At 38.9% G+C, this 59752-nt stretch overlaps 1 protein-coding gene across 2 annotated transcripts; it reads right to left on the bottom strand.

Moving 5' to 3' along the window:
* Nucleotides 1–747: 747 nt before the first annotated feature.
* KIAA0355 (KIAA0355 ortholog) lies at nt 748–52279 on the bottom strand. Of its 2 annotated transcripts, XM_032195466.1 has the most exons (15): nt 52209–52279; nt 34602–34718; nt 23748–25083; nt 17137–17343; nt 14886–15026; nt 14517–14612; nt 14222–14383; nt 13119–13277; nt 9396–9493; nt 7769–7894; nt 6221–7209; nt 3468–3633; nt 2476–2610; nt 1936–2014; nt 748–1359 (listed from the first exon to the last, which is right to left on the bottom strand). In XM_032195466.1, the coding sequence occupies exons 3-15, from the start codon at nt 24240–24242 to the stop codon at nt 1036–1038; spliced, it is 3177 nt and encodes a 1058-aa protein (XP_032051357.1). In that variant the 5' UTR covers nt 24243–25083; nt 34602–34718; nt 52209–52279; the 3' UTR covers nt 748–1035. The 2 variants fall into 2 exon arrangements, with proteins under 2 accessions (XP_032051357.1, XP_032051358.1); XM_032195467.1 differs by lacking the exons at nt 34602–34718; nt 52209–52279 and adding an exon at nt 50440–50459.
* Nucleotides 52280–59752: the final 7473 nt, after the last annotated feature.

Genomic DNA, 59752 nt, shown 5'->3' on the forward strand with positions numbered 1-59752 from the left:
TCCCAGATCCACTTTGGTTGGAAGATTATTCCCAATTCCACAGGTTCACTTAATGGCACATATTGACTGCAAATAATTACTTTATCCTTTTAAAAAAAATAATGTTCTTTTAGCTAACTGCTACCCCACATTTCAGTTCTAGTATCTTCTGAGCCAGCTCACAATTTTTTTTTTATTTTTTTAATTACTATTTTTTTAATCAACTGTAGCATCTGAAATAAGACTTTAAATATATGCAAGTAGTCTTTTAGGCTATAATTTCACACATTTAAGGAGCACTGTGTGGATAAAGCCTTTGGCCAAATGAAACGGTAACAAGTTATCTATGTATTTGAAAACCAGTGTCACGTTATCCACACAGATGCCATCTACTTTAAGCAGCTCAGATTATAGTTGTGACACAAATTTGAGTGGTTCGGTTGATCTATACTTAGAGTAAGGAAACTACCACAAAACTCAATTTCGCAACTGTTTCTGCAACAGTTTCATAGTGAACTCACTTGTGTGGCACGTGAAAAGCTGCTGTTGTACTTCATTTAAAAAAAAAAAAAAGTTGCCCAAAGGCCATTTATGGAGAATACAAAGGTTTTACAGCTTGTCCGTTATAAATTTAAACACAGTGTTGAGCAAAGTGACCACTATATATTTGCTTCAATGTGTTTCAGTAAGATGTTTAACTATAAATCTATATGAAAATAGCTATAAAATACAGTGTTTCTTGTATGGTAGTCCTTCAGCAGTGTTTTAAAAAAAGCTTTTGAAAGTAAAGGCAATATACACATTTTTAAAAGCATTTCTAAATCACAGTTTTGGGCTGTTCCATGTACATCAAACAAACATATTGGCCATATTGCTCAGCACTGCAAATAAGATTCAAGAGTTTGTAGATCCTCCCCCCAACATCCGGCCCCCAAGCCCTCTCAATTCCATATTTAATGAGATAAACAGGATCTAGCCAATACACAGTTATGAAACAAAGGATATGTAGTTTATGACTGTTTGGCCCTGTGCTGCGTTTTCCAATATGAAAAGCATTTAGTACTGATGCAGGTAAGATGGTCTGCGTTCGTGCTTCACTGGAAAAGATTTAAAGCCCTTATTCATCTGTTTGTGCTGGGAAGCCTGTTGCTGCGATTGCTGTTGCTGCGCATAGGCAAAGCTAGAGGAAATTCCTGTTGCTGGAGCGCAGTCGTTGGCTGCTGCCCACACAGGTGACTGGAGGATCTGCATCGTGTCACTCCACTGGCTGACCGGGCTGCTCATGGGATACAAAGATGCACTCTGACTGGGTAGTGTATTCGTGACAGAGGACGCATGCTGCCAGGGTGCCTTTGGAGGCCAGGTTTTGGTTTTATTATCCTGAAAAAAAAAAATAAAAAAAATCAGTTGTTGTTTTGTGGTTGGTTTTGTTTGACCAAAATGCTTTTGAGACAATATATCTTATTCCCTCTCAACAACATTTCAGAAGATTAATCTTTAAAAATAGAACTGATGCATATATATAACTACTCACTCTTTTACTTGCCTTTTGAAAAACCTTTATTTACTTCAAGCACTTGGCTTTACTAATAGTAGCCCTGCCGTAAGTCAAAATGTCTAGTAAGATAAGTGATACTGGTGATATACTCCGTTTTCTCTGCACAGACAATTTAAGTTGTCTGTGTTACCTCTTCACTTAATATAAAACCTTGTTTTCTCTATCATTACAATTTTTGCTACAAGGGAAACGTTAAATCACTTTCGATTTTAATATTTAAATCTGGCAACTGGTAAAAAAAAAAATTTAGTACTACTTGAGTGGGAATGAATTGAGATTTAGCTGAGGTAAGTGATCTGGAGGTACAAATGCTATTCTGATTGTTTTCCTAGTGAAAATGAGCCCAAAACACATGCAGGAAAAATGCAAATAACTAAGCAAAGCCGTTTTCTGCTTACCTGATTACGGTCGTCTGCTGCAGAAAGAAGAGGTGGCGATGGTAGCGTACTAGGTTCCTGTTCGCCACTACTGTGTTTTCTGCCCCAAAAAAAGAGAGTGACATTTACTGTTTTTTTCCTTAATGAGTCACCTGCATTAATCTGCTACTACCATACACTACTCTGTAGTTTCAGTCTGTCATACCTGACAGCCCAGAATATGTACCGCATGTTTTTCCTCAGTACAGGTAAAAATACAAGCTGTTGCAGCAAGAAATTCATTACTGAAAGGGAAAGTGTTAAATACAGTGTTTCAGCCAACAACTGGCTATTTGCACAGATACTTATATGAAGATTTAGCTGCTAACAACTCAGTCTGTGAATTCCTAGCATTAAGATCAGACACATTATACACTGATCCATATCAACAGTGTAGTATGCACACTGACATTCATATGACTTCATCTAATTGGCAGGAGTTAAATCCTTTGTATGGCTACTTGAATTATCAAAACACACGAATCATATGAAGCAATGTGTATTCCTGGTTATTTTGCTAACCTTCTCTGCTTTACAGCAGCAACAAGGTCTGGCCCTGAGAACATGGAGAACAAGCTGTCTCCATTGGCGGAAGAGGTCTCATCACTTGAGCTGGCGGAGTCTCCTTGAGTACCAGACCAGCTGTTTGTCACATCACTGGAAGACAAAAAGTTGTATTAGTCCTTGTATTTACGGTGCCTGGTCCGACTGTATGCTTTGGTTAGCTATGCTGAATCTCTGTGACAGACGACAGAACATAATTTTTTTTTTTTTTTTTTTTTTTTGTAAAACACAGAACATGAATACTTTTACGTATTTGCTTCTGAATGATCACATCACTGCTTTATCTGTTACAGTCACTTCATATATTCTACTAAAGTCAATATAATGTTGTCACAGTCTCTCCTGGTCAGGAAAGGAAAACAAATGATTACTAGTTTTGCCATCACTAAGCTCTCGGCTCTTCCACTGCAAAACTGAGCTAGAATACATACTTGCTCTACTGGTTTTAAGTTAGCCTTAGGCTCACAGCTATCATGATATGGACAAACGGACAGAGGTTCTTGAAACACTTGCTTCGTAATAAATTGTTATTACTTGGAAAAGATTAAGTACTACTAACATACTTGCTGTAATGTAATGGATAAAATCTGGAAAGCTGAATTCAGTCAGGTGCTGTAACTTCCATTGCATCACTCCTCATCAAAAATACAATTTAAAGGTTTTCACAATACTGAAATAGGAACGTTTTGAATCTGTTATAAAGCCCGTATTTCCTCTGTTTGAGTCAAACTCAGTACCCAATCTACTCTGAAGAACATAAACAAATGCCAGTGCTTCAGTATCAACATGGTAAGGGCTCCCGTTTCTCTCTCGTGACAGTGAGCTGCAGCTTTTACAGATGTAGCAGCAATCAGAAAGAAATACCCTGTATTCCCATGTTCTCCCAAGCTTCACTGTAATGCAGATCCAAATACCAAAAAAAAAGAAAAGCAGCCTGTCCAATCTCTTACCTTTCTGTGAAATACTCAGGAAAGGGCCAGGTTTTGTGAGGATCATCAGGAAGAGGCCAGTTGCTACGTGTGTTGCTTGGACGACGAACATGCTGTGCTTGCCTTTTTTGTTGCATAGCCTGGTTGACCCCAGCAACATAGCGGGCAAATTCTGGATCAGACCCAACTGAATAAAACACATGAGGAAGTCAGTTGCTGATATTCAGCTATTTCTACTGCACTTACTCCCTTCATTTAATCCTCTAGACTTGACCATCCCCCAAGAGAAAGTAAGCGCCCTCACTGATAGTAAGTGCCAGACAATTGATGCCTCTTGATGGAGCAGTGAGGAACACTAACAGGAGAGGTTTTAATAAAAGTAGAGAAGTACCGCTGTACATGGTAGATAATAATTCTTGGGTGGAAATACACCTGCCCCTTGCCAATACTTCAGGGATAAGTATTCACGACTAAGATCATGACCATACACTGAACGGTCCAACATCCAACCAACAAACACTGACAGAATTAAAAGCTGTACGTCTATCCAGTCTCAGAGAAAAAACATTTGAATTTACTACCGTTGATTTGGGATTGCAACATGATTTCCAGCTATGCTGTGATTCTGCTTGCTTCTTGAGAAATCAGAAGCTCAGATTGATCTCATTAGAACACAGAGGCCAGAAGCTACTTCCTACAAAGACTACACAACCATTTTGAAAACATCCTCAGCCTGGACTACATGGTATTTCAGAATATGGCTGATATTTACCAAAAAAAAAGCAGTTATCCTTAAAATAATAGTAATAAAAAATCTTCAAGTCTTAAAATGCTTTTCATTTCCCAAATACCTAATCAGCAGTATGCACCATCTTGCGCAGACACAGCAAAAGCCTTAATGCAAAAGTGTTTTAAATGCCCAATAAATCAAAACAAATTATGTATGCGTTAAAAAATACTCTTAGGAGACAGTGTAATTGAATTTCCAAGGCTTTACAGTTGGACTGAATTTACGGAAAATTTCTCAGCTACATGCGTAATAGTCACAACACGAAGCACACAGCTGCTGGCTTGCTTGTCTCAGTTTTAAAGAGCGAAGAACAGCCAAGTGTGCACAGCTTGGAAAACAGAAATCGAGATGTCTTTCATGTGATTGCTTCCCTATGTTCAGTTCAGCATTTGAAGAAAAGCTTCTTCATTTAGCACACTTAGAAAAGAACTCTGCAATGTTTTGTTGCATACGAATTAAAACTATAACAAAGATAACTGTTTCTACACATCCTTTATCATGTAAGCACGGGACAGAGCTACCTGACATCTGTGCAGAAACAAAATGTTCCCACTAACACTTGTTTTCTTTGATAAATACTTATGTCAATTTAAGTTGAGATTTGAAGCTAGACATCCTCAGATCTAAGGATTGGTTCTGAAGGGCATGCAGGTTTTTTTTTTCTGTGGATAGCATTAGGTATTAAATTACTCTTATATTCAAAAATGGCAACTTGTGTTGATTTTTACCTCTGTAAAAACATATCAGATAAACAGCTTTTTATGAGATAGATTCACCTGTGAAGATAATTTAAAAAAACACAGATGTATCAACTTTCCTTCTACTAATAAAGCATTAAGTTCTTAGAGATTATACAAGTATGGCATAATACATTTTTAGTAGGTACTTAAGTCTTTGACCATGAAAAATCATCAATTTTATCAATTCTTCATTAGCAGCTTTTCATCTGAATAGTCATCTTTTTCAGACTCTAAAAATATTTATCAAGTATATTTATTTGTTTCACATGACAAAAATCCTAAGAAAGTTTGAAAGTGAAAGTGTGTGTGTGTGTCTTTTAAAGCTTTCTAGCTAGAGCTTAGATTGAAACCTCCTACATCACAGCTTAACCTGGCATGTTATATGAAGAGAGGTTATCTTTCTAATCTATTTGATTGGATTTTTTTTTTTTTAATCACACATATACACAGATGACAGCAGAAGGATTTGTGGTTTGATGAAAGGTTTTCCTGTTAGTTCTAGTGCTGCCTCTCTCCAGGCACTTTTAATAAATGCATACTACAGAGTTTCTGTAGCTATGTTCCATGCCAACAGAAATTATATTTATGAGAGAATAGATTGTCCTGTTGATCTTAGTAGTGTGAGAACAATTCATTGATCTCCTCTTCGATGCAGACTCTACAATCAATTCAATTCCATAGCTTTCAGGCTACTTGCTTATGGATATAAAATGTTATCTCACTTCCTCTTTGACAATAATCCCCATAAATTTACAATTTATCGGTGGTTCAAATACATATGGCAAACCACATGGCACTTGCTCTTTAGTCTCTAATCCTTCAACATCAGAGCTTTTCACTGCAGTAACAGCTGGAGAGCAGAAACCAGTATGATTTCTATGAAACTGCATAGTAATGAAGTTGAAATGCAGGGGTATGGAAAAGATGCAATCCAAGTGTATCTCCGGAGTTCAAGACTGGTAAAGAGCAGGAAATATAATTTGGGGGGGAGGCAAAATACATACATTCATAAGTTAACAATGCTTTTAAACAACTTCAAAAATAACAATAGGAAGAACACTATCTCTAAGTAACTGTTTCAACACTTTGATGTGATCCATATAGGAAAGGTCAGAACTTGTCATCTTAAGCACCTTATCATCTGGTAAATAGCACCAGGAAATAATTATTGCTAGCAATACCTAACAGTACTCTTTTCTTTGTAAAAGGATTCTTATAAAAAGTAATAAAGAAAAGACACACACCTGCAGGGTCAAAAGGTAGAATTTCTCCCAGCATCCCAAACACTCCATCAGTTTGGTCACGATTTGGCCACGTATTGTTTCTAGGTCCTTGTGGTTTCTGTCCTAACATCTCTGACATCATATTGTCCATATAGCTGCTCACAAGACCCAAACTGTATAAATCAGAGCTTAAATCTGAAAAACCAGGATTGTTCCACTGGTTCATATGAGACAATCCAGCTCCAACAGCTTGGGCTGGCTGCTGTGAAGAACTAGTCAGCCATTTGGTAGGTGCACGTTGCTGTGGTCCAATAGGTTGAAGCAAATGTTGGTAATACTGCATTTGCTGCTGCTGCTTTTGTGACTGCTGTTGCTGTGACAAGCCTTGCTGAGAAGGATGCAGTGGTGTGTGTGAGAGAGACTGCGGCTGCTGTTGTACTGTTCCTGATTTTTGCTCTGTTCCTGTAGAGGATGCAACAGAGTTCCTTCTTTTCACCATCGGAGAAGCTTGCTGGGATTTGCCCATGTTAAAACCAGACAAAAAATCTATAACATCCTGCATTTCTTGGTCAGTTGGTAAATTCATACCTTTGTCATCCTTTCCTTCATCTGGTTTGAAGAAGTTGTCCCGTCTTTCAACTAGAAACCCATTCACTATTTGATTATTTGTGCTCTGAATTGACTGTAATGAATCTGTGGTCCTAGGAAAGTTACCGATGTTTAAAATGCTTTGTAACCGTGCATCTATGTTAGTGGGCATTTTAGTCTTCTCCTCTGAGTTCGAACTTACGAAAATATTTTTGGAAGGTGTATTGGGAATTGAATAACTTCCACTATTACTTGTACTGGTGCAGGAAGTTTTTTTTGTAAACCGTGAAGTCAGTTTTGAGAACGTCTTCTGTAGACCACCTGAAGATTTGCTTCCATTTCCAGATGGCATATCAACTTGATTCCCAAAGTCTGAGATTTCACGCTGTAACTGGATCTGAATACAAGGCAAAGCTTGCTCCCTGCATCAACAAAAACATTTATCAAACCACTTAAAAAACTTCATTTATCCTAACATCCCATTGGTTGTCTAAAGAAATTTAACTGAGTTTGTATTTTGGAGAAAAATGTGCACTTGGGTAATAGAAAGTGAAAGAAATAAAAGCAAAGGTCTCTCTCAGATTGCTAAATTCATCAGCTTCTTCCTATGGTAAGAATTTGAACTATTACTAACATTTGCAATAGCATTTACTACTCTCCTTTCCTTAAGAAATGTTAATTGTGCTTCAAAATCTAAACGGAGGTATTTATTTTAAAATATGTTATATATATATGTATTTTAACGCAAGAGAAACATACCTCCATACACATGGATAAGCTGCTGTTTAAAAGAAAACCTCTGTATGTTAAATAGGTACAAGGTACCTATACAGAGTCCCAGTTTCTTGCATGGAAGTTTGACAAATGATTTCCCTTTCTGATGAACTAGTGCTATCCGAATTCTACAGTACAGCCTTTTCAATGATGATGGCTTTGTTTAAACTGGAAAAAGCGAAACATGAGGCTCAAGAAGAGATGTACCTTCCCTCCTTCCACCTGTGTATGTCAAACACAGCAGTATAAAGCACGTCTACTAGACCCAAAGTCTTCTCTGGATCCAGACTCCTCTGTAGCAAAGACATTGTTGCTGGATCTTCCTTCAAACACCTGTAATCATTAAGATTAACATTTAAAAATAAAAGGTTTGAATTTCACATTAAACAATTTTACCATGCTAGTCAGATAATAAAAGGCTAATTTATACACTACTGCTGCTCCTATAAAGGTACAACTAGTAGGGCAGTATAATGCATGAACACCCAAGGGCTCCTAAGGACAGCACCTGCAGTCCCAGTTTCTCTTTTTAATTGTTGAATATACAGCTAATCCAATTTTAAGCTCATTTTAAAATCAGGATTATCTCTTTAGCTGAGTAGGCATAATTCAACCACAGAAGTAAGAAAAAACAAATACAAAAAAACCTATTTTTAAGAAAGTAGCAAGAGTGCTCAGCAAACTTAACAAAAATGCTAGTGCATGACACTTGCATCTTGAGTGCAATCTAGGAGTTCAATGCTAAGAAACACCCAGCCTGACACAGTCAGAATGAAAAATGATTCAGCATATCCAATAGGCTGTAGAACATGCTACTGAGCTGTGAAGGTGCAGAAATACTGAATTTTTTCAATCGATGGCACAGAATTAAGGTGAAATCAGAATAACTTAAATCTATGTATTGACACATTTGTCAAGTATTTAATGAGCCCTCCAGCACAGAAGAGTAAACAGGAGCTGTTGCTGTGTGTCAGTAGGCGGAGCTCTTCCAGAGCACACAAACCCTGGCTCAGAGCACTCTGCAGTTTTTTCGCTCTTTCACAATAGAGCACTTTATATGAAGAGAACAGAAGTGCCAGTTTCTACTCAGCAGAGGAATTAAAGATGAATTTGGATAAACAGACTATGGGCTGACTTGTACTTCTGGACATGCCAGTGGTACCATTAGTGACAGGCTATCTCACTAAGGATTCACATGAATGATTTGTGTTGCACCAAAACCCGTAACACTGAGTACACTGAAGAAAGAGAGGAAGCGTTCTAATTCCAAATTACTGTTTCAAAAGAGAAGTCCTCGCCTGAGAATGAGGATTAGTTCTAATATGCTTTCCTGGGCAGTTAATTAAGCCACTAGGGATGGCATCTCTCGAAACACAGTTCTGCGGTTCACAACAGCGCTTAAAGAACAGCTCAGTTAAGAGGGCCAAAGCTCTTGTCTTCATCTCATCTGATGCCTGACCTTCTTGTGGTAACAGCTGTGGGGACCTGCCAGGGAGGAGCATAACAGGAATATTTCTGGATTTATATTTAACTTCCTCTTTCATCATCCAGCTTTTACATTCTTCTCTTCAGAGGAATGTTGCAGTGCACCAGCCTTGCCTCCCTTCCACTGCCTCCAACAGAGGGAGCACCAGTACAAAGACTGTTGAAAGTCTTTGAAAGTACAGCTGTTGGTCAATCTTTGCGAAGTGGTGGTATTTAATCAGCACAAGGCAAAGGAATTTAAGGTAGATCATAGTATTCCCCAATCCATTTGTACTGCATTGTATTTCTTCCCATATACTTAAACAGCCATACCTACTAGCATGATCTACAATACAGTATTTTTATTTACCAAGTTGATGGAACTTGCACCACAATTCTGGATCCTTCTAAACTTATCTGAGGAGCGTAGGCTTCTTTATTTTCAATCTGTGCTGTGTCCACAACCACCTAGCAAATAAAAAGGGAAATGGTTTTCAGAATTAGTTCTATTTTATCACCCCTGTATTACAGATGCAATTGTCTCACCTCCCTGCCATGCTACAGGTGCAAAAAGAACCACATAAAAACAAATCAAGTCACAAAATCATTATAAGTTGATTTCTATTTTAATATCTTGGGAGCGGGGGAAAAGAAATCATACCAAATTATTAGTTTAATACATTAGCCTACATTTCAAGGACTTAATTCCTCCCAATTACATACTATAGTTACATATCAAACATGTACTTACCAGCTGCTTTATGTAGCAGCTGGTAGTTATCAATGGCTTTGCATAACAGCCCTTACATTTGAGAAGTCTGAGCACTATTAAGGTAGTAATTGTGCCAAACACCTATTAAAATACTGTAAATAACCTAACTGCAGTGCACAACATGATACAGACAAATAGTATTTAGTCAAACTCTTCTCATAGCTTGTAATTTTTAACACACATACCCCCCACCCACCCACATTCATGGTTACAAAATTTCATACCAGTATTTCTTTACTTAATGGAACTATTTATAACAGGGAATTAATAGTAGTGAAGAAAGGAAAAGTGACTGTTCAATTTGTTGAATTCTCAGCTTTCTGTAAGATATCATGAATTTATATGGAAGATGAAAGTCTTGAAAATTAATCTGCTGTCATGAAACTCTTTTTATGGAAACTGAAAAGGAATGGATTCACTTCAGCTTCATTTAAACTTCAGTACCAGTGATAGTAAGTTCCATATTTGGTTTCTGCTTTCTGTTGTTGTCCAGTCTGCATGGGCTGGCCTTTTTGATCATTTCCATAATTTCCTATTTTGGTCATGCTGAACCAGCAGCTTTTTGGCAGCACTCAGCAGTTCTTGCTCCAGTGACTAGCAGATTAGCTGTACCATTTATCCTTGAAATGGCAAAAAGTCCTTCTGTATAAAAAGCCTCAAGGGGCATTACTGGCTTTTTTGCAATCATCCCACACTGGTTCTACTTCTACCTCATTGTCTTTTACTAGTTATGAAATGTGAAATATAAATAGTGCTGAGATTTTGTCTCTCCTGCATTAACAAAATAATTCAATGGTAGTTCAACAACTTTTTCCCATCATTTCAATATTTTAGCATAGGGACTTAGTTTTCCTCCAGTTGTCTCTGAACACTTGCTCAAGTTTATTCCAACTTGTAAAAACGTGTCTAAGCACAGTTATATGAGACACCATGCTATTATGTGTTCATGAAAATACCTCTCAATTAATAACAGTGCAACCACATAACATTTTTCTTCATGTTTATACCACGTTAATTTTATTTAATTTGGTATAGATTTAGCTATATTGCTAAATATAATAAGGTTAAGGAGAGACTACGATTACTAATACATAGTTATTTTCTCGGGAGCTGGGGGGAAAAGAAAAATTACTATCTGCATCTGAGATCCTTAAGCCAAAAAGCAAAATTGTCATTTGTGCAAATCTAGATCAGTTCCTGGAAGTGATGCACCACAGCAGTTATGGTCTTGGGCTTTTTTTTCCAGGGTCAAGAGCCTGCGTAATATTGTCTCACAATTCATTTATCTGAGTTGTACACAAAATAAACTTAAAATAAACACATTTGTCACTCCCTGCCTGGTGGGTGCTTAGAGGATAGCTTCCTGTGCATCAGACATCTATTGTTCTTGTTTTACAGGTGTTTCCTCCCTCATCTCCACCCAAAGAATGCTTTAAAGAAATAAATTACAGTTTCTCATCATTGCATGAGACTACATACAGGCATAATTAATCTTATAAAAAATTATGGTATACAGATTACAAAGAAGGACTCAACTCTCACACCCTTTCAAATTGTTAACAAATCAAAAGTGAGAACGAACCAAGAGAAAAGGCTTGCAAGTATTTTACTAAGTGTATAGCTCATTATCGTGTCTTTGAAGATAGAAACCTGCTATTTTCAGAACCAGAGATTCAGGCAAAAATCTTTGGAGACATTCTTGATTCTACTCAAGGAATATTCCTTACACCAGCATTACCATTTGGGAGAATGTCTAAGTAAGTCTCATGCTGACAGCTCTCCCTATGTTATGATAAACCTGTAGGATATCAGCACTTTAATTACCAGCAGGTCTAACTAGTTATGTCTAGACTGGGGGTCACCAGATTTTAAGACTCCTGAGTCAAAATGTGCCTCAGGCCACTCCCAAAATTTCATCAGGGCAAGAATGAAATCCCTACACCTTTGTTTCACTGAAAAGGAAGTGGTGGGGGGTTGCAGCATCCTCCAAAGCATTCCTCATCTAGATGTTCAGGAGCCAAGTCAGGAATTACAGCACACTCCCACAGGGCTACTGAGAAACAGTTTCTTTCTTGGCCTCATTTCCCATACCCTGCCGTTCTCTGCATCCTACCCACCCTAAACTATGAGAGCTGAAGACAATTTCACTTAACCATGGCCCTTTTTCTAGTTGATTTGCATTTATTAATATTTAACACACATTTTCAATTGTATAGAAATCTGACCGATCCTACTATTCCACTGCTGCTCTCCATCCCTACAAAAATACCACATCTTATGCCTTCCTAAAAGTGCTTAACTCACTACCATTTCCTATCCTCAAATCACCATACTGGAGTGAAGTAAGGACTGACGGCAGATATGTTGTTGTTATGATACTGATGGTCCGTCCCTTGTTTATACAAGTCCCTTGAATTCAGCTATGATTTGAACCTACTTCTCCGGCATATTTAACATGAAGTGGATATCTAATACCTAATACGAAAGGAATATTGAAATAGAAATATCTGACATTCATTGTTATTGGAGAATGTATTAATAATACCAAAAATGTATGAATTAATCAATTAATAAGTTAATTTAAGTTTACTCAGAATTCTTGATAGAAAATTATCATCAGTTACAGTGTATCTCTATGCATGCATATCCTTCCTATCCTACTGCACTCTTGCCCCCATTTTATTTGCCCAGGTAAGTGAGAACTCACAGTTCAAAAAGATGTATTTGTTATGAGTGAACACTTCATTAAAAGAAGAGATTGCACTAATTAGTTATGGAAGTACTTTTAGCAGTACTTAGCTACTCTAAAATGTCTGGGTTTTTGTTTGTTTGTAACGAACACGTCTACACAAAATCATTTAATAGCTATGTCTTGTGTCGGAGGTGTCAGGTGCAGAGGACTTCCTGGCTTCTGTTGAGCAGGAAGCCTGCTTCCATTCAAATCAGAGAGGAAATGGAAAAATGGCAGTTTTCAAAGTGCAGCTAAGAGAAGGGGCGGCGTTAACATGGTTATCTATAGCGAAATAGAAAGATTTTCAAATCTATCTGTTGAACTTAATTTCTTATGTTCCCCCTAATCCATAGAGAATATGAAGTACACAGTATGTTCCCCCTGTTCCTATCAACTACAAATAATATCTCCGAAGAACTTGTATTCCATGAGGAAACATCTTGTTCATAACTTAAATTAGCTGCAGTGCTAAAAACTGACGAAGAGGAAGACATAGGAAATGAATTTCCAAACACCTCAAAATATCTATTTTTTGTTCAGGATGTTTAAATAATCTTTTTCTTTTGCTAAGCCTGTCTATAGTTACTTACCAGTCCAGCTTGGCCAAATAACAATTGTACAGCAGTTTTGCAGGCTCCTCGCCAAGTCGAAGGGCAAACCTGATTTAGTACTTCAGTAACAGGAGAGTCATCTCGTGGTGTAAGTCCATTATGGCATCCAGCTTCTTTAATTAACTGCAGCATCGTGTGCTGAAAAACAAACAAAAATTTTGTCACACAAAGCACGATTCAACAATGTTAATACCAATGCCTCCATATGTATTTACCATTGGTTCTATACATCTTCACAACTTTTTCAACCAACTACAATGTCTGTTACCTCTAAACAGTCTCGTGAAACTGTAAGAGCTTAACTGCAGAATAGAAATATGGGACAGTCTCTATTTGGAAGACAGAAACATGATAAACACTATTTAGCTTTTGCTCTTGCAAAACAGTTAATGAAAACTACAAAAAAAAAAAACGCTGCAAAGACAACATAAAAGCATTTTAAGCTGTGAGTTGTTTCAACTCTTTCAGGAGCAGGGAACTAGCCTTATCTGAAAGAGTGAAAATGCTCATTAAAATTGCCCAAATTACTTCTGAATAGTTACCTTTTCTTAATATTGAAAATTTGATCAACTTTTCCACAACTTCTAAAAATACATTTTAAATATATTTTGAAAGATTGCTTAAAGTTTGTAAGAAGAAAGGAAAAAGCATTTTGCAATCAAATTCCTTTTAAAGCACACCCCTCAGCACTAGAATGGCATGGGCCTGACTGATTCTGGAACCTAAGAAGATAAAAGCTCTTAAGTACATCACTTGCTTGCGGCAGCTCTAAGGGCTCACTTTGTTCTGCAGATTTTGATACCTAACCACCTATTTTCAGTATTCATAGAAGCTTCATTACCTCCTAGACTTTTGTGTTTCTCTTAGATTGGACTGAATTTGCCCAGGTGGTTAAAATGTTGTCAGAGAAAGGCATGGACCTACAATGTTATCACATCTTGTTTCCACAGGAAGTCAGACTAAAAATATGCACATTTAAGTACAAGTCTGGCACTGAACTCCTTAAAACTCAGAGAACAACTGCAGTAGGAGTTCTACTGATTTTTATTTTTAACTACTGCGGTTGGATGCAGGGCTATTACCGTTTTCAGTTTCAGGTTTTCTGCTGCAGACTCATTAAAGGATATCCCTTTCAGAAAATGTGATCCTATCTGAACAGGTACAGTGGGCAGTTCACACTGAATTGGCTGCGGTGGAGTCTGTCTCCTTCCTGTTTGCTGGGCTTCAGCTTCACTGCAACAGCCCTGAAGTATAAGAGAATAGATCAATTAGAAAGAAATGAAGACATTAAAAAAACCTTGCTGTTAATTTTTTTTTTTCAAGTAGTTATTTTCAAGGTGAGGAGGGATGAAAGAGAACAGGTTTAGCAGATCATACCTGAAGACTTGCTTCAATAGCTTTTGGGTTCAAGTGGAAGCCAGCTTTCATTGCATATTCACAATGGCCTAGGCTCTCCAAAGCCACTTTGTAAGCCTGAAATTAAAGAAAAAGTTGAAATGGAACAGCCACATCAGCAAAGAAGTTGGCAGCCATTGCATCTGGATACACATGTAGAAATTATTAAGTGAGCAAACCTGTACAGCACGTATGCGTTTATCATGTAAGACCTCGACTCTGGTAATTCTCATATACCTCATGGCTGCCCACGGTCTATATTTCTGCAATAATAAATTCCTTCCCTATTTCATTCATTGACCTACTGACTGTACTAGACACACATAAAAGCAACAGACTTTAAAAGCTCACCTGCAAAGCACTATCAATTTTCATGTTTAGCTCTTTGAGCTGATGCTCAGGGATTGCCACACTCTGTGAGCAGAAAAGTTGTTGAACTTCAATTCCTGCCAAACATCCATCACAGCCTCTTTCTCGCAATCGAGATGTTGCCTGTAATGTATGGAAAAAAATACTGGGTAAAGAGATTCAACAATAAACTAGATCACAATTAAAAAAGAAACAAAAACAAAAAAAAAAACACACACAAAGTTTAAGCATCATAAAGGAGGTGAGAAGAAGCACCTGGTGGAAAGGATCTGGAGCTGGTTATATATTAGAACTGATTTAATTTCTACTGTTCCTTTGAAAGTACAGATCTCACATAATTTGTATGGCATACAGGTGCTGGCTAGCAACTCAAGTCAGTATTGGTTGCTCTATTTCAATTCCTTTTCTTAACTAAGGATCCCGGTTACATAGGCAACATAATGAACACGGTTTGCTGAGAAGAGACTTATGTACATTAAGGTATGCTTTATAAAATTAAGGGTGGTTACTGCGGTACAATTTGAGAAGAACCACACAAGACTGTAAAATCAACAGAGTACAGCAAGGGCGCAGCAGCTTTATGTAATATGATTTTAAAAAATGAAAGATATGAAAAGACAAATATCTGTTCGTAACAGTACAATAAAAATAGCACACTACTGAGCAAAGCAAAACAAATAGAAACCTATTCGCAACCACATTTAAGACCTCAGACACTTAATTTTTCAGTCTAAGGAGTCGTACTCCCCCAAATTGGGGATTTTTGCTACTGCAGCCAATGAACAGACGCATCAATTACTTCTACAACACGTGTAAAGTTACACCATTTCCAACTGAAATTCTTAAAAAGGAAAAGTAATTTTGAGCTACAAACTATCATAAACATTGTTCTGAAACAGTACATAGTCTACTGCCAAACAGGCTGGTTTTATATGGAAATAACGGATTGCCCTCCACTCTCCGATGTAAAAATTCAGAAAGACTTCTGTATTCCATGTCTCCCTTCTATCAAGATGAAATAGGTATGACATATAATTGGTGTATCTTCAAGACAGGAGAGAAAGATTATTTACTTAGAGAGATTTGTTTAAGAGCTTTTTACTTTACTATCCTAAAACCCAACATAAACCTGCTTCTTCCCATGAATGGATGTTTAATACAGGATTGAATTAATTGTATTAAACTCAATTTTGAAATATAGGTGATATCAACAGAAATAGCTGAAGTAGACTGTTCTTATGCAAAAGACGTAGCATTATACCAGCATTAGTACTGTTAAGATTCTACAGAATATACCTAAAGCATTCCCAAATCCTTATTTCGTCCAATGAAAGAAATCTATGCTGCCGTAGAAATTACCAATAATTCATCTGCGTTCCAAGTTTTAAGGGAAATTTGTTTGCTTGCATACACCTTGCAGATGTTAGTTGATAAATGGAAACCCTGACAAGATTTCCAGTCAAGATGATTAACATGCCCATGCACGTTGCCAAATTAGACTTCAAAAGCACAATGCTCTAGGTTACTTAAATTTTAAGAAACCATGTGCTCAATGTCTGAAGCCATTTCGATCTGTCAGTCTGTAGACTTCAATAGTGTACAGGGAAAGCAGAAAAGCTCATAAAACTATTTTTCCTTGTACTTTTTTTTTTTTGGCAGGAAAAGTAAGGATTCCACAGATGGCAAGTGTTAGCTAAAACCCAAGTCAAAAGAGTGGTGTATTTAAGTAATATGATTAACATTCCAAATGCAATCAAACAACATCAAGCCTAACAGATAACTCTCCTTCAGTATGAAGACGAAAAATGTTAAAAGATACCATAAAAAATTTGAAATATAAAATCAAGTTCATGCTCACAATTTAAGAGGCATAGATGTTATCTAAGTTATTTTTCATCTAAAATTTTACTCTGCATTTGCAAAGACTTTCCACTCAACCACATTTGAACACTGTTAATTCCTTTCTAATAACAAACAGCTGTTTCCACTGTTTGTGCACTCCTTATATACACAATTGATCATGAATAAAAACTTTTTACAAAGCAGAGATAGTATAAACACCATGTAGGTAAAACAGATTTTAGCATCTGAAACTAATTGCACCGCGTTCCCTCCTTCAAATGTAGGATTTCTTTAAAATCCAAGATTTTTTTCTTCCCTTATCAGGGCACCCAGGCTTTGATTTTGGTTTCATCAAATATAAAGCAACATCACTATAGCAAGTCCTCCATACCTCTGCTGCTCCTCTCCATGATCTTATTGCATCTTCCAGCTCATTTGTGGGGCTTAAATTTGAGGCTCCGGCCCCACTAACACTCTTTCTTTCCTGGCCTACAGCTTCGGCAAAGCAAGAGTGTGCCACCGGCTGGACCTTCTGCAAAGCTTGTGACAGGAACTGAAAGTGGACCTGCATCACGGTCAAGAAACATCGCCCAAGCACCTGTAGGAGGAAAAAAACCAAAACAAAACAAACAAAAAAACCAAACAATTTCAAGTAAATAGATTTTATAGAAATACTTCTTCCTTTTTGTTCAATGCTTGTGTAAGCCGCTAAGTAAACTCAGATCTTTAATTAAAAATATAATAATGAATTAGACCTAAAGCGACACATGACATTTAACCATTTAACAAAGCTAAACAGTGAGGAACAGTTTCTGTGACTTAAGGAGAAATCAGAGTGACATGGTTGATGCAAGCCTTGTGCCGTCTTTCCTTTCTGAGATCAAGATAAGATTATATGAAGAATGAAAAGCTTTAAGTTACTTCACAATATCAAACACATGAAACAATAAAAAAGTAGCATATTATCACAAGCAGAGTTAACAGCAAAACCCATTTGCACACAGACCTAGCTGAATTTGTGCTAAAAAAGTCAACTATTTTAAGACATGATCACAAAACTAGAAATTTAACCCAGATGTTTATCTTCCAAACAGAGCGACAATCAGTAATACGCATGAAAAACCTTTTGCCACATAATACGGAGAGGCACCACGGTACCATTTTTAGAATATAACAGTCACTTCAGCAAACACGCACAAAATTGCAGCTCTGTCACTTGCATTGTTTGACAGGAACTGCTAACACTGGCACAAATCTTCTCGTCAGAATATCTCACCAAAATGGGTCACGTAATACCACTCATCTGGAAAGCAGGAGGAAGAGTAGGGAAGAGCGAGCACAGGAGAAGCTGCTGGTCCATCCCCACAGCCAAGGGGGCTGGGGGTGGCACCAACAGCACCCCAAATCCTGTGGGTGCCACAGCCAGCTCCATACACTTATAGTAATAGGACACTTACAGTAATGCACTAATGGCCTCTGCACCCCATGCATTCCCAGTCCATTTTATCTCCCTCTCTTGTGCTAATGCTGCTCCTAAGAATTATGACCAGAGACAGACATATGCTTCAGTTACTACAAGCAAAACAAAAATCTCCAAAACCGAGCATTATGCCGCAGCCACCATGTGTGAACAGACTGGTGGAGTACAACCATGTGAAAGGGCAACCTGGAAGACAAGGCAGCACAAACACAAGCGCTCTGCCTGCTTGCAAGGCCACTCCTTCCTTAGTGGACAAAAGCTTATGACAAAGCACAACTAGATTGCAGGAGAGAAGCAAGTATTTTCCAAATTGCCATAAAAGCATTTAAGAGCTATTCAAAACGTTTTATTTCTTTTATGGAGTTTGTCACACAAAGTGGTTTGAAATGTATATTTGGCTTTCATTTATTAAGAGACTAGACTTGAATTCCATTTTAGGAATAATTCATAAAATACACAGATAATGTACAAAGCCATTGTGCCTTGGAGCAAGTCAGTCATCTGGCTTATTTTCAGCTACATTCTTCTGGAATAAAAATATTCAGACAATGGTCTTACTGGCAAGATGCTGTAGTCACACAAACAGTTATATGCATTAGCTATCTACTTTAAAAGACTCCGTGGTGGCAATTCTTTTTTCCATTGCATCCGGTCTCCTTTTGACATTCCATTCTGGTTCCATCACTTCCTTTCTTTGTACAAGGCATGAAATTAAACATTTTTGGTACTTTGACTGACCCCTGAAAGTGCAGTTTGCACTATTAAAAAAACACTCAGTGAATGATCAAATGAATAAAATTCCAACTTTTCTGACTACAAAATTAGAGAGGTTTATAAGAAAACTGCAGGGAAAGACTGGCAATCTGAATATTTCTGAGTATGAAGAATGCAGTTCTCAGGGGAAGGAAGAAGAAACCAGGACTCATTAGGAATGTCAAGCTGATTAAGTTTCAAAGAATATTTAAGGTACAGAGGTTGAAGTTTGCCCTGCCTGGGAATAATGCTCAAAATAAACAAATGATTTAGTTTTTAAGTGGCACCACACAACATTCCTAATGTAATTTATAATGTTAAACAGTAAAGACAAATAGGAACATCTGCTTTACTGAACTTCTATTTTGTTTGAAAAATAATCTATTTCAGTCTTCCTCAGAAAACAGTAAGAGTGGTTTTAACTGCTTAAATCAAATCCAATCGGTGGAAGATTTTTGCTCGCTCCAGATGACAAAGTTGCTTTGCTTCAAAATTCACTTCTTGAGGATTTTCCTCCAAAGAGCTCAGTCTCTGTCTTCACAGTGGGAAAGAAGTACGACCACCACCAGTTTAACAAATACAGCCGAGGTCAGCCAGCGGTTACCGAAGTGCGTAAAGCAATACTCTAGATCTCTGTTGCAATATCTGCAGAGCAACATTAGCATATGGATTTGGTGTTTTCACTATTACAAATACCATCCTCTATTTCCAGTTTATTTTTCCTTACTTTGTCGTGCAGAAGCTTTCAGTTCTTCTTAGACCATGATAAGAATTTAAAACTAGAGACCTTTTAATAATCAAGGACAAACTGGAACTGTTGCAGTTGTCAAACAGTAGGTTTCTCTTGATGGTGGTATTTTCTTAAACTATTTCTTAGACTCATTTCCATTGCATATACCATGACGTTTTCTGGCTTGCAAACTTTCCATCTCAAGAAATACACCTTTAGCACCTTGACTTTCCTAACCCTTTACCAGGTAGGACAACGATCTATCTAGGAATGACCTTACCTAAAAGCAATCTGGCATCATAGGCAGTTGAAAGCAATAAGACTTTTGGGGAGGTGTTGCATCAGACTTCATCTCAGAAGCAGGTGATGAGTTTAATCAAACTGGTTACATACAAACCCAAGCATCAGATGGGGATGCAGTGGTAGGTTACATTTTTGTTTATTATTTTTTTCCCAAACAACAACATCACAACACAATTATCCAATGGTTTCCTACTACCCTCATTTCCCTTATCACGGCTCTTTATGGCTTTGCTGACAAGAAGCCCTATGCACGACCTGCCTACCCACCAAGGAACCAGATTAAAATAGCAACATAATTAAGTTAACAATGAGCCATTACTCCAACTGGTGTACCAGATTATAAGATAAGCACCTTTCCCACATATTACTGGAAGCGAACAGAATATTACTCATTTTTTATTTATTTTTTTTTACTACATAGCAACGCCCTTCAGTTCGGAAGAGTGATCTCATACAACCAAAACACCTCTAAGAGAAGACACAATCCTGCTCACTAACAAAGAGTTACCTGCAAGATAAACTAGATTCCAGTGTAAGTTGTACCTCTGCATTTGCAGTATTAGGAGAGAGGAGCAGCTTAACAGACTTGCCCAAATAAAAGGTTCCCGAGTACCTCCTCAGACGATACTGCTGAGCTGCCACTCAAGACACTGAGTGTCACCTAGTAGAGACGCTGGAAAGGGAACTTCAGATATTACCATATTCCCTGCTCAGTCCAGTGAAAAATTATCCTGAATCTCACACTCCTTTTTCCCCAGTCAGTGAACCCTCATGAAGTCACATGCAAGCATTCCACTTTCTCTGCTTCCATTATGCAGATTCACAAGTTTTTAATCCTGCCTCCAGTTTTATGAAGATGTTAACGTTTCAGAAATCAGGAGAAGTAAGAATTTGTTAAAGTTTTCGCATAAATAGTTCTATATTCAAACCACAGAAAAGCAGATTAGGAGAGGATCCCCGAAGTTCATCCTACTGTCCCAAGGACGCGGTAATTTCACTGAGTCAGTTCTGCTAGACACAGGTTTAACCTGTTCTGTAAGGTCTCCATGAAGGAGGCTCCCTACCCTTCGTAGCAATCCACTTCAGTGCTTCTCTGACATTACGAAGTATTTCCACAACATCCCATATGAATGCTCTCTTCTGAAATTTAATTTCATTACTTCTTGCTCAGTCTTATGTGGACATGAAGGACAGAACATTGCCACGTTGTTCTGGCTGCTTCTCACATACCTGCAGGCTTCTGGTTTTCCTTCTCAGTCTTTCCTTCTGTACCGTCAGTCCTTCCAGTTTGTCCTCTGAAGTCCTATTTTCTGCATGCCTGATTACTCCTGCTACTCTCCTCCGATGTCCCTTCCAGTTGCTCACTACATTAAGTGTAACAGCAGCAGTGCCTGGATGCGGTGTTGTATTTAAGGCCACAATAGCCAAGTGAAGAGTTTAATACTGATTCCATGGTTCGTGCAGGTTATAGTTACATTAAACACATGACAACTGTCTCTTTGCAGTAGCACCAATAACGATTTATGCTTTGCAACAGCACAATACTGACTTCTGTTCAGCACAGGACTGCCATAAGCCCTAGGATTGTTCTGCAACACTACTGCCCATGGGCATCGCCCACACTAACTGTGAGGATAATTTCTATTTACATTCTATAACATTCAGTTTTCCCCTCTAAGTTCCACCACAACTGGAAATCTTAAACTGAAAAGTAGTTTATTTTCAGTTCTGTAGGTCTTCCAGCACACTTGGCCCACGTACTTTCTGATCACTTACAAACTTAAATTTATTCTCTATCCTGACCTCTAGCAAGGTCAATTTTGACAGTGAGCAACTAGTAACTGCTTCCTGGGTTACACCGATCCAGTCAGGTTGTCATTTACTTACATCACCCACACTACGATCTCTGTGTGATCCGTGTCAGTTTCAAACAATTTCTGCTGGTTCTTATACAAAAGTAGAATGTAATACTCCTCTCATTTTCCAGAAGTTCCCATAAATTCTGCACGCTGACTTTTTATAAAGTATGTGCAAGATACAGCTTTCATTAATAAGAGATGCAAGAACTGTACAGAGACAAGTGACTAATTACCACAAAGTACACTTAAAAAGAAACCAAGAAGCCAAGCTGTTTTGCCTGCATTCTCTTTGCATTTATTCCTACCGTAGATAGAGGTACCTGGTGAAAAGAGCACTGAAGGTACACACAGAGCTCAGGAGCAAGCGTTAGCTCATCACAGGTATTGTGACTGTCTTTAATCACATGAACGTGCACTGATTTTTAATTAATAGACACTTTTCCTACAGCCCTAGAGAAACAGCGATGCTATTAGATGGTTTTCAAAAACAAAGATCTAGAGAAGATACCTATAGCAAATATACATACTATAAAATGTATAGACAAATTCTTTGCGTACTAGGTATACAACATGAGAAAACGTTGATCATACTTCTCACTACAATTATGTAGTACAAATAGCATTCTGCTTAACTACTTCATCCGTAAGTTGTACAGCTACAGAGAGCAGATCACGCTTGATAAGCAAGTGAGTATAACATTCAGGTAACTTTGTAAGGATGAAATCTGAACCAGAAATAGGAACTAAAGAACAAGTTTTCTTCTCAGGATGGAATTCTGTAGGAAGAACTTTGCAAAGGCTGCTACAAAAATCAAGAAATACATCAAAATATGAAGAACTACTTAAAACAGCAGGGATTCATACATGAAAACATTTAGCATTATGCCTTACATGTTTAAGAAGTTTACTACAGGAAAACATACAGCCAGACAGGATTGCAGTTGTAGATGCTATCCTAAACTTCAAAATCTCAGAATTTTGACTGCTGGGCACATGCTGCCAGCGTATGGAAATTAAAGCAAAGTTGTGACAATTTTTTACAACACAAGTATTTCATGTTCATGTGGTATTTTCTTTTTAGGCTTAACAACTCACAAAGTAAACAAATAGTCTGAAGAGTGATAAAGTGTTGTTTTTTGGATCATTTGTCAATTGATATGCAGTTTTACACAAGCACTGATGGCTTATATCCCTCTCTTCAGTGTTCAGATTTTCACCCAGAATTGATAACACTAAGGAAAATATGGTTTAATTTAGAATACGATGGCCTAATATTATTAGAAATTAGCTAACACAGAACAGGAAATCACAGCGCATCCGGTGCTGGAAGGGACCTGCAAGGATCCTTGAGCCCAACTCCTGGCTCCACACAGGACTACATAAAAAAATCAAACAAAGGCTTACAACTTTCATTTACTTACTTAGGCTTGTTAGTTTGGGGCAGTGGGGTGCTGGGTTTGTTTGCTTTGCTTTAATTATTGTAGGGGGGTTTTATTTATTTGTTTTACACTAGGCATGTTTTCCCAAGTACGAAAGAGGTTACTGGATTTCTCGTTTTAAGTTTAAATCATACAGAAAAATACCTTTTAGAATTAGGTAGATAATACAACTTAAACTTATTTCATAAAAACTTTAAATTTAGTGCAAGTCCTTACACAGAAATATCCACTGAACATCTCACTCAACATAGTTTGAAACTGACCACTGGCAGTCATTTAATTCTGAGAACAAAAATGAAAATGCTTCTCCTTTTATCAGTGTTGCCCACAAATACAAAAGAAAGAACTTTCAGCGTAGCACTGATTTTAAGTAAAAGTCCAATTACGAAGGAATGATATAAATTCACATGCAAAACAGAATCCCCCAAGGTAACTTACCTCAATGTCTTGTAGGCTGAATTCTTTTTGATCTTTAAAGTTCGCAGCGCCTGCACTCAGTTCCATCAGCATTTTTGCTATTTCTGGTTTTATTGCTGCTGTGAGTCGACTCGCTGCTTCCATGACATGTTCCTGCACGTCTTTCAGTTGCATAGCTGCCTTAGAATAGTGAGAGTTCCTAAATACACTGCTGAAAAGGTCTGTAAGGAAAGTGCTCGTACGGCAAAACACGTTGAGTGCATCCAGATATTTGGAGATTCCCTGCTGGATGTCTGCAATCGGAGTAGTATGGGATACAGGGTGGTTGCAGCTGCCCGCAGCAGCTGAGGAGACCAAAGGGGATGCTGGGGTTGTAGATGCCAGCGGTGCGCTCAGGGTCCTGCCTAGCTCAGGCATTTGATACTGCTGGTGTTGCTGCACTTTTTGCTTGGACCCGCCAAGCAAAAAGCGCCGCTTATAGTCCATTTTGCTTTCTTGTGCACTACAGCAATACATAAGTGAGTGCTTGTCCGAAGATCTCTTGAATTAACAATCACTTGTCAAACTCCTTCCCCAAATATATAGTTATGTACAGTAACAGTGGAGGACTGTGTACATAGGTTTCACAAAAGGCATTTCAAAAAGGCAAGTGTCTGTATAATCTGTATCAGCAGTGAGAAAGGCAGCAGACTTGCTGACTTAATATTTTCAGTGTTCAATGCAGCCCTGCTGCAGTTACAAACTGTACTCAGAAAGCAAGCCGACGTATCTTAATAATGCTCTGTCTCCTTCAGTATTCCACTCTGCACACAGAAAAGCAACACTGGAGCAGAGAAGTTATCACCTAGAATTTCTTCATGAGCATATTATTGTCACTTGCTGTTAAAGTTTACAAAAGTTATTTTTGTCAACGCAAATAATAATTTTAGAAGCAATGCTTTAATACATTTTTCCAATTAGTAATATCAGGAAAAGTGGAGCAAACCACCGATCAACAGCGATTATAAAAGCAGTGCAGAGGCTTCTTCCTTAAAAAAAGCAAATCCTTATGTCAGCAGATCAAGTATCTTCAAATGTCTTGACAGATCCAGTCTGCCAAATCAGTTTACTTGTAGTGTCTCTTCTTAATACTGGAGGGAAAAGAGATCTGGACTCTGTTTACAGAAGACCTTGCAAGTATAAGCTACTAAAAATTAGAGTGTTTATTATTGCAAGCCTTCTTCCCCTTTCCTTGTTTGTTGAGGTAGTTGTTTCCGTTGTAACATTAAGAAGTGGTGCTTCCAGACTGCATTTGCCCTCAATTGTAGACTCAGAACAAAAATGTACAAATGTATTTGTAAGGCCTCTAGGTCATTTCCTGTGAAGGAAGAAAAAAAAAGTTTAAAATGTTATGGAACAATGAACAGTTTTTAAGATCTTAATTCCTGCAGCATCCTGGTATACTTCTCCAGGCATACGTTGTCAATGACACATAGACTGAAAGGAAGGGAGAGCTGCACGGGCTGTTCAAAAGGCAGCTACAAACTGGTATCATCATGTCACTGAACTCAACACCGCTGAGTGTTTTCTTATTAATTCTCCCAACCTAGACTCAAACTTGAGTAGCAGTTAATCCCCACTGCAGCCCTTACACAGTTAAGAACAGAAGAGTCTATTAGTGCAGACCTTAGGGGGAGTTAATCACATTTTCTAACCTTATCCTTTTCAAATAATTCAAAAATTAAGTCAATGAAACCTTTTTTTCACATATCATAATTCACTGCAGAAATATGAGACTTCCATTCTTTCTAGTAATTTACTAAATCAACATCCAGTTTTTTTTTTTTTTTTTCTGTACAACGGCAGAAAACAGCAGAAAAACCTGTCTATATCCTAACTGAGACCCTGTTTCAGGACGACGGTATGTATCTATCATACTGGCAAGATCTTATACAAGACAGAACTGCCTAACAGATTGGCCTGAACAGCAATCCCACCAGACACAAAAGTAAGGGGGAAGTAGAGCCACTAATACCACCCTACTCCTACTGGCAAACTGAGCTGCAGCTGGACAGCCAAGAGCACTTTCTGGAAGGCATTCATAGGGAGGTGAAGAGAGCCTGAGCAGCGAGAAGGGGTCAGTTTGCAGCAGGTGACGTTCAAGGCCAGAGCTGGAACTTCTGAAAAAAGGCACGAAGATCTTAAAGTCCCTGCTCTCAGCCAAACATAGCTCCTAACTGGACAGGGTCTGGCATCTAAGGACCACGTATACAAGTTAAAGTTGTATCTATACAATGATCACACTTACTCATAAGCAAAAAAAAAAACAAAACCAACAACCCTCTGCTTTATCGTGTCAAGACAGTATCAGAAGGGACATATAATGTACAGATATACAATGTTTTCTATCTGTTCCTAGGCATCAGTCACACTAAGCCACTCTCTCCTACACCTGCATGTAAGTTGATTTACGTAAGTTGATTTCATCAGACGAGGACATTCTTTTCCTTACTGCATCAATTACATTCTACAATGTTAGTATCAAATAGTAACATCCCCCCAGTACTTTAAAGAATAATCTAGATTTAATAGGAAGGACCCCTTTAATTCAACAACAATTTATTTCTTTTGCTATTACATTTAAGATATGAAACCTATTCTAATATTGTCAAAACAGCTGGGGAATAGAGATTGTACCTTCAGACAGAATTTCTTCAGACTGGTAGAAAAAAAACTATCAGTTCGTTCATATAATGTGTTTTGACAGACAAATGAAACAAAACCTCAGAAAAAAGCAGGCAAGACGCAGCAGGACAGAACAACATGAAGGGAGTGGGATAGTCTCACACCCACTAAAACAACAGACACGAGTTTTTCAGGAAGTTGCTGCTGCAGATGGTTCTGCTTCTGAGATCTAGAGCAAATATTCTTCCACATTCCCACTTTTTAAAACATGAGGAACAGATAAAACACGGCAGACGTTCCCATACACATTTCGACATCCCTTATTAAAGTACTTTAAGCTGATTACTTTATTTCCTAATAACTAACTTTACACTTCTCTCAATATTCACATTGAGTGCACTGAAGTGCAGTAAGTCCATTAAAATGGATTCTTACTTTAAAAGTGTCAGTGCCTTACAGTAGAAAAATCATTTTTCTTGATTGCATAAAAGCATAGACAGAACAAAAGAGTTAATCTATACGCATTGTGTAAATAAACTGGTGATTATTTTCCCTAAGTAGACATGAATTCCACAGTGCAGAAGAAATTAAGAAATGATCATGAAACATTGAAGTGTTAATGCCAAAAGTAGGAAAAACTAATTAAGGAGGAGTTTGAGCTACACAGCCCTGAATTAGGCATTAGAGATGCACTATGCTTTGGTTCTTCATATTGAGCCTTTCAGGATCAAACTAAGGTACTGAATTGGTAACAGTCCAATATTTAACTCATACAAAATCCTGCTACACCCTAAAAACATAAGTGAAATGAATAGAAAAGGTGGTGTTTTCACATTTCCTACAGCCATGAACAAAGACGATTGATCACTGTTTTACTAACAGACACTTTCACAGACAAATCTGTAAGAACATATTCAACTCTTCAACATCTCATAGGCTTCAAAAATCACTTGTAATAAAACCAACACAGAAGCTTACAGCAGACAGCTTATGTCCCTAGCATCTAAGAAGATACACGTTTCTTTAAAGAGAGAACAGTGACAGGTCTTGTCCAGACACTAGGCATGTGGGTAACACTACAAGTATTACACATTCTATAATGAGACTCCAACATGCTATGTATAAAGTAAACACTCTTCCTTTTGTATCTTTTCCTGAAAAAGTGAAGAGACGACCGTTCCCACGCTCCCCCCTCCCTCCCCAGTGCTGCGGCTCCACCGCTGCTCTTGGCTCATGGACTAAGAGTGGAGACTCCACGTTTTAACAATTTGAACTTTGCGTCAATCCAGATCATGCTGTATCAGAAAAAGAATTCAAAGGATTTCATTCTGGCAATAGAAGAGTAGCATGTTATCGGTCCAAAATGCAACTGCGAAGTTTGTGTTTTATTTTGCAGAAAACAGATACTCAGAAATCAAGTACAGAAGTCTCAAAGAGTTAGCATACCACAACTCAGAAAGTTGTATGCCTTCCTTTATGTAATCAAGGTCAAAAAGTTGTTCATATACTGTTAGAAGTATATATTGGTATAGAAGGCTTACCCATTTTAACTGGGAGTTGATTCATTTTAAACTATTCCAAACTAAAGACAGATTACGTTCACAGCAACAGAGCATGTTTAGCATCTACAAAACAGATCCACCTAAAAGCACTAGAAATTGAAATCCACAAGCCAGAGAAAAACAAGTAATAACAGAATTTATTAACAAATTTCATAAACTGAGAAATTCAATTCTGCCTTCAACTTCACTCTCAATTAATATGCTACATCTATTTAAAGTTGCCGTATCAATGACAACGAGAATATGCAGAAGTTTCTCAACAACTGTATAACATTTGATCCATCCATAAAAAGAAACAGCATAGAATTAAGCTACATTACAGGGATTGTCATGCAATTGAAAACATAAGTTAAAAACAAAAGTCTACATATTGCCAGAAAATTCTAAATTATATGTTTTTTGAAGAAATCTTACATAAACATAGCAATAACAAATCTGTGATACAAAAACCATAGAATTAGCTTGTGGAACCTGATAAACATAGTAACAAGTTACCACAACAAGAAGCTACTTCTCATATACTAGTAGTTATATATGAAGGGTGACAAAAATACTTTTCATATTATATACATTTTAATCTAACCTCCCTGGTAGGAATGCAGCATTTTTCATAAGGTCATTTACAGTTGCTCAAGATTTCAAACAACTATTTCACTTTCTCAGCTGAGGAAATGTGGTTTTGGTGGTTTTGTTGTTATTGTTTTTTTGTTTTTTTCTTTGAGGCTTTTTTTTTTTTTTTTTTTTTTTTTTTTTTTAAATCAAGCAATAACAACTTTCACACTTTTAGTAAGAAAGAAGCTAATCTGGTTTAGATGCAGTTCTGATCAGAGCTAACACATGCTGATTATTCCTACAAAGCTACTGAATCCCTTCAGCCTCCAGCAGCAGTGGGACAGACTGACCTGCTGGACACTTCTGCATGCCACCGTGTCCACACACAGGGAAGTTTAACAGAAACGGCAAGCTCCTCTTCATATTATCTTCTCACACTGCCTTTATTTCTGATCTGCAAAGCCCATAGCTGCTCCTATTCACCAAGGGTGAAAATTGGAGACCATCTGCAGGTAAGCACATCCCCACCTCAGCCCAGTTCCTGAGGTTCAGACACAAGGACCATTTTCAGTGGGGCCAGCAAGCTGCTTCAATATGCTGCATTATTGCAGGATCTCCAAAAACCAACAAAAGAAAGGGGCATGATTTTATATTGGCACAAACCAATCACAGAAATACCCCTCAAAAATCATCTTTCAAGGATGTTGAGGAAACACAGCACAGTGTGTTTTGGGAAGACAGAAGATACCAGCTTTATCAGGACTAGCCAGCACTTGATTAATAGCATAGCTTATACTTCTGGAAGAAATTCATAAGAGTGTTCTTTGTGGGTTGTTTTTGTTCTGGATTGTTTTTTTTAAACTTTTCAGGATAATTTAAGAGCTAGAACTACGTTCCAAAAATTAAACAAGAATAGCAATCTCCAAATAATGCCGACTGGTGGAAAATACCCATTAATCTGTCTGACATCAACTCACTTATTCTGCACCTGTAATTTCTTACCAACACATCATAAATACTGAAAGCATGCAAATGCTTTTACAAGGGTTGACAAGCATCATCTTCACCATCGGGGAAAATGGGGCTCACAGTTTCTAAGGGCCTTGCTCCAGGCAGCTGCCAGGCCACAGGCACCAGAGAAGCCCATGGCCCCCCAGCAGGGAGAGGATGCCCGCACTGGTAGCTCAGTATTTAGGCTACAAAGCCAAAAAGGAAAACCAACCCCTCTTTTCAAGGCTGACAGCTTTTTTTAATGGGGTGGACTGCTGTGGCACCTCTTGAATTTTTAAGTCTCCTGTTTGAGGAGAAAGGGGAAGACAGACATCGATAGACTATTGAACCAATATCATCTTAGTTCTGTTAGCTCAAATTGCTTGTTGGGATTCCTTCTTGGCTGCTTGCCCAGAACAGTTGGAGGGGAAAAAAAAAACAAAAACAAAAACAAAAAAAAAGAAAACAACACAAAAATAACAAGAAGTAGGCATGCCAATCCTTAGTGAACCCATAAAGCTCCTGTCGGAAACATCCTCCTTGTAGGGTCTACCTTTCCTAAAACCAGCTCACCAAATGCTCTGACCCACTCTCCCCCCACACCAGTTGGGGATGGTAACTCACAGCACACACTCCACAGGGATTAAGTAGTTTGCCTCAGTTTAACCAGACTGTAACTGAGCATTCTGCTTAGTTTCATATAAATCTAAACAGACCAATTTTTTAATACAGTAACTAATTTCCTAATTTAGTTGTGAAGCTATTACAAACAGAAGCATGGAGATTTGTTAGATTTAACTGGGAGGCTCCATCAACTTCACTTTATTAGTTCATCAAAGACAAATTTCATCCATCAAGTATCCACCTAATATTTATAGGCAGGTCTCAACTGATTTATTACGTCTTGTCTAGGTCTTCTTTCCTTTTCAAGATGACCCTCCTTAAAACAAGTCTATTAGCTTATTAGTGCCAACTTGTAGGTTTTGCCCTTGTACTGGAAAATCCTCTAGAAGCACAAGTATGCTACACATCCTGAATGACAAGCAAAGACAGATACAGCCCCATCCCCTGCACCAAAGAAACAAATCACCAAAGACTTTGTCATAAAAATCACTCGGAAACAAAAAGAACGAGAGAAAGCTGAAGAAAAACAAGTTTTCAGAGCTAGTTAAGGACTGAGAGTGTTGACTGCTCAGCACCACACCACCTCACTTCCAACAATCCTCCAGAAAAGGATCCATAGTCCTGAGGCATATAGCTACACTTCCTTTGAAATATATGTGCAAGGTGATATCTCTAAACCAAATTCAGAGTTATCAGTATCCTGACTGGATTTTTCCAGGGCAGAGCCTAGACTGTGTCAGGCAGCTTCTTACATTTTGTTTGAAGTAAAACACCTACCACAGAATGGCACTAACTCCAATCTCAGCGGTAAGATATGACAGCAAAAGGAAAATCTGGTGAAAGGAATGTGTTAAACCAAACCTTCTTTCAGACTTTGGTGCCTCCCTGAATGTCAAAAATAGATGCCTCTGTCAGATCAGGATCACTGTTTCAATCCTCCCTTGGCAATAGGCGCTTACCTTATCTGTTTTGAAAGCAGGACCAGTTCTCTTTTTAAAGACAACTGTTCATACAGAAGAGAAGGAAAAGAAGATAAGCTACCATATCAAGAATGGACATTAACAAAGCATTTGCACAAAGCATGAGAAATTCACGTCCAACGTGATTGCCACCAGAGACTCAAAATCCATTTCCCTCTTCTCCCAAAAGGGTGCACATCTGCCACAAGTATTTGTGCTCTTGCTGAGCTGTATAACACGTTAAGACAAAAACAAACAAAAAGATTCATGGGACCATGAAAAAAAAAAAAAATCAGAGCTCTGCCTCTCAGAATGTGTTGTCTACAAAGTTCTTGCTACTACCTACAGGAGTGCTTGCGAAGAGAAGCCTGCTCTCTCTGAAAGCAAGCCACTGGCAACCCGTCATCTGAATAAATACGCTCTTCTTCAAACCGGAGTGAAGTACCGAATGCTGTAGTTTCAAGGAAGAGAAGGGAAGCAGACAATTTCTAGACAACTCTGAGAATAAGTTAATGTCTATTCCTATACATGACGTATTTCAGCCACAGACTTCCCCTCCCGCTGAAGGGAAGGCAGGAAGAAAGGGCTGAACTTCAGAAAATTTCATTCAGTTAAACAACATGTGAACAGCACTACGAGTTGGCAAGGCCTTTGCGTCCTGGCCCAGTTATGGCCATTTCAGATAACTCGCCCCTGCCCTCTGCAAAGGTCTTTCCTCCTAAACCCACCCAGCATGTCGCACTCCCGTAGACGCACTTAAAGCCTTTCTGAACTACACCAGAAGCCATTTATGTATTTCTTAGTCAAAATGTGACAGTACAAACAAGTATTAGGAAAACGGAATATAATTGGTTTTTAGTTCTCAGGTAAGTACAAAATCAAGGTTTCCCATGCTTCTGCAGAAGGCCAGCTTTTACTTAGAAGAGGGAACACGACGAAGAACAACAGAAACATGCACAATCCTGCAGTCTCATCATAGACATTTCAAACCTGGAAGCAGTTTAATCTTTGGGCTCAATTCAGCAATGGACTACAGCATATGATTAGTTGCAGTAAAGTCAGCGGTATCTCTCACATACTCAAGTACCTTGTTAAATCATGAATTACAGTTTTCCTGTATAAACAAATGCCAGATGTATTTTTCAGTATCATCAAATGGGAAGAGAAGCTTTTAGTACATGTTGTTAAATGTATGCTAAAAACTTCAACTAAATTTTTTCCTTGCCTAAATCTCTGAAATCTCTAACAATTTTTTTTTTCTTTTTTTTTTGCAAATTGCTTTGAAAAGTTTAGCTACTGCTGAGTCAGCGAAGATCAAGCAATTGAAGAGGGCTCAGTGTAGAGCTTTATTTCTGCTGTTTTAAAACGATTTGATCATGGTTCCAAATACTTCATAAAAAGATTATGCACCCATAAGAATAGCAATGACTCCCACCCTTTGGCAAAGCGCTTACAGAAATAATGGAAAGGCACTCTATAAACACTACCATCCACGGCTCTTCTTTCAAAATCAGATTCCTCTCGGGAAGTTTTCATTACCCTCAACAAGTTATATCTTAAACAAGACTTGAAAAGACGAGTGGAAGTAAGAGCCCAAGTCAAATACTACAGTGTTAAAGCATGACATACTACATACGCTACTAAATATATACACAAAGAATGGCAGAACTTTACCGGAGCGAGGGACTAAAATAAGAGATGAGATTGACTATGGATAAATTTATCAACTTGTACGTGGGAAAAACATTCCTAGCCTCACACAGAAAGTGACAGACTCTAGCCTGATCTCAGTGTTAAAACTGCTTTTGCTAAAATGTCAGCCTGATGCAGAATATAAGAGTCAAAAGATTAAGTCTTACAAGTTATTAGCAAAGGAGTATGTGTGTGTGCTGGGAAAGCTGGAAAACAGTTATAACCCTACAAATTCATATTTTACCCACACTTCAAATTTAAAATGCTGTTCTGGTTTCTGGATCCTTCCTTCTTTCCTCTGGCTTAGTAACAGACAACTACAGGCTCAAGGAACCCTGGATGCAGCAAATCACTGAGGACAGTTTTAAATGGGTATAGGCCACAAGTTTACCCTTTTCTTGCCTTTCCCTAAGTATCCATTTATAACCACCATGGGGGTTAAACAAGGCTGAATTAGATCAATTCTGAAGTCTGAATCAATGTGGCCGTTTTTGTATTTCTTACTTGCTACAACCTAGCGATTATCAAAAGCATCATATCACAATGACATCCTACATAAACTGCTCTGAAACAGCTGATTTCGCAATCAGAAAATACTTCTGTTAATTTTTAGACAAGGCTTCCAGACAAAACAGATACTATACATCATAAATGCCACAGCACTCACACTCAGCAGCATACACATTTGTTTTTTTTCACTGAAATAAATATTCCTAAACCAAAATTCAAGGCTGTTTTAACTGAGTTTTTGATGCTATGCTCCTTTAAACAGAAAACCCAAACTCAGAACACAGTATGATTTTAGTAGTGCTAGACAAAAGCAATGTTTCCAGGCAATGAAAATTATAAATTGTCTATAAAAAAATAAAGCTCCATTTTAAAGCTCTTCCACAAGCAACACATTTGTGAGTACTGGAAGTATGAGACAGATTATGTACAGAAAATCCTGTGAAGCCTTTAAGATTTCTGATTTTTTTTCTGTGCCTGTTTGTAGCGAGCATGATGAAACCTTTCAAAACATTTGGAGTAACTCAACACCAACCATCTTTCCTTTCCCAAATTATTATGCTGCTTCTAAATTCTCAATGCTTGCTACAGAATGTAGCTACAACATTCTCTTGATGCTAGACTACATCAAAAAAAAAAAAAACCCTGCAAATGTGTTTTCATTAAATATACTGATCCTCATCCACTTAACTAATGCAATGGCTACTATGAGCAACTGTTTCCACATGCAAACTTCTCTTTTTCATATTAATAAGTATATTACCATACTATTTCCTTGTGACTGATACTTAAGACTAATCCAACATTTACTTATATTTGTTCTCTTCAGCACACATTAGAGGCTTTATCTATTTTAATGTTTGCTTTCCTCCTCACCCAACTCATTCATTGAAATTTCCTACTTGAAAGTCATTAAGCATTCTGAAATATGAATTGCATCTCCAGAAATAGAAAACAGGAGTACATCATATCAGAAACACTGACATCAGCGCATACACTTACTGTCTCATGACAGTTGCAACCATGAGCATTTTTGCCATGTAGCTAACAGAGATTCATGTCTCTGTACTACAGCTCCTGTGCTCTGACTTTCCAAATGCTTTATAAGCTTACTGTATTTGAGTAGCAGCAGATTCATCAGTGAACAGCTGGAGTTTTGCCCAGGAAAACAAACTGTAGTCTATACTGAAGAGAGGGACACGATGATTAGGCCTTTCAGATCCCTCTCATGTTGAAAATTATGGAATTATCAGAAAACTGTAATCATGAAAATGTTAAACTAAGGAGAATGTATTTTTATAGCAAATGAACATAATTATGTTTACCATATTTGGGCCCGAAGTTGGCTGGCAATTCAGTCTGTATATAGACAGCAATATCTGATTCACTGTCACAGGATATGAATAAACCAGAGCAATCCAGTGTGCATTGCAGCCTCTCTCCTAAAACAAAACCAAATATCAGTGTGTACATAATACTCCAAATGCATCAAATAATAATACTGTAAATCACGTAGTAGCTTAATAGTTTCAACTTCAATTCTAAAATCATTCTTGAACTAGATCTTTGTAACAGGAGACTTTTGGAAGCTGTCAGAATGATTTGTTTCTAAGAAATTTACATTTTTATACATTAAATTATGTAGAAGTAATTTCTGCAGCTGATGAAGGAACAGTGGTGACAAGTAATTTGAGATCATAAAGATTAGAAAACTCAAAACGGCAGCATGCATACTTCATAACCTTTCTTCAAAAAAAAAATTGCTTAAATGTCTTCAGCACAGCTTTCTCTTTCTCATTAAGACCAGAATTTATAAGTCTTAATTAAAAATAGATGAGACTTAAAATAGCACTAACTCATCCTGCATAGTTGGGGTCAAAACACAATTAGTTACAAGATGAACTGCAGGAGCACCCTCCAGTTTCTAAATCTCTAATAGAAACCAAACGGGGAAAAATACAGCTACATTTTGGCTTAGCACTTAGCTAGTTCTGCCTGCTTTACAGCAGACAACTTAAAAAACAATATTCCCTGAATTGCTCAATCTTCTGCAAGTCTTATTAACACTGGTTCAAACAGAAGTTAAGCACCAGAGACAAAAGGATTCTCCTCCTGCCCTTCTTAAGCAAGCCTGTGGTTCCAGCAGGTACCACCCCATGTTTATTACAATGGCAACAGCTTAAATCTTTTCAGACTGCAGCATCTAGTGCCATCTATTAGCTGCTTCAGTAATCCTGCTTTCCATTTCAGTTCATGGAATAATTTGTTGCCTTTTATCCACACAAGGTAAATGTCAAAACAGGCCACAGGTCAAATTAAAAATCAAAAAGCTGCGGACTGAAGGCTGAGGACTGTTAGTGTAGTCTTACGTCTCCATCCCCTCCTTATACTGATAAAGCTGTGAGAAATTTCTGGTTTCTTAGGCACTTAGATGTTTGGGTTTTGCATTTAATTTCCCAGGAAGACCACCTTGATTACATCTACTTTCTTTGTATTAAAAACAAAACAAAAGTTAATATTTTAGCAAACTACTGTTCTGCTTCTTTAAAACAGTTTACACTCAGCAATGAGGTTTATTTATTTCTATCAACAGAAATAAATTTACACATTTGGAAAATAAATCTCACTTTCTAAACTTAGTGTAGATGCTACTAAAGAATATAAATAACTTAACACAACAGCAATTTGCTAACAAACGCATACATGGAATTCCACCGGCACGTCTCAGCAGCACACGCAGCTCTGCCTGCTTCCAGCTTTAAGCTACTACATCAAGGCTATGGCAGGGAAAGGCATACAACAGACACACTGACGTTCAGATAAATTCTGCTGTGATTTGATGCAATGCCATTTTCTCTTTAAAAAAAAAAAATCCATTGTTCTTGGGTTAAAGTTACTCCCCAAACAACCCTCCAAATTAAGTTATCAATTGTTAAATAATTATCTGACCTAATTTACAACATATAAAGCACTGTCGGACCAGCTTAGCATGTCCTGAAAGTAGAAGTACTGACAGTTTTACACAAACAGCTAAGCTCCCATCCATCTGCATAATTTGTCACCGGGTTACTATGTGCCAAAATTTCTGCACTGAGTTGTGCAAGAAATCTCTCCCAGCAGAGGGTACAATGGGAGATTTATGCTGGTGTAATACATCTTGGAAGAAAAATACGTGTAATGTTTTAACCCATAAAACAAATGAATGTGATCTATTGACTAGGAACCAGAGAAACATCCATAAGCAAACCTGAACACTTCAACTTTATTAGATCCTTCTGAAAACTGACATGTCCTGTTCCCTCTGAAGCTCCTAGTACCACTGGTGCAGCAAACCCCCCCTCACACAGCAGTGGAAGATCCTAACTTCACTAACAAAGCACATCTACCGCTGGATTTCAATATTCACTAACAGAGCTGATTCTTGTTCATAAATGAAGACTGGAAAGAAACATTGAAAAATTCACCTATCTACTGCTGCACCAACTATATTTAAAAATAATGGTCAAACATGAAACTAGGCTTACAAATTTAGATGAGTTTAACCAACTAATGCTCCTCCCCAGTAGCTTACGTTGGCAAAGGGCTTTCTGCTGCAGAAATTGCGACACAGCAACGCTCTGCCAGCCATAACACATGGCAAAGATGCCAAACACATTCAAGCAGTGTTTCAATATGAGCTGGTGCATCTATTAGCGCTCCAGCCAGACCCCTTTCAAACACATTTCCCAAGTATTACATTTAGAAAAAGCAACCTCTTCGCCACTGGGGCTGTTTGTGCAGAGGGTGTGCAGACGGCCCAGGCAGAGCCACCCCAGTGGCACCACGAGCTGCCCGTGCCTGATGGAGCAGGAGCAAGCAATGGTAAGGAGAAAGTCACCATGCACAGCACGAAGCACCCAGGAGATACGTGGCAAGTTTTACGTAATCTATTACAACAACTCCCCCAGGCACCCTTTTTAGCCCTGCTGGATTTCCTGCCTTCTCCCCACCCCCCAAGCAGGCTCCAAACCTTGAAGTAACCTTGTTCTGCTCCCCCCCCAGAGACGGCTCCATGCCTGAAACATAACCTCTAATCTTATTTTCTATTTCTAGCATACAATTCACGACCCTTATCCCAATTTTTTAAATTAAATATCCTCTGCGTTGCAGACTGTTTCCTATAGTCATGATAGCGCACAGACTACGTCAGAACCTACAACCATATGCTTCTGGTCAGGACAATTTTACATCATTTTTAAGGGCATTAGAATTAGAAACACACAGTATTTTTGTATTATAGGTTTAAGAGTCTCCTCTGAAAAAGAAGTTTTCAATGCCGCTGCCAGTACTGCAGTGCAATGAAACAGCTTTATTTGTTGGAAGGTTTAGATAAAGACCTTAAAATACAACAGAAATGCATTTCAGGGCAGTCTGCAAAGTGAAGCATAAACTTACAGCAATTAGAGTGACTTAGAGAATATTTGCAGATGCTAAGTCTTAAAAACTGCAGGGTTTTATTAGAAAGGAAGACTTCTCATCTAACACCATTTATTTGTTAGATGGATTTTGCTTAAACCTGCAATTTTTTTTTAAATTTTTTTTTGGACAACAACAAAATGTAAGAGTTGACCATTGATTCTTCAACATTTCCTACACAAGATATATTAAAATCAGAAGAGCCTACTGGATCAAATGTCTATCCAGACCACAATGATTAGGGTCTAAATTTGTACTTCTAATTAGTTAGCACTATTCATAACTCCCTTCCATACTTTTATCAATATTTAATTTAACAGTTGCTAGGGTGAAACATCCCGCCATGTACAAATTCTCCTACAGAAGCACTTTGATACAGTACAACTCCCTGAAGAATGAAAAAATATTTTTCTGTCTCCAAAGTGCCAAAAAAAAGTTGCCAGGAGGCATCCCAAGCCTGGAGGTTGCAGTCTGACAAGGTCAGGCCCTCAACAGAGCTGCACAGTTACAAGTACGTGTCTGCATTTTCATCGGCCACGTGCTAACGCTCTTCCACCTACCCCAAAATAATCTGTTTCAGTCCTAGAAAAGACATCTCAGAAAGCAGCGGGAATGCCTATCACTGCTCAGTTGGCTGCGCTTACTCCGCAGAGAAGGCCAGCTTTGGTCACTAGGCACGAGTGATTGCCTTTGCTTACGCACAAAGTGGAAGAAAAAAAGAAATGGTAACTTCCAATGAACCACATAGCAAAATATTGATAATGCTTACAGCAAACTAACAGATAGCCTTTCAAAACAAGACTAACTATATTGGTATCATTTTCCTTTGTATAATTAGAAGATTAGTCAGACTAGAACTATAAGAGCAAACAAATTGTCATTAGAAGTTAAATTTTTTTTTTTCTGAAGTATATTTTGGACATAATCAGTTGTTCAGACAACTTGGCTACATAAGCAAGATTAGGAAAGAAGGAACAATCTTTGGACTAAGACATGAAGCACTACAACAAGCTTTGTTAAATTTATATATTCTATCAGCATGTTTTACAATAAATACAGTTTATTTTGCATTAGTCTGCACAGGCAGTTCTAATAAATGCCATTAGTATGTTCTACTTTCTCTCTCCCACTCCTCCTTCAGCCTCCATCCTATTCTCAGCAGGGCATCATTTGAATTTATTGGTAGTTCCACAGAAACTGAACTGTGCAAGTGGGAGGACAGCCTCTAGCAATTAAGAATAAAAGCAGATAAGTGAACATAAATTAGACTAGAGAAAAACAAGTGCAAGAATCTCTTAGGGCAGCAGAGCTAGATTTTGAAACTGACTTAAATATTTTATATTTATTGTTTTCCAGTCAGTCATCTCATCAACTTATAACTTATCAGTTTATACCATGAAGTTAGCATGCCAATAGGAGCAGCACAATCCAAAGCAGCCCAAAGTGAAATTCATTCCTAGGTGGCAACTGGAGAAAAACAACAATACTATCTGTACTAAAAATAAAGAAATTCTTATTTATGTTGACGATGTTACAAGTCAAGACTGCCCTTCCCTTCGCAAAAAAACAATGTTTTAAGAAGATATTTCTGACAGTAATTTCACTGAGTCTTAAGGTTCAATGATGGAAAGCTTATCCTCTCTCCCCCATCCTAAAATGAGGGTTAAAAACCTCTCAAAAAAAAAAAAATCACTGAAATTCTCATGTCAATGAATGATGGCCACAAAAATTCATCATACCACTAGGAAACTATTTGCCAGTATGTTTTCAAAAAGGATACTGTTATTCAAATGGAAAAAGAGTATCACACTATGACTACCCAACAATCCAAATAACTGTTTCAAAATCTTAAATTCATTAAATGTTTTATTACTGTGGTCTCCATAAAATATGAAATTAAAGAACTAATATAATTTGCTTGTCAGATGTAAATATTTTATAAATGGTTTCCCTGCAGTCTCTGCTTTCAGTAATAAGAATTACAGAAATAATTCCAAAATCCTCATTGAGTCTAACATTAAGAAAGTCTTTACTTTTTCTTAAGTGTTTCTATCCCCACCTTTCTTAAACTTTCAGGAACATAGCATAGGTGGTTTTTGTCACGTAAGAGTATTCTTTGTCATAAAGCATGCCACCTACCACAAACTGTGTTGTGAAAATGTTTGATTCACATCTGATTCAGTGCACACAGAGCTTCCTCACCAGGTGAGCCTGCAGCCTGCTTGAAACCCACCTTCCTGCAAGCAGCTAGACACTGCACTGCAATCAACACCACTCAGGAATCACAGCCAGGGATTTTGTATTTCAACACGGATCTCATCTAAGACATATTCTTTATTTTCAAGTTCTTCCAACCGCAGTGGAACATTGACACAGTAGCTACATACAGCTCAGCCAGGCTGACTTTGGACACCACTCATCATCCCATTACTAGTCCATGATCAACATTATGCACCATGGCAGTTCCCATCTCCCCACACCATGCAAACTCATCGTGGTGCTTTCAGGAAGCATGGGACACAGATGTCACAGATGTCCTTTATCTTGCTCTCAGAAATATATACCAAGATGCTCTTAGATCAGCTCTAAGCCCTGAGGAAGGTTGCTTTGAGGCACTGTGGATCTTTTACAAAGCGTTGTATTTCTATTTCCGCAAAATGCAGAAAAACTGTTAAAAAGTAGAGCCAACAGGCTAAGCAAAGACTGAGTAAGCCCATGAAAAAAAACAACTTCTGCCTATTCCAAAAGGTAAGCATTCCTCTATTATTCAGTAATCGAGACTGGGCCAAACAGTTCATTAAAGTATTTCCCTTCCAACTTTTCCTCAACAAATTTAATTTGGTAGCTAAAAACCAATAAATTCTTGAATATTTAGATGGTGTCCATTCTGTGAGAAATGGGAAATTATTTCCAACTACAACCCATGCAATTCTTACAGTTCCTAAAACTAGTCTTGTACATACCCTGCTTTCTTTCCCCTGTCCCTAAAAACATTTTTTGTTTAACGTGTTTAAATATTTAACCTTCCTAACACAGGGAGATGGGCTTTCGGCAGAAGAAAAAAGGCAAACACGGTCTGCTAGAGTAGTCACTTCTGCCCAAGTTCTTCCATTGCTAAAGGACCTCTCCCTTCTGTCTAACCTGCAACAGAGTTAAGAGATAAAAATAAAAATAATGACTCCTTCCACACATGTCCCAGGAGAAGACGAGTGGAATTATTACTTGGGTAAAAAGTTCACCTTATATCTGCTTTAAGATAAACAGCACAGTAATAGTCCCCCATGGAACAATTAGTTGTTTGCAAAGAAGCTGGTAGAGCTAACAACTAAATAAGGCTTATGTTTTCTCTATTTTCCTTAACTATTTTCTCCATTTACAGATAATATATCTTCCACATTTTTCCCCTTTTTGCAAACTGACAGAAAACCGAACTTGTGTATAGCCTGCTCCAGAGTTACTGACGGTAGAAGAAAGTGTAAATTGCTCCTCACAATCAAACAGAACAGCTAACACATTTCTGTGGGAAGGATTTCTATCCATTCCTGTCTCCAAAGCATCATATGGAGAAAAACAAAACAAAATTGTGTTATTACTGCTACCGCTATGCCTTCCTTCCAAGGCTCTCTGTAAGGATCTTGCTCTATTTCTAGAGTTATTCTATCAGGCAATTACAATTCTGTATTCTGCATAAGCTCACAACACATATCTGTAGCAATCTCCCAGAGAACACTATGATAAACAAATGCAGGCATACTAGATGGATTTTTTTCCATCTTTTCCTAAGAAACTGCTTTTCCCTGTCTACTGTATTACAAAGACTGTAGTTACCCGTCAATTTTAAACACTAAAAATCTTATTTTTGCTCAAAAGTCAACAGCATTGGTCCTATTTTTAGTTTCTTTTTCCTACATGAAGATTTCAAAAACACAGTATTAGAAAGGTATTTGTACTGCTCATCAAGGTATTAATATTTCATTTTATTCACAAGTTCTTATTCACAACAAATACATCCTGCTTACACCTAACAATATATCATGTAATAGGCACATACCAGCTATGTGCTCTTTCACTAAAAAACAATTTCAAAAAATCATTTTCTCAAAATTTCCATTTTAAAAATAAGGAAAACGACCTTTCTTCATAGTGTCCCGTAACATTACGCGGCTGGGGCAGGCCATACCACTTTTTGCCTTTATCAACTATTTTATTAGGAATACTCTACACTGAAGTCAGAACTGGGACTAGCTTCAAAGTAATATTTTATACATCAAGGCATTTTTACCTTCAACTACTACTCGTATTTCTGTGCAGCAGGGGAGTTTAAGCCAAACCAAGTTTAGAACAACAGGAATCTTTCACATTTTCAACACGGCAGACTTCTCTCTGCCTCCTTCAGCTAGCATTCCAATCCTCACTGTGCAATGCATACAAACAGGAGCATTTTCAATGAAAATTAAAGTAGAAAACGGGAAAAATAACTACAAAATGAAAAAATCACCAGGAGAAAAAGTATAGTGACTGGGTTCAGTGGCATTAGAAAATGAGATGATTGCAGGCTCGGCAGTGAAACTGATGGTCTTCTTTACAATGTATGAATACAATGATCAAAATTAGCTTCAACTATTTATGGTGTCTCAAATGCTATTAGCAAGGCATTCTGCTGCTTGAGTTCTTATATGCATACCATAATTTCAAACAGCACAGCCACTTACAAAATGCATTTGTATCTCCCCTTACAGCCAACATATTGTTCTCTGTCTGGAACAGAAAATGCTTCCATCGACTGTTTTTCATCTTTCAGATTATTCTGTTGGCATTTCTTTGCCTCTGAAATTGAAACGTATAGACTCTGCTTATGTAGACTTCTGTCCCTATTTTGGGCAAGACATTCTCAGAACGCTGTCTTTGGGGCAGAATGAGATTTGCCTATGACAGTGTAAGGTAAACGAAGGCAGTGAATTACAGGTCTTAAGTCAACGGTGTGATGCAAAAGGAAAAGAAAAAAATGCCACTCCCTAACAACACAAACCTTTAGAGACAGCTACTCAGGGGATAGGAAGTTCACTAAGTAAACAGTGCTTTAAGGCACAACCAGGCTTTTTCACCAAGCATTATAACCAGTATTCACACATATCTAGTTGCACAATATTCACTCTAAGTCCACTGTTGCAAATCCTGCCAGTGTAACTTTGCTCACTTCGGATTCCTTTTAGAGAAACACGTTTAACAAAGGAAGGTAAAGCACACACGATGCCCCACATTCACATATGTTCCTCTTCAACATACTGTATAAGTGGATCAAAATACAGCATACCTTCCTGTCTCTGCTTGTCATGCTGAGGAGCGTATCACTTACAAAATCTTAAGTTAAAAGAGAAGGGACCACAGTTAGGTAGTGAAGAATATTTCTTAAACTACACTTACCTTGCTTTTCCTGATATACAAATTAATGTGCAATGAAAAACAACCAACACAGTAGAGACAAACAACTTGTGCTCCTGAACAGAATATATCAAATAGCATATGCAAAGAAGAGAATGTATTCCTTCCCTGAAGCAACAAAAATGTTTTGAAAAAGAAACTGCTTCATCTGTGCTAAAAATTCTGGAACAAAAGACAAATTCAAGTTTTAAGCAGAAAGTGACTAAATGAAATACATAATTTTCTTCTGCTTCAGGAAGCAACACACTACATCAGACAGAGAAGAGCATCCACTTGCTGAACTGCAAGCTTAAGAAATTGTCAGTAAGAATTGTTAACTATCTCAGAAAAAAACCCACAACTTAATGTCAAGTTAAATTTTATCAGTCATATTATCAGTAAGCGTATATAAATGTCATAATGCACAAAAAATTGAGGGACACTAAGACCTTTCAGGAGGAACATGAAGCAAAATATATGAAACACAAGGGAAGGCAGCCTAGGCAGACATTTTCCATCAGTAATCCTGCAAAGTGCAAAGGATGGGGAAACACACTTTAAAACACAAAATAAATAAGAGGGTAAGGACAGGCAATCCTAGATAGACCAACAGCTAATTACAGACACTCCCTTAGAAGCTGACTTGAGAAATTTAGTTTAAAAGCACTCTAAATTGTCCAAAAAAATCAATGCATTGGATAGGTAATAATCCCTGTACAGGTGTTTAAGAACCATTTAAACTTACTACATTGTACTTTATAACCAGAGTAGCTATTCAACCCTCAACTCTGGTGCGTGCAAGCCCATCCACACACCAAGTGTTCAGTCCAAGGGCATGTCTGGTTAAAGCATGCTCTTCTGAAAAGCATTCAGAATCAAAGACACCATGAAAGGTTTTAATGTAGTAACTCTGCCATCTGATCAGCACCAACCTAAAAAGCGTTAGAGATTCAGTGATAAGAACATCTCCTGATGCTTGAAAGACAGCACCTGATTCAGAAGAGATCGCTGCAGCCCTCAACTAAAACCAGGGTCACTGCAATACGGTGAAAGGCAAGAGAAGGTAAGAGTAGAAGAGATGCTCGAGTCTTTCAGCACACATTCAGGGGAAACACAATTAAGGGGCAAATCAGTTTGTTTTCTTTTGCCTGACTATCAGACAATTCTAATCAAACGTCACAATAACTTAAGTGTTCCAGAAACTAAAATGGAAAAAGAAAAGACGCTTCCTGGTGTGTCTTCAAAGGAAGAAAATGCACTTTTCCCCAAAACATCTCACTTAATCTTGTGCGTCAACTACAGATTTATTCTATCATACCAATCCATCACCACAAAAATGTAACATTCCTATATAAAAACAAAACATGTATCATTAGTGGTTTTCAAGAGATCTCACATCCAGCAACATCTGCAGAGCAATAGATTTCTCTTAACCAGAGCAGAATCTTTTCTAACCACAAAAGCAAGCATCGGATTAATTTCAAAATAGCACAGGTCAGCTGCACCACGTTTCCACGTGGATAAACCAAGAAGTGCACTTGACTGAAGACTGCCAAACTACCTCACATTCTGTCCCATGACCTAAGTCTTAAGACCAAATATTATATGAAAGATAAATGTATTTTAAATTAGAGTTGATAACCGCAGAAAGCACTTGCTAAGAAGAACTTCAACAAACCCACATTAAATTCATGGTCAAATAATTGCAATTTTATATGAAGTCTGATAACTGCTTAGCTTATTTTGCAATAACTTGTCTCAAACTTTACGACACTCATTCCTCTTTGGTCTTGAAGGTCAAAGTGCTGAATTTGACATCACAATCTGTCCTGTAGCTTGTTGCAACATTTAGAGAAAAAAGGTTTATTATGAGATTTAATGGGACTGCTAATGAGAAAAGGTTTCATTTTCTCTTCTGAAAAGCAACACAAGACATACACAAAAATTGGAAGCTCTCTGGGCAAGGAATCTTTCTACCGTTTAATACAGAACCAAGCACATTCCCAATAATGGTATATGTGTTCTTTTTCCAGCATTTTGTCCTAATAACTGGCATTTCCTCCCAGCACCTCATGCAATTTTTATTAGCATGGAAGTCTCTTAAGAAAAAGAAGCCATAGAAATAAAAGTCTGCTTTTACTTGCATTATTTCAGGAAATTTTATTTTTAGCTAATGTAGCCCTGCTTTTCTATATAAAAACTTCAGCAGCTTGTCTTCAAAAGTAGTTAAACAGAAGTACAGGTTATTATACTACCAAAATTTTAACTTGGCTTGTATCATAACTTGTGTATCTATACCAGTTGCTGCCCAGCACAGTTTATTTGTATTCCACTGTGAGTTAGCAAAGTACGTCAGTTTGCTCTCTGTAGGTGAAGAATGTACGAGTATCTACGCAAACCTCTACTTTCCTGCCAACAACAGCGGCAACCTGGCGGGCTTGATCATTTCATTTGCACTGCTCAGAACTGGGCTCAGGAAAGCAAAATTCTTATCACTATACATTTTCTTATTTGTTTGGTCTTGATCAAATTAAAGTTTTTAGCTTTTCTAAATGACACACACGTATTTAGCTTTAGATCTATTTTTGGCACCACGTTAAAGCTCTCCGCTACATCATCTGCTTGTAAATGGTCATTTCACGTTGGAAAAAGCGTAGAACTTATTACCTTGTTATGCAAATATTTGCAAACTGTGTCGTTCAGCCAAATGAATATAAATACCTAACTATATCCTTAGTAAGAGGCTAAATACAGTTTTTCCAGAGCTGCGAAACGTGCACTGATGAAGTTGGATTCTGTACAACATATTTGCACAGGTTTAGTTAACGCTGTTCTATACTATCTGGCCTTAACTCCTGCTTGGACAAAGAACTGCAGACCACTCACCAATAGGCAATAAATACAGCTGTGCTTTGCTCCAAATAAATAAATCAATATATTCCTGTCTCAAAATCCTTACTGTTTTTTTTTTTTTTTTAATTAATCACAAGTGCTTTCAGCAAAAGACAAAAAGCTGCACTTGTTTTTATGTTCATGTGACATACATAGTTTCATCTGAACGTTTGGAGGTGATAAAACCATTCCACGTTGAAGTTACCTGACGAGATGCATGCAGAAAAATACAGACTACCTAAAAATTTCATTCTTCCAGTTCTACAGTCTCTTCCTCCTTGTATTCTTCCTCCTTCTACAAAATACCATCTGGTGCAAGACTTGCAAATAGCATTCTGAGAAAAATTTTGAAATACTTAACAGAAAGATCACATTCCTTGATTCTTTCAGCACAGAATTGCATTTACCCATGGTAATATTTCCCCTGTGATCTTCAGTCTTCTTCACGAGTTTTGAGGGTGCAGAGACAATGAAAGTCTTTTGACAACAACAGGAGTTGTTTTTGTGTCTGTCCCTCCTGGTCACTACAGCTTTCATTGTTTTTCAGCATTTCTGTAATATGGCTAGGCTACACAAGAAGAATTTCTAGCATCTTCAGGATGAGATTAAAAGCTTCAAGTATTTTTAAGGAACATTTTAAAATATTACCTTGTACTTACACTCTTTGGAAGAAACACTTAAAAAGATCTCCAGATTTTTCTGGAATGTAAGCTGTAGACGTTCAGGTGCTTTATCTTTCTCTAGGGAAGCTCTTGTGCTTGAACTCAAATTGTTCTTCTAAGGCATAATCAGCCAAGTTCTATAATCTTTACAGAAGAGCAGGAAGTTCAACTTTCATAAACAGGGAAAATACCTAGAACATTGCTTCAAACATCTTGGTATCAAACAGAGCACACAGACATGCTTGAAAGGGTGTAATTTCACCCCAGTAAATCCTGAGGAATTCCTAATACTACCCAGAAACTTGCAAACACACCAAGTTATCACAGTGAGGTAATCTACTTGAGAAACTAAAACCAGTTGGTTCTGAAAGAATTAAAGATAAATTTCATTGCTAGATTACTCTCCCATAGTAACAAAAGCATGAATCACACACTAGGTATGGCTTTGGTGAAACAAGGGGTCCATAACATTCCCACCTTTCTGCTCTTCTCCCACACTCTCCTCTACAACACACTCCATACGGTGCTTTCAAAAGTCCCCAAAAGCATGTCGGAATAAAGCATTAAAGGGTCAAAGGTAAATATTATTCCTAACAAGGGAAACAAACTTCCCCTAACATTCAGAAATTGTTGACGTTCAGGACTTTTGTTCCATCCCCAGATTGCACCAGCATATGTCGCACAGAAGCCTATGAGGAATTTTCTGTAATCAGACGACTCCATTTAAATGTCAGCTTTGAGTGCACAACTAAACAGGAATCACACCTTCAATACTGTTATTAAACAATCAGTTAACATGTTCCCCTCTAACTTCCTAGCCAACGCATAAGTCAGGAAAGAACAAAAGCCTGAGATGAGGTGGCTGACGGGGTAGTAGAGGAATTTTCCTGTTGAAATTTTCCAAATAATCTGTCTTTTGCAATGCTATTGTACAGAAATGCCTACCAATAAACATTAACTTCTGACAAGTACCCCACTGAAAGACAACTAGATAGAACATTACAAAGTCATATTTACTAAAAAAGCCTAACCACTTGAGAAAGCAGAAAACTAATAGAAAAGCAAGAAACACAAGACCACAAAGAAGGAATACAGCCGTCTTGCAAGACAATGAAAAGAGCTAGCCTAAAACAGAAAATATGTTCAGTCATCCCAAGGAGAGAATTTTACTGAAAACCATAATTGGAAAGTAGTCACAATTTAAGGAGGCATTTTAAAGATGTTTCCTAAGGAATTACTTTCTCTGATGTAAGCCTACCAGTGAAAACACACAAGATAACTTTTAATTTAAAAAATGGGGGGCAGCTACTTTACAGCAAGAAGCTGTTTTATATTTTAGAAGTACAAAAAATATTTACTGGTGTTATCATGTTCTCTTATAATGGCTTTCCTTCAAAGGGAGAGTATTTATTTCCTTTGTGAAAATGGTTCTTCAAAGAAAAGGCCTGGAATACCCCGCTTAAAACTTTCATTGTTTTAATAAAATTTGTAATAGGTGCTTGCGCCAATAAGCTCTTGTATGTTATCATTAGCCTGAAGCCAATGGACCACCAACAGCAGGCAATACCACAGACAGAATGTCTAACTTGCTAAAAACTTCCGAACATGCTCCACCAGCCCCAGCTACTCCCACCTCATGCACACCCTACTAATCTTTACTCACAGCCACCTCAACATTCCCTCAGCACCACCTGGAATACTTTGCGTTCCCCTTTTCAGCCCTTTTTCATTCTTCCAAGCAAAACCTGCATTTCTAGAATCTCTGCTCTGCTGTTTCCCCTCACACCCACTCTTCCCCTCGTACTCTAAGGCTGCTCTAACTCAGGTCGCTGGAAGTCAGTTTGCCTCGTGCAAAGTTGATGAGCTTAATAGAACCATGCAGAGTAAGCTCCCTACATTTATTTTTAAGAAAACAATATACTAATCCTCACCAATTACAGCTGACTAAGGCAAGATTGGTATTTCAAGACCACCAAAGTTCCCAAAATAATTCTTGTCTCGTACCATCAGTGAAACATCTCACCAATGTCATGTTTTTGGCAAAATTCAAGGATTAGACCAAAACGATACATTCACAGAACACCAGAACACTGGAATCATATCAGACAAATTCAGCAATTAAAGTGCAAAGTAATATTAGTAATATTAATGCCTCTTGCTCCGCTCTCCCACAACTTAATTTGAAAAAGAAACCTAATAGCTTCTTTGGGGGCAGAAGGGACTAAATTCCTCCTACTATAAAATTATCCTTTATGTACACCAACAACAGAAGACAAGAAACCCACACAAAGCCAAAAAGGCACGACAAAACATTAATACTAGCATCTCAGTGAGTTTGGAACACATCTTTAACAAATTCCACTTAGCTTTCAAAACATTTTTTCATCCTACCAGGCAGAGCTTCAGATTCTGCAGATACCGAGAGACAGTACCTTCTGTGGTTTAGATCTGTGGTCCCCGAATAAGCTTCCAGAGTTGCTTTCAGCCACAAGATGTACAAAATCTAAATGTCCCAGAATACAATTTTGCCTGGAGAGCACAAGATTGCCTACAGCATGTTACTAATAAATTGTTGTTACCCAAAGGCCAATGAAGGTCAAAAAACACTAATTGAGACATATCACCAAGCTCTAGGAGGACTGGTGCGATTATAATGTTGATTTTGTCGAGCCTAGCAGAATCAGCTGCCCTGTGAACCAGCCTCAGCACACTGTTTTTGTGATGAGGTTACCCATGCTGCTGGAAATGTCATCTTTCATGTATGATATAAAACCCTTTCTATAGCTACAAACAATACCCTGGCATTGTTCGTAACATGTAGGGTGTTGCTCTGGCTAGCATCCAATTCCAGTAATAATATTCTATCTACCTACAGTAACCACAAGAAGATATTCTTCATTTTCAGCCCCAAGTGTTTTGTCAGCACAGCAGCAAGCTGTTGAAGAATTGCCACACTTCACTCTAAGTTCTGCATTTCACTGGGCATTTATTCGTCTGCACGGATCAGGCATTTCTCTAGAACTCTAGAAACACCTTGAGATTAGTGGGAATAAAGGAGTTCTTTTCATACGGTACAATTAGTCATATCAACAGTGATAGCTATTTTGAGCAGCACCTATTAATCACTATCATTAGCAGGATCTCTGGTGTACCAGCATTCACTGTACCAAGAACAAGTCTTTTCCTATTACAGCACTACTATATAAACAAAAGCAGCGGCACAATTTCTCTTCACACAACCCTGTTTTGAGTAATGAGAGGCAAGCAGCAGCACTTAAAACTACACTCAATACAGGATATAAAAGGAAGCTTACTTATACCTCACAGGACAGTAAAAATACAGTTGTTTTCCTGCAAAGAAAGCCTGGCAGTCATTTGTATGCAGGGGAAGAGGAGGTCATGAAAAATAATACATTTTGGGAAGAAGTGGGGGGAAAAGCGCTCTCAGTTTGGAGGCAGAAGGAAAAAACACAGAAAAAAAGATTCAAGTGATCAAATACAAGTGTACCTAAGAGGTGGAAGAAACTCAGACTATTCTCTTAAAGATTTTCAGCAGATTATTTTCATTGTTTTGTATGAAGGATCAATTGTTAACCACATTTCAGAGTCTCAGAAGAGACTTTAGTCTCAAAAATATTCCCCGTATGCAGTATTTCTAGTTTCCTAACACCTCTGAGTAACTCCTGATTCAGAATGAAAAACGCTAACAGAAGGATTTATGCCTTACGCTGACCTAAGAAGCAACACCACAAGACGCACATGAAGGAGCAGCTCCGCGTTGCTTCCAGCCCAGTTCCTCACACCTCAAAGGTGACATGAAGCAGCAGAAACACGTATGTTGACCCGAATCACACCTTCTTCACAACTGTAATAGTTAAAAGAGAAAGGCCTTCCTTCTAGGAGAGAAAGAAAAACAACCAAAAACCTTGTGCAAGTTCTAGATTTAGAAGAATAGCAATTGTCTCCAGAATAAGGGTCTTCTGTAGAAACACTGGCTAGGAAAAGGCTCCAGCCAAGTGCAAAATCATGTTGATGTACAAGATACACAAATAGCACCTGAGTGCACGCCACGATCGGCCAGGGCTCCTGATCCCATGAGCTGCATACCGAAACCTTCATGTGGCTGGGAGCTCCACAACACATGCCACATACCTCAGAGAGATGAGGGAAGGGGAGCAGATTGCAGGAGCTTCAGCCGTCTGTCACCCACGGAAAGCAGCAACAGCACCTCAACAGCACCCCAAGATGGTGTCGGGCTGAGCATACAAGCAACAACAGCCTTAAAACCAGTGCTGACCTTTTCCCCGGCCTCTGGATTTGAGATTATCCAACAGCCACGCTGGCTGTTACAAGGCTCAGTGCCATTTTGGGAACCAAACCCGCACCTCCTGCCAGCTACACGTGCCTCTGAAGCCCCAGGCTGACCGGCTGCGAGGAGCCGGGCACTTATTGCCACTACAGAGGGCTGATGTACGCCGCCCTCTTCACCATGACACCCAGACATCTGTTCCTCTGGAGAACTAATAATAATGGCTGACTCGTACCTGTAACTAGGCTTGCAATTCCACCTGAAACAAAATCAGAAGAGGTCTCTCAAAATCTTTCAAATTACTGAGGTAACATCCCTCCACCTGACGAATTTATACCTGCTCCTCGTCACTCAGGGATAAAAACCTGCAGGCCCTGTCTCCAGCAGAGCAAAGCAAAGGTATACCAGCAAAGTTTCCAGCTACACCCCAAAACGAGAGTTTCCCTCCTCAGCCCGCAGTATGGACACGAGGGACTAAAAATAACACTGAATAGCGCTGGAAGCAGGCGTCAGGTGAAAGCCGAGCGCGGGCGGCAGCACGGAGACACCGCTGCGGGCCGGGGGCTTGGGGAGCCCAGCGCCAGGCCTCTGCGGGGGGCACCTCCCGGGGGCAGCCCCCGGAGCCCGGCCGGGCCCTGAGGCGGGAGGCGGCCGGGCAGAGCCGCGCCGCCCTGAGGCGAGGTCCCCGCCGCGGGGTCTCCGTCGCTCGCCGCGGGGCCGGAGCAGGCCGGAGGGAGCGGCGGGCGGCCACAGCTCGCCACCAAGGGGCGCAGCAACGCCCGCAAGGAGCAGGCCCCGCCGGGCTGCCCGCACTCGGGTCACGGCGGAGGGAAGGGGAGAAGGGGACGCGGCCGCAGCCTCGCCACCGCCCCGTGCCGAGCCGAGCCGTGCCGAGCCTGCCCCCGCCGCCACAGCGGGGCCGGGCCGGCGCTGCCGAGGGTGCGCGGCGACAGCCCCCGGGCCGCGCCTCGGGGCACCGCCGCCCTCCCGCCGAGCCGCCGGGGGGCTCCTCCCAGCCCCAGAGCGCCCGCTGCCCGCCTCGGCACCCGGGAGAGCCGAGGAGAGCGGCGGTACCGCCGGCCACGCCAGCCCGGTGCCTCGCACCGCCAGGGCCCCGCGGGCTGCGGAGCCGCGGGCGGGCTGAGGCAGGGCGGCGGGGAGCGGGGGCATGGCGGCGGCGCTCGCTCACTCACCTGCCCGCGACAGCCGCCGCCGCCGCCCGGCCAGCGCCGCTCTGTGTACTCCGGAAACGGCGGCTCCTCCGCCGGCCGCCGGGGGAGGGAAGGAGGCGGGCAGGGACCGGCCGGGGGCGGGCGGAGCCGCGACTGACAGCGGGAAGGGGAAGGCGGGAGCGGGGCGGGCGGCTGAGGGCTGAGGGGGGGGCGCGGCGCCTCAGGGAGCTGAGGAGGGGTGAGCGGGGAGGTGCGGGGCCTTGTCCCGGCGGGGCGGTGCTGAGGAGCTCGGCCCCGCTCCTTCCACACGAGCACACGCACCCCGAGCTCCCCCGAGGTGTGGGGCAGGCCCCGGCTGCCTCCTGTCGTGTGAGGGGACCCGGCCCCGGCTGCTGGGGGGTAAATGGGGAGGGTGAGGGACGGGCAGGCCGTTACTTCAGAGCGGAGGACGAGGGGCGAGGGGAAATAATAAAAATCAGTCCATATTTTATATTAACCTCAAGTAACGAGGTTTCCCGTCTTGTCGTTTCATGGTCAGGTGCAGTGCGTCCTTCTATGAGGGAATGATCAGTGACAGAGATCGCCAGCAGCACCTGCAAAGTACTGTATTCCTCTTCTGTCTAAAGTCACTAGCCAGGGATACTATGGGGTTCACCACTGTTAAACCTTTATTTGGGGATTGGGTAAAATGCTCACAAAGTTATCTGAAATCAGTCCCCTTGGGCATAATTATCATGGTGCTGCCAGCCTTACAAATTGCCCCAACCAAAACAGGCCTGGTACGTGATGGCTTTGCTGTGTGAATTTGAACCAGTTTATTATTATTCCTCATTCTTAATGAAGACTGTATACAGAAAGGTTTGCTGTGCAATTCAATGTATTTTCAAATCCTATTTCCAAATCCTGTTAATCCTGTTGTTCTTAGAAGAAGGTAGTTATTGTTTATTTCTGAGGTTTATTTAGAACCTTACATTTGAAATGGAACAATAAGTTAATAACATATAGAAATAGTTGGTAGAAGTTAGAAAATAAGGTCATATGTAATAGTGAGAAAATAGTTAAAAGTTCTTGGAATATAAAGAAGCAAAAACTTTGTTTACACGACTGAGCCTCTGATCATCTGGCTCTATATTAAAAAAAAAAAAAAAAAAAAGCAACAAAACACTAGAATATGATACTAATAAAGTGAAAATAAATAACTTCTTCCATTTTTTGTGCTGCTAATCAGAAAACTCTGTGGGAAGAAGTAAAATTGACAATTTATTGGACACCTTCTAGCCACAAGCTAGGAATAGTCCTCAAACAGTGTCTGTGGGAAGCTGCCTAGGAGCAATCTGTGGCTTTGTTTCCTTCTCTGTAACAGATGGTTACTGGCAGACTGGGCTTCTCATCAATGTGTTGCCCCCGAACTTTTCTGATTCTTGCATGTCTACTAAGCTTGTCTCTTCCTGGTAAATTTAGTCCTCAAATTAAGAGATACCTGGGAAATACTTGGAAAGCAAGCAAGGCAACAGAAGGCTGTCATATTGTTGGCTCCTTCAACGGAGACGGGTGCTGGAGCATTCTTTTTATTCTGAGAGTGCAATAAGGGGCTGGAAAAGGTACCTTTTTCCGCTTTTAACTAGCTAAATGGTAAGTGAACATTGATTTGAAAAAAAAAAAAAAAGAGAGATAAAGACTCAGATGGGGTTTGAACAAGTTTTTGACAAAGTATAAATAAGTGAAAAAGAAGGGAAAGAGAAAAAATACTGCAATGTATTTTCCTTCCTTCCAGGCCAGAATCTGTGGCTGCATCTTAAAATAATCCAAAGAAAGACCGAAAATACCTCCTGTTTTTTGGTTTTGTTTTGTTTATTAAAAGAAAGAAGGGAAAGACAGACAAACACGCATGTTTTTAGGTACACCTGTAGTTTCTATCCTTGAGAAGCAGAGTGGCCATTCTGGAGCCTTTTAGCTGCAAGCAGCTCTCCAGGAGCTCAAGTGTTGCTCTTGCACTGAGGTTGCGCCACGTAGCCAACACAGAGCAGCCTTGGAGACTCTTGTAGGAAAAAGAAAACCAGCAGGAGTTATTGAGGCAAACATTACCACTCGTTCTTGACTTTTCTTGCTCATCCAGTCCAGGCGTGTCCAAAAAGAAATCTGTAATCCCTGTTGAGCTATTGATGTTTCCCACCTATGAACTGTTCTGGGAATTTTCTTTCCCTTCTGATATCGAAGCCACGTACCTTGCAGTTTTTGCTCATGTGAAGATTGTAATACGGTGCTCACAGGATCACAACAGTCCTGCCCTGATGAATAGCTGGCAAGCGATGGAATACAAAATATTCCAAATATTGGAATAAAAATACTGAACTCGGTGATGGCTATCCACCAGTCCTTTTTACTAAGTAGTGCTATAGATACAGTTTGACAAACAGATCCCCAAACTACACAAGCTCTGCTGACGAAAACATACTGTATTCACAAGCAGAAATTTATTCTGCAGACCTTACAGTTCAATACAATGCTCAAATGTTCTTTTATACCAGCAGTAGGTGTCCAAATCTGCTCTGTCTTTTGTTACCCTAGTGAATTAATTGTGGCTCTGCACAGAATTCAGTGGCTCTGCACAGAATTTGATTTTGTCAGTGGTGTTGAAACAATTTTTAATAAGCATATTTTCTATTTTAATTCACAGGATTTATTTACATGTTATTATCTTTTCTTTTTTTTTTACAATGGTATTTAGCAACTTTTAACACTTAACCATCTTTAAAGGTCAGACATTTCATTTGAAAACTATTACAGATGAAGTTTATAGATTAAGAGCATAAATGCACAGAAGACTGATAAGAATCCTAGCCTTAAAGCTAATATTTCTTAACCAGATGGTAGGAATTTAAGACAGAATGAGAAATAAATACAAAGTTCACACTTCTTCATATGAATAGAGTATGAAAACATTCAATTCAGTAGAAGTACATAACCAATGCAAAAGGAAGAGGAAACTCCTAAGGACTAAGAAATACATAGTGTGACATGATGATTAATTTGTTTTCCTAAATGCTTGCTATGCTATATTTATACTGAATATTCTAATTTTTGATTCTGTGAATTCTAATTGTTTTGAAAGATGATAGTATGATTAACTATTTAGTAAAGTCCTATGTAGATCTGCACACAATAGATGTACTCAATTATATTTGTGATTTTCCTATCAATGTTACATATGTATATACAAAATACATGCTTTCCAAGACCTCCATTGAATATGAAGGGAAGGAAACCCGTGCACTGCATAAACAAAAAAAGTAACAATGCTATTTGGTGAGAGAGGAAACCAGCTTTGAAATGTATTATGAGTGCAACCTGATCTCAGGGGCTGTAGAGGAAGAAATCATTAGCTCAGAAAAAAAGCAACACTGGCACAATAGCCAGTGTGCAAATGTTAATAAGGATATGCGTATCAGCAAGGTGTGGGATAAGATTAGGAGGATGAATGTTAGTAATAGAATCCCTCAGGAGCGGGTTGTCTTGTTAAGGGTAGAAGCTAATTTACAAGGGATTGTTGTTTCTGTTAATCAGATAGAGATATGTATAGGAAAAGGAAATGTGGGGAAAACCAGGGTGATTTTGGAAAGCAGGCTTGATCACTAATGTTCTATTGTGTCAACAGTGATTTTCCCTTTGTGGTTACTAACTACTGTGAAAGTTGTGATTGTACATCAAAGTATAGGAAGAACAGCAATGGCGTTGCATCAATATTTGGACCGTATATTTGCAATTGGAGGATGAGAAGTAATGAAAATGCACTTTTAGACCTAAATATATTATACAGTTTGTACAGTATGTTACAGTTCTCACAGCTCAGAGCCTGACTTGCTCTTGCTGTCTGAGTGTTTGACAATGCAGGCATACACGTAGGCAAATAAGACTTCTAAAAATACATTTCACAAATCATCCATTCCAGCTGTCAGGGTGAGAACAGTCCTTTTGTCCTGCAGCCCTGGACAACTAAAATCCTATTTCAGACAAATGAAATTTAGTTATTTGCTGCCTAACAGGAAAGCTGCTGACCTATGCTTTATACTCCTCAGTACATTGACCAACCATTGTGTCCAACCTGAGGCTTAAAATGAGAATTGGCCTCTTGCCCAGCTTCTTTGTAAACACTACCAAATGGCAAAAGGAATCCGTGGTTAGAGCCCCCAGGCTGTTGTCTGGAAAAATTCTTGCCTGTTACTTCCACAGGGCAAGTCCCACTTTGGAAAGAGTGAACATGACTGACTATATATGGCTACCTAAAAATAAAAATAGGGACAATCACCTTTTCTTCTCAGACAAATGAAAGATCCAGGTCACCTTAAAAAATCCTAGGCTGCAAGCCAATGACACCGGCTATAGCGAAAATAAATATATATACAAAAGAATCTCTTATTTTACATGTATCGGTCCAGTTCTGATTGAACTGAATGGAAGCCATTGACTTCAATTGATGTTGGACATATCCCATGACCTTCTAGTTTATATATTTAGACACCCCATACTAATCTTCTCTTCTGCAGGTCTGATGTCATCACCATTATTATAAGCAGAACTTGTCACTTGATTGACAGCAAATAACCTTTCCAAAAAGTAGCCAACAAATAAGAATGTTTTGTAAGTGACACATGGTCATGAGGGCCAGCAGTCCCTTTTTGTTTACAGGCACTGGAAGAATTTCAGATATTTTTAAGGTCACTGTCCCTAATCCTGAGATGAAGGAGAAGATGTGTTTGTTTTTAAGTTGCTGTTCTGCTTAAAAAACTGTCTTCCAGTTGTGCTGAAATGGAGGACTAGACCCTGAGATAAATTCTTTGTCTGTTGCAATAAGCTAGATGGGTACAGGAATGGAGCACTCCCAACTACGTGCATGAAATAGTCATTGGCATTTCACATTTTTGCTTCAGGAAGTCAACTACTTAAACATGTATAATTTTTTTGAAGTCTGATGATTCAGATGTCTGGGATCTCATTTTGCTTGTTTTCTTGAAAACTTTCACAAAAAGGAGTCAGCTTGCAAAACCACAAAAATGTACTTCTCAACCAGCTGTGGTAAAATAGTTTGCATGACCATCTAAATACCGTAGAAGTTTTGTATTTTAAATAAATTTATTCTGATGAGTATCAAATGATTATGAATTAATTAGCCGTTAGCAGTTGGCTCAGAACTTTGCAAAGTACGCCACAAGTATGGAGACGCTGAGAGACTGCGAGGTACAAAGAACTGTTGTTGACAACATTTTATAATACTAGATCTTAGAAGACTGTTAGAAAACAGATATGGTCTAAATGTGTGATGAGAATTAGACTGTCTTTTTTACCAAGAAATTAATATGTCATCCAAGTATATTCTATGGTAAGATTGTGAGCAGGAATAAAATGTAATTGTGTGTGACTGGCCCAATTTATTAATAGGGTATTTAGGGTTCCTCATGTAATTGAGTCTAAGCACGATTTAAAAGGAGTAAAACAAAATTTAGAATGAATTCTGGAGCAACATTTATAAACAGGTATAGAAAAATAGAATCCCTTCTATTAAATGTTTGAAATCAGTGACTAGCTGCCAAATTATGTTTTCTTTTCTTGACCTTGTGTAACTGATTTTAGTAAGGTGTTATGTATGTCTCAGATAACAGAACTTGACTTTTTTAGAAAGTGTTTTACATTGGATATAATTCTTATTTTAATGGTTTATATGAAACGTATTACCAGATGAATGGTGAATCTTGGATGATTTATTTAAAATTATTTTTATATAAATACGCAAAATGTTTTATATATGTTTATAAATATTTATAAATGTTTGAAGTGGTCTGGAAGGAAGCCTAAATGGTAGTATTGAAGAATTTCCATATGGTAGTTCCTGCAGCAGAGGGGACTGAAAGCTTTAGTTAGCACATTGCCTTAATGTCTGTCAGGGTACTGTAACAAAGGCAACTTAATTTCAACTGCCTTAGTGGTACTGCTGCCACCTTTTGCCTATACAGATTACGTTGTGTTGTGGAAAACTGCCAAATAAGGAGTTATTTCGTAATGTAGAACATGGAATTATGAAAGTAGGTTGAACAGAAAAATAACAGAGGAACTTGCAAGCCAGTATCTCATGGTCGAAACTTTGCTAAATTACTTGCTAACACAGGGAAACCTGTAGTTGATAAAAGCTGTGTTCTGATGCAGGCACGACACTTGAATTGATTAGTCTTTTCTCTAGAGTTTCTTCATTAATGGCAGAAATAACCAAAGGCCCTGCGTGGGATTGTGCTGTAGGTAATCCACTTAAAGGAAGGCATTTCTCAGGAGCAATGAAATACGAGACTATCAAAGCTTTCTTTGTAAATGATTATTGATAAACCCCTCAATACAGAGCCTCTTTTAGGTGTCCTGTCCAGAGCAGTCCAGGTTTCCTGGTGACATCATGAAACGTGAGATATCTATGAGGTAGTCTTTGGCCACCTGTCTGTCCTGTGCTTGAGAAGATGTTGACAGAGGAGAGCAGGACTTATTTACTAAAACTTGGCAACGCAGTCTTGTCTGTGTTCCACGGGGCCAGTGAGTTAGCAATGCCTGGTTGGCTCAGTACCACTTCCCTCTGGCTCCAACAGGAAAGCCAGCGTAGCTGACCTCCGCGGCAGGTTTCAGGTTCTTGATTTATTTAGTCAGCTTCTAGCACTTTCACACTTACTCTGTAACAGCAGCCAAGAGTGTATTTGGTTTGTTTTCATTGTGGTCCACCACCTGGATCTGGTTCTCCTTGGTAAATTTGACATCAGGCTTGAGGAGTTCACTCTGCTTATCACTAAGATGAAGCTAGCAATACAGCGCCCAGTGGTTTTTTACTTATGTTTGTTTTTTAAACTTTCTTAGCCAAAAGGGCGCACAGCTGGGTATGTTATTAGATGCAAATATCCTGCGCTGCTGGACACATGCCAGGCACCCAGGAGCAGGTCTCACAGTGTTTATGGTTCACTCTATTGCTGTCTTTTTCACAGCCAAGAAACATCTTTTTTGGGTATTCATATGCTTGAAGTTTAAGGGCTACCAGAAGTTATTTCTCTGGCATCCCTCAGTACTTCTAGATCCTTCATCATCTTCAAAGATCTTCATCATCTAAGGCAGGTCAATGCCCTTTATGTCTGAGTGGTCTATTTAAAGGTGCTCTCTGCATCCCCTATCTCAACTTCTAGGTCGAGGCATGTACAAACCTCTCTCCTGTGATTTGGCTCCAAAGGTCCTGATTCATCTGTCATTAGTATAAATTGTGTGTATTGTTTTGAAATTGGTAGCTGTGGTTCTCTGCTCTTTGCATGACATCTCATCAATTGCAGTACTGTAAAAGATGATGTAAAAAGTTACCATGTAAAGCTAGCATACCAGCTAAAAGGCTAGACTATCAGATCACAGTTGTTGCTGGTCTAAGAGGCAGGAAACAAAACCTCAGTCTCACAGGAACTGCACGTATGCAACTCTTGTTTAAGTCATTTGCGTCGGCATGAGGCACCATGAGACAACAGCCCTGTGGCAGCAACTGCCTGCTGAGGTTTGAG

Source organism: Aythya fuligula, chromosome 12 (assembly GCF_009819795.1).
Source record: "Aythya fuligula isolate bAytFul2 chromosome 12, bAytFul2.pri, whole genome shotgun sequence".
Taxonomy (NCBI): domain Eukaryota; kingdom Metazoa; phylum Chordata; class Aves; order Anseriformes; family Anatidae; genus Aythya; species Aythya fuligula.

Coding starts and splice junctions, on each gene's coding strand:
- KIAA0355 (XM_032195466.1), bottom strand. CDS start 24,242: ATGTATTGCTGTAGTGCACAAGAAAGCAAAATGGACTATAAGCGGCGC. Junction 14,613..14,885: donor AAATTGATAGTGCTTTGCAG/GTGAGCTTTTAA, acceptor CTTTAATTTCAG/GCTTACAAAGTGGCTTTGGA. Junction 9,494..13,118: donor TATTTGGCCAAGCTGGACTG/GTAAGTAACTAT, acceptor TTTATTTGCTAG/GTGGTTGTGGACACAGCACA.